Raw genomic sequence first — 72,089 nt, 5'->3', positions numbered from 1 at the left:
TTTTTACTAAGATGTTGCGGGGTGTGCAGTCTCCCTTGCTACATTGACTAACAACCCAACCTGCTTAGGAGCAGCTGTGTTCCTGGTGGTCTTGGACTGGATGGGATTATTGTACCATCTCCCAGTCTGTAGGGACCAGCACCCTTCCATGAAAAGTGTGTTCCCAGTCCAGCTCAAGGTAAGTACAGAAATTGAAAGTTATCATTCAGAAACATTCATGACAATTTGAAAGCGTAATTTTACTTCTATTGAATTAATCTAAAAATAGAATTCGGGCTTGTATTTTGTATACCAGTTGTTTAAATTTTAGTTTTCTAGTAGTTTGTAATTGTGTCCTACAAATGATCTGCAATAGATTTAAAGAAGAAAAAAAGAAACTGGTTCTTCATCACAAATTTGTGTGAGAAGCACCGTCTAAAGGACTTCTCTAATGCTTTTCTTTTTCAACACTGTCACGTTAATTTTCTTAAAATTCTACTTTCAATATATTTTGCTGTTTCTCAAGTATCTTCAGCATTATAATATCCTCTGTTGTCCAGTTGAAGAGAGGAGAAGCTAAGATATTCTGAGTGCCTACCATATGCTATTAATTGTGCAAATTTAAATACACCCAATACCCAGAAAAGAACTTTAAATAAATAGTAGCATCCTACTCCACAAAAGGTACAAGGCCCCAGTGTTTTTATGGGTAAATTTTTTTTAATTGCCAAGGAACACATATATTAAATGTTATTTAGACAAGAATAAAATAGGACAGGCTTCCTAATTAATTTTAGAAGCCACCATAGTAGAACAAGCCTGATCAATCTAGCACGTGAAACTCAGAATGCAATCTCCTTAGTAAATATTGATGCAAAAGTGCTGTATGGGACACTTAGAAGAATTCGTTCTCTGGGTAACATTTATCAGGTACTTACTAAATGTTGGCACCATTCACAGTCCTTTCAGTGGCCACATTTGTGCCACCTCCCCTTCTTTTGACAACAGGCTTTGTCATCCTTGGCTACAGAAATAGGTAGGTGACACAAGTAGAGCCAATCAGAATATCTCACCCCTCTGGCCTCAGTGACAGGTCAGAGGTGTACTCATGCCCCATGTAGAATAAATCAGTTTTCCCCAGAATTGCTCTAACTATAGATAACAGGGAAGTTGCCCCTTTTTCTTTGTTGTGAGTCATTAGGAAATGGTACAGACTGCCAATAGCTGTACTTCCCAGTACAAGGAGAAAGCTCTATCTATCCATCTGACATAGGAAAAAAATCAATTCAAAATCCAGAGAGACGTAACAGATGGATAGAATAAGAATGAGAACAAGAGTGCAAGGGAGAGACTCAACACTGTGGGATTCCCTGGGGGGAGAGCCAAGCCATCCCTGAAGCCAACACCCTCTCTTCCCTGTCTGGGGCTGGGTTTCATAAACCAACAAAATTCCTGTTTTGGTTTAGGTCATTTAAGTTCCTTTTCTGTCACTTGCAACCCAAAGACTTCACTAACACAAATCATCGATAAGTAGCCTAGTGTGGTAGGAAGAGCAAGGGCTGAAGATTGAGATAAATCGAGTTTTTTCCACTTAGTAATCGTATGACCATTTCAGCCTCTCTGAGCTTCATTTGCCTTGTTTGCAATCTGGGGACAAAATCACTCCCCGCCTAGAGTTAGACTACAGCCTTTAGGAGGGCAGGAAATATGCTTATCCTTCTTGGTATGTCCCCAGCACTTAACCACTCGTCACAAATTAGGCACTTAATAAAATTTATTGAATAAAACAACATATGAAAGAATAAATTGGGAGGTTAAATAGAATCACTCTAAAGCTTCTCGTACAATGAATTAGCACTGGTAGGTGCTCAGAATACGTTGGTTTCCTTTCTCTTCCATGGGAAGACAGAGAAGAATCTAACTAACTCTATCCAGGATTTGTCAGTAACCCTAGTAGAAACTGTCTTATTTACCTTTTATTTTTTTCCATGAGCACAAAGTCTGGAATGAAGAAGCTTAGTAAATGAATGATGAATAAAATAAGTCAGGGAAAGTATCACAGAAGAGGTAACAATTGAGCTGAACTTGAAGGATAGAAGTAGTAAGATCATCACAGGCAGGGGAGAGACAGCAGGAGCAAAGGCAGAGTCATAGAGGAGCCTGACCAATATGGCCAGCATTCAGGGAACACGGACAGCAGAGAGGGACAGGAGAGAAGGCTGTAGCACAGAGTCAACTGGAGGGAGAGAGACCTAATGCTGTTAGAAGACTCAGTGACTATTGGTTATCAATGAGGAATTCAATGGCTGAAGGGTTCAATGCCAGGAGCCACGACTGGGATATAGAATGGATGGGACTTGGTGAATAATTGGATTCCAGAAGGAAAGGGAGAGGAATAAATCTAAGAAGACACCAAGATTTTCAGCCTTTTGGTCTTCCAGATTTGACAAGAGTCTGCTATTTGTTGGAGGCCCCTGGCACCTGGTCACCTGGGTCCCTCAAGGACTTATGATAGGAAGGAAAAAAGTTTTCCTTGACTCTCTTAGGGTCCTAGGCTGGCTCTGAAAATTAAACTGACTAAGACAGATTAATAGGAGCAAAGCACATAAATCTACGTAATGTAAGTTTTACGTGACATAAGAGCCTTTATAAGGAAATGAAGACCTAAAGAAATGGTTAAACCCGAGTGTTTTTATGCAGAGTTTGACGAAGAGTAGACAGTCATGGGGAAATATGATAGGACAAAGGGTATGAGGTAAGCGCAGTAAACGGAGGAAACTTAGCGAGGCCTGTTTGTTCGGATTCGTCTGCCTCCTCTTGGAGATAAGGATGCTCCTTTCCTCCGAGTATAGGGAGGGCACGTCTCACTTGAGGGTCTCATGACCTGCTTCAGGGGAGAAGTGTCAGGGGAAGGTCAGAGAGACCATTTTCTCAAACTTCAGCTTAAAATATTCTGCCCTTTTCTCAAGCTCCTTCAGTTTAAAATATTCAATATGTCAAAAAATTGTATTTTGGGATAGCGTGTCCTGATCTCATCACTGGAAAACCAAAGCTTGGTTTGGCAAATGTCCCTATGATGAAAACCAATTCTGACCTTATTATATTTATACTTTCACTTACCTTTTAGCCTCTAAAAATTCCTAACTTCCCCATCAATTTATTGAAGTCTTGTTTTCTAAATGTCCTTTTATCCTTCATCCAGCATTCTTATGTGTTTTCACTATGAGAGTCAACCAAGATATCTGGGCCATATTGCCAGAGACACAAGCCTCTGACTGATAGTTCTCTTTACTGTTCTTATGGAGTTTCGCTGTTTTCATTTCAAAAATATTTATTTTGTGTTTTCTATCTTTGTTACTTTAGAATATTTTAATGTTTTAGTCTATTTGATCTTTCTTCTTGTATTTCATGGTTAATTTGTCTAAAATTTCCCAGACTTCTTAAAACTTTCTAACCTTTGATTAAAGCAAATAAGTGCTCAGGATTACATGTCATTTTTTATAAAATACTAATGATAAGCAGAGGAGTTAAAAGCATGAGCTCTGGACCCAAACTTCCTGGGTTCAAACACTCAGTGCCACTTAGCTATGTGCCCTGTGCCTTGAACTTCCCCATGTATAAAATGGGGATGATGATAATAGTACCCTCCTCGTTAGGGGCTGAATGAGTTAATATATGTAACGCTCTTAGGACATGGCCTGCCACATAGTAAGTGCTATATTGTGTTCATGTCATTAAAATTATCATTATGATTAAAATATTATAATTATTATTACTACCTGGCACCTGTCAGTGACAACATTTATAAATTAGTAACTCTTTTTCACATAATCCTAGAGGCTTGTGCTTCATTGGCTAGAGAAACCATATGAAAGCCATGCGCATACGAACCTTCAGGAAACTAGACCAAATCTAAGCATTTTATATAAAGAGAGAATTAACACCGACACTTACTGTGCCAGGCACAACAGTAAGGATTTTCTATGAATTATCTCATTTCTTCTTTCTAACATCTAACATGACACATGGACTATTATTATCTCCAACTTACACTTGAAGAATTGGAAGTTCCAAGAAGCTAAGGGACTGACTTAGGCTTGTAGGTGGAGGAAGGGATCGATTGATAGTCAGACTGTTGGGCAGACAGTGAGTATGTTTAAGCAGGAAGGTGGGCAGCCACGCATCTCTGGCATTAGCACAGGCTTGTGTCCTTTGAATGCACAGGTTTGGGTCCACGTTGCTGTTGTTGTTTTTGGCAGCTGGATGGGACATTAAAGACTCCTCTGTCAAATGAATCCTCCCCATTTTACCTAAGAGGAAATTGGGCCTATAAGTTTGTGACTTGGGCTCCACAATTGGAAGTGGCAGAAATGAGGCCAGAAGCCCTACCTTCTAACACTTAACAACAGTGTTCAATCACTATACCTACCTTTATCCTGAAGTGAGACTCTTTTTATTGATGTTTTTACAAATAAACCATCTGAATTATTAGATATGAGGGAAATACAAATTGTTTTATTAATATGGAAACCCAGCAAGTTGACAATGTTTTCAACTAGATACATTTATTATTGTTACATTTATGATTTATAGCAAGCAATAAAACAGGATAATACAAACCAAGCAATTTGAACAAAAGTACCTTCAAAGAAGTAACAGGTGTTTAATCAGATTAGATTATAATGCCACCATCATTAGAGTCACACCACCTTTCTAATATGATAGAGGGTCAGGTGAGCCAACTGGTTAACAAAAGAAATATCTGTTTAGCCTCTGTAAAACTTCCTCTTTCCACTGGAGCATATTCATTTTCTGTGAACAGATATAGCAAAATACAGTAGAAATTAAAACCAGGGCTGCCCTGCTTGAGAATGTGAGTTCCCACCTCCCATACTTAGCTCATCTCACAGTCCCTTGAGTCTCAGGCACCAGCAGACCACTCGGCAGCCCCTCCCAGTAAGGCCACTCCTCAGTAACAAGAGTGAAGATGGGGAGGTCCTCAGACTGACTCAGATCTGGACATGCTGTCTCTGAGACTGGCATACTCATGTGTTCTAGCTATTTAAGTACCTAAGAGCTTCACTCATTCCAGCCTGTGATAAGCCGTATGTTCCAAAAGGACAGGAACTTGACATGTTCATCTTTGTCTCCCCAGACCCTAGCATGGTCCTCATGCATAGTGGGTGGACAATACCTATCTTTGGAATGTTGTGATGGTTAGATGAATGAAGGAATCGATGAGTTAATGGATGTCCCTGCGACTGAAGGTCAGGGACAGAATGATTCAGATGTGGCATCTCCCTTCTGTAGTCACAGAGAAGGTTTATGTTGAAACATGAGAAAATTTAAGTTTATCTCAAACTCAATATAAAGCAGAAGTGAGATGTGGCTGATAAAAAAAAAATTACGATATAACTTCGAGATTGAATTAACAGGAGTATGGTGCTCAGAAGAAAATTAACAGGCAATTCTTCACTCCTATGGTCACTTCCCAGGCATTCCAAATGCCAAGTTCAATCCAAAGGAAACTGATCTTTCTTTCCAAGATAGACCGTACCCTTTTGTCCTCTCTTCACAGTTTTCTTCCACCCGTGAAAATCCTTTCCATCTCATCCTTCATCTTTCCATCGTCCTTTTTGGAATTCTCTCCTATTCCATAATACCAGTTCCCACATTCCCATCTTATTTCTACTTCCCTCAAACCCCTGTTACAATGTTATGGTACTTACCTTTTTTACCTAATGTTTTCATTATTTATGTACGTCTTCTTTATCGAAAGAATGTAAACTGAAAAGCACTGATCAAAGACAAGTGATTTTCATTATTTTTGCTGTAGTTGCTCCCACATACATTTCATATCTATTAGAATATGAACTTCTAAAGGCCAGTAAGAGACCCTTGCCATGTCTTTTAACTTATTTCTTCTTAAATTACACACTGCACCCAGCTAGTTGTTTTGGACAAAGAACAAATGTTGCTTGTCTGCTGGTTGACTCAAATATCTACAAGCCACAACAAGAGGAAGCTGACACACTAGCAAGGAACAAGAGCATACATACACTCCAAGCCAGGAGCAAGGTTTCGAAACATCTCTTACTATATAGATATACGGATTTATTTTCTGATTACATATTGTCATGTATATAACTCAAATAAGAGTTAAGCAACTAAGGATATAAATAGATAATTCCCAGAAGAGGAAATACAAATGGCTAATAAAATAGGCAAAGATGTGCCCCCTCAGGTAATAAAAAGGATAATGCAAATCGAACAAAATGAGACATCCTTACTTGCCTATACATTGGTAAAACCCAAAGAGATTTATAATGTTCAGTGTCAGCAACAGTGGAAACGTAAATTTTAAAGGGCACTTTAAAATACTGATCAAAATTTTTAAAACACATATCCCTTGACTAAATAATCCCACTTCTAAGAATCTACTCTTGAGAATTACTTTTTCCCTATTGCCAGGATACTAGCTGAAAGATGTTCACAGTGCCATAAATTTATATTTATAGAAATTGGAGATAACTTATATATCTGTTGAAAGTGAGATGTTTAAATATATTACATCCGTATGCTGAATGCTACGTAGCCATCACAAAGAATGAAGCCATATGTGTAGATATGGAAAAATAATCACAACATATTGTCAAATAAAAAAAAGGAAGTTACAAAACAATAAATGTAGCATAATTCCTTTTTTGCAGGAAAAAAGATACATGTTCTATGTTTCTATGTTCATAAAAATACATGTACACATTTCTATATAACTGTATGTGCAAAAACAAAAACAAAAGCAAATATACAGACAAAAACAAAGGTCCAAAAAGAGAAACACCCAACTGCTGACTGTGGTTACCCCTCGGGAGGTCAAACAGGAAGGAACTATCCTTTTATGTACTTCCTCATATTGTTTAAAATTTTTTTCAACATTAAAGTGATACTTTTAACTTCTTTTGAAATAAAAAATAAACCCAATAAAATTAGAGAGCTTAAAAATAGTTATAAAATGTTTAAATATTCCAGGCAGCGGTGATCAAACTTCAGGCACTGCATGCCTGAATAATCTCTTTATTTTAAGTATTCTTTAGAACTCTATGCTCAAAAAATTATTCACACATATCTGTGTGGTTACAGAAACCTGAAACCCTATGTGGTAGCAGAGAACAGTAATTTCCACGTTGTAAATGAGGTCAGAAAGGAACTAAAAGAAAAAGAAATTAACAATTTTCTTTAAAGAAATTGACAACGCAGGCTCTCAGAAACAATTCACCTGATCATCGTTTTTTGCTAGGGGCCACAAATTCAAATACCACGGAACAAGAAAGTAAGAGAGATTAATGAGGTCTGTTGGGACTAAGACACTAAGGACCAAAGGGACTGTTTGGAGAGTGCCTACTGCCTAAGGGAGCAGCTATTTCATAACTCCTGCTAGTTGAGAGGATGGATCTGCTGTTATTAGATCTTTCAATATTTCAAGAGAAATCAGAATTTTTAATAGAATACTCCAAGGTTTTACATTTCAGCAATTAATCTTTTAAAATCTTAAATGCTATGTTGATAAACACTGCAAAAGCCAAACTAAACACATCTCCCAGATGGAGTTGGCCCATCTGCCATCTTTGGGTTTTACTGTCTTCACAGAGTTCTAGTGGACTAATTCTAACACATCCTTCATGACCAGATCAGTTCCCCTTCTTTCGTTAGCCTTTGGCCATGGTATTATAGAACATTAGAGTACAAAGATATTTTAGAAATACCTCACTAAATCTCTCATTTTTTATTGTAGTAAAATACATATAACATAAAATCTGCCATTTTAACCAATTTTATATGTACAATTTAGTGGTGTTCATTACATTCACAATGTTAGGCAACCGTCACCACTAGCTATTTCCAAATTTTTTTCATCACCCCAAACAGAAACTCTGTACCCATTAAACAATAACTCCTCATTCCTCCCTCTCCTAGTTCCTAGTGACCTCTAATCGATTTTCTGTTTCTAAGAATTTCCCTATGTTAGGTACCTCATATAAGTGGCATCATACAATATTTGTCCTTTTGTGTCTGGCTTTATTCACTTAGCATAAAGTTTTCAAGGTTCCTCCATGTCATAGGATGTATCAGAACTTCATTCATTTTAGTCACTGAATAATATCTCATTGTATATGTATACCACATTTTGTTTATCCATTCATCTGTTGATGGACACTTGAGTTGTTTCCACCTGTTGGATATTGAGAATAATGATGCTGTAAACATTGGTGTAAAAATATCTGAGTCCATTTTTTTATTCTTTTAGGCATATACCTAGGAGTACAATTGCTGGGTAATATGGTAATCCTATATTTAACTTTTTGAGGAACTGCCAAACTCTTTTCCACACCTGCTGCACCATTTTACATATCCACCAGCAATGTATGTAAATCTCTTCTTTTTAAGATGAAGAAATCAAGGGTAAAACTAGTTAAACAACTTGACCATATACAGAGAAAGTCAAGTGCAGAGTTGACATCAGAAACCAGGTATTTTGACTCACAGTACAGTCCTGTTTCCAAGGTTAACTCCACTAAGATTTAATTCAGTGGATCAGGCAAAAGGCAGCAATGTCTAGATAAAGACTGGGCAATTGGAAACAGATCACTTGATATATCCGGGGGAAGGAATTTGATTGAGTTGTGGATTTCACTCTCCATCATGGAGAGAAATTTGTTTTATTCTTTTCTTCTTCAGGCCTAAGCTCTAAGAGAATCATACTTGTCTTTAGCAGAGTAGAATAATTGTAGAATAGTCAGAGACACATTTTTTAATCATTATTAGACTCACAACTCTAAAATAAGGGATTTTTAAAAAATTTCTTGACATGCAATAAATACTCCTTTTAGAAAAATTGGAAAATTCTGAACAGTGGAAAAGAAAAAGAAAATAGGATCGCCTAGAGTGCCGTGAACCAGAAAAATAACTATTAACCTTTGAGTACTTTTTTCCAGGCTTTCTAAAAAAAGTGTTTTTCTTTGGTATAAATGGTTGAAATTATAGAATCTGAAAGCTTAAGAAAATTATTACAATTTGGGGGCAAGCTTAAAAAACAGAATAAGGAAAAAAATAGATATTAAGTTCTAGGAATGCACCCAAAATACAGTTAGTGTTCCTTCCTGTCAACACACAGCCCTCCTAGTCCTGTGACATCCCCTTTGGTGGTATGTTATTACTTACCTGTCTGTATAGAAATGTATCATTTGTCTAAGTATAAGAGCTTCAAGGGCTTGGCCACATGTTATACTATTTTGTTTCTTCCTCCATGCCTCACAGAGCGCTACAAATGCAGTAGATGCTCAGTAAAGAACTTGGGGATGATTTTTACTTATTTCATATCATCTTCAGGGTTAACACTCTTCAGAGTCTCCGTAAGGGATAAATCCAACCCAGGCCCTGCAGGGCTGTCTTGGCAGGGCTTCATATTCTAAGAAATTGACTCAGTAATCAAAGGTAATTTAAAAGTCACTTGAATCTTTACTTCCATTACTGGAAGAATATTAAAGGGAATTCAACTTGTAACCCATAATAGCACCTCCTTGGCCCCATTCCTGTTGCTTCAATATGTCTCAAGTCCACAGGTGACTCAAAGCTCCAATCTCAAAATCATCACCAAAAATTCTCTCTAAACTTCATCCCTTGTGGGTCTTGGTTTTGCTTTTCTTCCCCTTTCCTTTGACTTCTATCCCTTCTTCCTTCCTGCCAGTAACTCACAGCCATTTGCATCTTCTTGGCATTCACTCTTGTTTCTTCAGCTCAGGCCAACTCTCCTCAGTCTCTGATTCTGCATCAGGAAAGCCCAGGAATAGAGTTGGCACAGTCATTCCCCTCTTGGATGGAGAAACATGAGTAAGGACTGAGGGGAGATGGAGGGGAGGAGGTGGGAGAAATCACAAATGCTTATAATGTCATATCTTGTCTTTTATTCTCATTACACAATGAAATTTTCATATATCATTTACTTAGGGCGGAAAAAAAATTGTGGCAATTATAAGGGTAAAATGATGAAATTTTCTTTGAGTAAGGAGGCCCCTGGCTACCCATCTTCTCTTCTTCTCTTCTTTAGGGTGTCACCTTGAGAACATAATAAGCCTTGTAACAATGGTCTGACTTTTTGATCTTACAAAACAAAGTTGTGGGCCTTCCAATCCTTGAAACCATAAACACTTACTCTGAAATTAGCTCAGAGATCTCTCATAGGTATAATGAGACAATCACAAGGTACATCCTCTTGTCTATCAGGCAGATAAGTTTTCATTTTTCTCTCTTCTACTTTTTTGTATAAATTTGTGTGAAATCTCTCTAGACTTTGTTGTCAGTTTTGTGTTACCTTACATGCATGCTATCACTGATAATGCTCACCCAATACTAAAATTATGTCCTCTCTATTCTCTATCGGTAAAGGGGGGTCTTTGTTGGAGTCTTTCTGTTTTATGTCCTCTACATTATGATGACCCTCCAAAACAACAGTTTCCTCTATTTAACTGTATTTCTTATGTCCTCGCATCCCTCAGTACAGGTACCATCCAATACTGCTTAGTTACCCCTGTGATCAGGCACATTCCAACAGATGATCATTGAAACTTTTCATTCTACCTTGGCTATCTCTGTGCATTCTTGATGGAACCTGCTATAGGAGACTCAGAAATGACACAAGGGCAGTGGGACAGAACTCAGAAAGTGTGTGTGAGTATTCCAGGATTATGGGATGTGAAGCTACCACTCACCCAGTTGCTCAAGCTACAAACCCCTATAGGAGTCAGCCTTAATGTCTCTTTCCCTCAACCACCACATCCAATTGACTCTACTTTCAATCCACATCCCAAATCCATTCACTTCTTCCATTTTCACTACTTCTACCCTAGTTCAAGCCACCACACAACAGCCTCCTAATTGCACTCCCTGTTTCTACTCTCGTTCCTTTCAACAGCAGCTGGTGTAATCTTTTAAGTATGTAAATCATAACATGTCACTTGCCAACCCTTGAATGGCTTTCCATCATATTTAAATTAAAATCAAACTCTTCACCTGAAAAGCCATAAACCTCATCTTGGACTTCTTTGTCCTTGCTCACTAAGCTTCAGCCACACTGGCTTTCTTTCTGTTCCCCCAACACACCAAGCTTGGTTGAAATGTACTTCCCCCTGGTTTTCCCATGGCTCCTTTTAAGGACTCAGTTTAACTGTTACCTTCTTAGAGAGGACTTCCTGACTACTTATACTAAAGTAACTACTCATTTGTTCTGCATCACGTTACTGTGTTTTCCTGGCACAACACTTATTTCTAGTTGTTTCCTGCATGTATGTGTGTGTTTTCAATTGCTCAAACTTTTCTTGAATGAATGAATGGTAAGCCCTGCTCCTCCATTTCCTAGATGTGAGATAGGAAATACAGAACAGGGATCAAGACTCTAAGACCTTAGTTTTTTCTTTTTTTTTTTTTTAACATGCTCACAATAGCTATCTTATCTTTTGTCAAGTTCTCAATTTTTGTGGTGTTTAGCAATGAAACTCTTGCCATAGAAGTGTTTATGTTCTGGGACAGCTAGGAAGAATGGCCTGGGAACTTGCAACTAACTCCATATGAAGGTTTGAAGAAATAAAAACACCAAAGATAGGGTAGGTGGCAGTGACTTGAAACAGGAAAGGAAAGTAGGCTGAATCCCTGTAGCCTCCTATGGAGAAGAAACAAAAAGAGTCAAAGTAAAAGCTGGTAAACAACATGGGACTTAACAATGGAAAGGCCCATGGGGCTTCCCTGGGCCACCACCTAAAGCCCTGAACTAAGATCTCATCTTCCTACTGTCCTCAGAGCACAATAAAATCCTGCCCAGAACTGATACTGAATGCTCGCCATCACCACTTCTCTCCCAACCAAATCTTTCAGATTCAGATACAGTGCCCCACTCCCTTTTTGAGAAGTCATTCCTTAAAATCTTTAGTCCACCCAGCACTCTTTCTTTTCTGACCTCCTTGTTTCAAAAGGAAAATCCAATTGTGACAGAGTTCATTGTTCTGTGTATTTTTGTTCATTTATCCTTTACCTTTACTTATTTTATTTTTACTTCTGCTCATATCTTAATCTGAGAATCCTATATAGTACTGAACATAAAATAGATACTCAATAAATTTTTTGGATTAATTGAACAGAGTCACACTCTGGCTGAAGTTTGTACTCTGAGGGAAGAAACAAGAAGGAAAAACTAAAAGGAGAGGGAAGAGGAAGGTACAAGGAAAATCAAGGAATTTAGAATATAGGAGAAAGAAAGCAGAGGTATGGAAGAGGGAGCAGGAAGAAACCCAATAAATCACCTTTCCTTGTGAAGAGTTAATCACAGTTTATAACATGTCATTCTGCTAAAATGGAAGTCAACAGGAAATTGACAGAAACAGGGAAATGGCTACAAGCCAACTTACACTCTTGTTAAATCTTTCCACCGTCTTGCTTATTTGTGGCTACCTCACCATCTCAAAGTCAAGCAGATTCTGATTCATTTCTCATGCAAACATTGATTTATCAACAGATTGATTTATACATAGCTAGAGGGTAATTATCTGTGAACATAAAACCAGTTGAACTTCCTTTTATCACTTCTTCTTTTTATTGAGGTATAATTGACATATAACATTATGTTAGTTTCAGGTATATAACAATTATTCAATATTTGCATATATTACAAAGTGATCGTCACAATAACTCCAGTAACCATCTGTTACCTCTTTTTAAATGAATAAAAGTTTACTGTGGGATATAAGTAAGTTTCAGCGGGAAAACATGAAATCTCTACATCTTTTGTACAGTCATCACAGAAGCAGCGTCTGCCATTCCTATATAGAAACCAATCCACTTTTAAATACTCATTGTGCTCTGTCATTTTAAGAGGGAGTAAATCTGTGTTATTCACTGCTATTCCCCAGCACCTACTATAGTGCCTGGTGTATGTCATGTGTGTTCCATAAATTTTTGGATACTGACTGATTGAATAAATGAATGAATGATGGTTCCAACCTCTGGTCTACCCTTACATGACCCTTAGTCAAAGACACAGACACATGGGAAATATAGGATGGATGAAAAAAGACATCTTTGAGGGAGAAGAGTACCAGAGTTTTACTGCTCTGTTTATCTCCACCCAAAGTCTATGGAAAATGCTTTCTTTATAATGGGAAGTGTGTTAGACACTCTGGTACAAAGATGAAGACACAGGCCCTGGCTCCAATGTGTGCTTTCCCATTATCACATCTTAGCATCTATCACTCTCTACTGTAATTGTCTATGTATCTGTCTTGCCACTAGACTGGAAGCTCTGTGAGGATGTTGTCCATCACATAGTAAGCATTGACCAAATAGTTGGTAAATCATCCAATGGAGGTTGTAGCCTACTGGGGGAAAAAGACACAATCAACTCTATAAAGTCAGGATCCTTAGTGAGAAAGAAAAGCTGACTCTTGCTGATGTAGCAGGAAAAGAGTATGTTGAAGATATTGTGTAGCTCTCAGAATTGTTGGAAGGTGTAGAGAATCATGACAGAGGCTAAGCCTCCAGGAATAATGCACAAAACCACTGCAGAACAAGTCCAGTAAGGAAACTGTCCTCATTATACCTCCCCACCAATGCCACTTCTGCATCAGCAACTCAATCTTGCAACCACTGAGAAACTGCTGTTGCTGTTAGCGCTGCCAACAAAGCTAGCCACTTCTGCTGCTATTTGTATCAGCAAAACTGTAAGCTCCATACAGAGCATGTTTCCCCTGGTTGCTGATGGCTGAATTTAAGTTTCACATGGATGAGACGATTGGCCGAGCCTAGGTCATATTCTTGAGCCTAACTGCAAGGGAGGCTGGAAATTTAAGTTCTAAATAAAGGAAAGTTATTCAAAAAATGATGGTTAACCATATGACAACTGTCCATTGTACTGTAGCAATATGTGACAGGAGCTAAACAGGAAACCTGCGTTCAGACATAGTCTTTTGTTCTCATAGAACTTGTATCCTTGTAGGAGAGACAAATACACATATAAATGAGTATAATGATGGGTAGTGCTAGATGCTGCAAAGACAAATAAAACTGTGAGGTAGGGTATTCAAGAAAGGCTTTTCCGAGAGAAGAGGAGAGATCTAAATGATGTAAGGGAACAGCACGCATTGGTTTGGCATTTCTAAAAAACCACAAGGAGGCTGGAGATGAGTAACTGAGCGGGGAGAGAGGGCAGAAAATGAGGTTGGAAGAGCAGCCAAGGCCCATGTCATACAGGCCCTTGCAGGGCGTGATTTTGGACTTGGGAAGGTGGCAGGGGAATGGCATGATCTGACATATTTTAAAAGGATCACACTGGCTGCTGTGTGAAGAACAGATTATAGGGGAAGAGCGTAGAAGTGGGGCTACCAAGTGGATCAAAGTATGAGGAGAGGGATAAGAGCACTAAAATCTGCCCTTTGGGTTGGGGAGAAGGTGAGCTATAAAGTGAATCTCGAGAGATGAGTAAAAACTGCCCAGTATCAGAGGTCAGAGTGCATCTTGGGCAAAGGGAAAAGCCAGAGCAAAGACACAGGGGTATGGAAGGCCCTGGCATGTTTGCAGAACTTTGAGTAGCCTGGTGAAGTTAGAGAGAGGGATTCAGACACAGGCTGGGAAGGCAGGAGAGAGCTAGACTGAGAAGGCCTTCCACGGTGTTCTTTTAACTTTTCATGTCACCAAAGCAGAATGTTGATGCAGTGATGGGGTCAGAGCCTGAGACAAAACGGGGGCTAGATCTTCTCCCAGGGAGTCCAAACCTCCCATAACAGTTCCTAAGAGGGCAGAAAAGACACAGTTCCTTGCCCCTTTCCCCACTCCTCAGAGTAGAGAAAACATGGTCAAACCACAGTTCTGTGCTGTTGCTATCAAAGCAAAGCTGGGCACGTCCACTCACCTCTGAGGTGTGGACAACGGAAGAATCAGCAGAGAAAATCTGAGCAGTCTCCATCAAGGTCAGTCCCAGGAGAAACTGTCAAGCAGACATCTTGTCTTCCATACTTTCTCATTTGACTTCTCATATTCCACCCCAGATTTCCAGGTAGACATATACTGAGATACAAAGGAAGCGTTAGATATGGGTTGGTGAAGAGAATGGAGGAGGGCATTTCAGAAAGAGAGAACACTGTACACAAATGCCAGGAACCAGAAAGCACTCTCATTCACGGGCAGCCAAACCAAGGCTAGAAAGACAGGTTGGGCCTGGATTGTGAAATGTTTGGACAATAGGGAAGGCAGTCACCAGAACAATTTGTTCCTAACCCAGATTCCCCAATTAAAGAGTAACCAAAAGCTAAATACGTAGTGCTTGCTTTTCGCACATGGTGGATGCCAGGGAGTGTTCTCTGGTTTGGTTCAATCGATAGGTGGAAGTCTATAAATTTAGGACAGATTGCCCCAGGTGACTTTTGTGATCGGTCATGTCCATATTAATATAGACTTACCTGAGAACAGAAAGTATTGTCTCTCACAACATTTTGGGTGGAATTTAACTGTGACATTGTGGCCTTTACATCATGAAGTCTGTGACAGATGCCAAAGATCTGCAGCATTCAGAGCACTGCAGGTGGAGGATTCACTGTGACTTTAAGTGCCCTGGATCCTGTCTTCCATCGCAGCTCAATTTTTGTGGCTCTTCTGCATCAGCCACGGTTGCTACAGGTCACTTCAGAGTTCTTAGCAGAAACAAGATGCAGGCTTTAGAAGCACATCAAGTCAGGATAGGTGTGTAGAACTGGCTCCAAAGGCTTAAGAGAGACTTATACAAAAACTATGCAAAACAGGTTATTCCATCTGAACTGGGACAGCAGCTACCAAGGACAGATGAGGCTAGGTTAGACTTGTGTGCTCCCAACCTTGGTGGCCATACTTGCGTGTGAAAACCTACCAACTCTTCTGTTCTCCCTCTACCCCTACCCACTCCATTACTTTTTGCGCACAGAATGTATCTTTATCTAGAGATGCAGGTAACCGGTGGAAGAGGATGAGGTACAATTTGGGGTATAGAGATCATGGGTGTTTCCCGTACGAACTTAAGCAACGAATTTGTCGAGGTTGCCCTCCCTCCACACTTAGGCTGGGTCACTGGAAAGGAAAGAGCTGACGGCCAGGACCCCTCAGAGGAAATCCTATCCACTCGAGTTTCTCTCCCTGACCTCTCTGTTTTGCTGCCCCGCCTGCAACTTTCCCCTCTCACTCTGAGCCGCATGCAACCCCGGGCCCCACTTGAAAACTACTCTTCAAAGACTTCCTTCCGGGCCCAGCGAAGCCCGACATGTTCGGTATCCGGAAAGGCAGCGGTACTCGCTTTGATGCAAGAGAACAAAACTGCCATTCCGGAAGAGAAAGGAAACTGCTTGAGGGTCCTGGGGCTCAGGGGCGCGCGTCAGAGAGGCAGGCAGAGAAGAATCACACCGCCCGGCCCCGCAAACCCTGCCCGCGCGCCGGTCCCGCCCCAAGCCCCGCCCCCGCGCGCCGGCCCCGCCCCGTCCCGCAGCTCGGGCTTGGCGAGCGACGCCCGGTCCAGGCTCGGCTCCCGCTCCGTATTTGGTCATTGGGGGGGCAGGCGGCGCGAGGGGAGGCGTGCGCGGCGGAAGGGGACGCGGAGCGGGCCCCGGTGTGCAGAGGGGCCGCTCTTCCTAGCGCCGCCGCCACCTTGGTTGGGGACCCACGAGGCCGCTGCGTCCTGCCCTCAGAACAATGGGACTCGGCGCGCGAGGTGGCTGGGCCGTGGTGATGCTGGGGGCGCTGCTGCTGCTAGCCCTGCTGAAGGTCGCCGTGGACAGCTCAGACCAGGAGAGTAAGTGGCCGCGGGGGTCGCCAGTCCCCATCCCGGGAGGAGGCGCGCCGCCAGGCGGGAGTTCCAAGTTGGGATCTGGTTGTGCCGAAAGTTCTGCATGTCTTAAGCCAATTGCACTGGGCAGACCTGGAGGTGACTGGATGGGGCTGGGGGAAACTGAGGCTCCAGCCGGTTGACCACCTGCTTTAGAAATTGTCCGGTCCTTTCCCCTCAGTTTTTCCGCAAGCGGTGGTCGCGGGCCTGGAGGAGTGCGTGCAACCTGTTGAGTTACTCGAAGGATGAGCCTTCCGCGGAGGTTTGAAATGAGTTGTTACAACCTTTGCCTGAAGTTAATGTTTTCTGGGAGGTTCGAGTTTATCTAAGGCTTCCTTTTGTAAACAACATTAGGTAGATTGAAAAATATGTCTACCGATTCCTGCGGAAACATGTCTACCAGTTAGTTGGGGAACCGTTCAGTCGTCTCCCCGGCGTTTTATCGTCTGTATAATAGCTCACAAGTGATTTCTAGTCTTAAGGTTCCCCAGACTCTTAAAATTAAGACTTTGGGGCTAACGTGGCTGGTTGGGAGCTTTTGGGGAGCGTACCCTGCCCTCCTGGGCGCAGGTGAGGCTTATGCCCCTGTGGATGCTCGCCTTCCGCCCCTCGTGTGCCATAAACACAGGCATCAGCTGTGCAGCCTTAAGGTCACAGCTTCACGGTCGTCAGGAGCCCACGACCTTATCGTCAATAAGGCCATACAAAATGATTTTGACATTTCTGGGGCGTGGGGGGGACACGGCGGGGGACGGGTGGTTGTTCCTTTAGACCTTTTCTTTAAAAAGTCTTTTTTGGATAAGGCCAGAAAACTGGGATTTGCTGTGTAAATTCCGTTTTCTCTTTGTCAGCTATTATAGAAGTCAGGTCACTGGGTAGTGGTCAGTAAATAGGATAAGTTACTTTAAGTGACCCAAGTTTTTCATGTTTTTAAATTCTATCCATCCGCTGTGTATTTAGCCTTAGATTAGTTTTATCTAGCAAGAGATAAAGACAGCAGTTTGTAAAACCAGACGGTTCAGGCACAACACCTGCTTTTGTTAGAATAATCTAGGTGAATTACACAGTAACTATTTTTGTTTTGCTGAATTTTTTTTTATTTGCTTTGCTGAATTGTGCATGTGACAAACTGGCTTTATGGACACAATTTTGAGATCATTTAAGAAAAGAATGATCAGTAAATCATGTCCATGATTTTTTCAGTATTATGAGATGTTTTATTGTAAAACTGAACAATCTGGAATGAAACAGTATATCTTGGTGCTAATTTTATACCAATTTTTATGGAGGAGGTCTCCATTTTTAAAAATTTGTTAATTTGTGAAAGTAAACATTTTTATTTCTCTAGTGAATTACTGATTAGAGAAATCGAGTGTCCTTGCTTTTCTTTCTTTTGCCCTCATAACACAGTTATTTTTTTTTGCCCTATTTTAATACCCACTGTTGGACTGTTCTGTTTATCACTTAATGTCTCGCTAGAGGTAGTGCTATTTGAAAAACTTGGAATGAATGTTCTACTATAGGAGAGCCTTCATTTCATGAACTAGTATAACCAACAGGAGCTGGAATCCATTTCTACAGACTATAATATCACCTTGAAACTAGAGTAAAAGAAGAGGATTTCTCAAAAAAGCAAATAAATGTTGTCCTGTCTTCATATGCAGCGTGTAATCTGTATAAAGTGTCACTATGAGGTACAGTGATTTTTAACAACCGTGCTAAGAGCTTATATAGCTAATTTTTACCAGGCACTTTTCTCATGTACCTCATGCTATGCTAATTGAGGTCATACATGGTCCCATTGGAGCCTCATAGTATTATCCCCATTTTATAGATGAGGAAATTATGGCTTAGATGTTACCGAACTTATTCAAAGTAAAACAACTAATACATGTTGGATTTCAGAGACCAGAATCCGAACTCTCAATTAACCGTTTTGCCACTAAGCCACATTAGGTGATGTTGGCTCTTCAAGTAGACAATGCTTAAACCCACAATACTGCCATTGCCCAGGATATTGTGGGGGGAGATAAAAATGTTACTGAAATTCTTTTAAAATATCCTTCACAGTCTGCTCTTAGTTTCATAAATATCCTCAGCTGGAGGAGTGGGGAGACTGTGAACAAGTTAGCAAACCAGCAAACAAGATAGACTGTGGTAGTACAATGAAAGACATAAGGGTGGGGAAGGAGAGGCTATTAATCAGGACTCTTGGTAGCAAGTGACAGAAACTTGTTCACTTTGAACAACCTTGGGGGAAAGAAGGGACTGTATTGACTCTTTAACTGAAAAGCCCAGGAGTTAAGGTGGCTTCAGAAATGCTGTATTCAAGAATTCAGATAGGTTGCCAGGAGATGGCCACTTCCAGCTCTCTTGATTACATCTATCAAATCTCAGGCAAGCCGTGGTTAAAGTGTTCTCAGGCTGTGGGGAGTGGGGGTGGTGGGTGGGGTGGACATGACTCCAAATAACAGGGACTTTCTAAAGCGAGTCCCAGGCTTCAAAAGCCACCATAATGGGTAGTCAATTAGGAGATGAAATTAATCCTTAGTAAGTCTATGCCACTTCATGAATTTAACTTTCTTTTCTTCCATTCAGTGCATTCTATTCTAATGCTTGGTCTTTCTGTCAAGTAAAGCATCGGCCTCCTTATACTTATGTTGTCCATGACATTGTCTCTTAGGATGCAAAAACAGGGCCTGCCCACCGTAGGGTGTTTCATAAGTATTTATTGCAAAAAAGAGAAAAAGTGCTAGCACTAGAAAGAGCTAGAAAGGTCATCCGCTTCTGTCTTCTTCCTCAAGCAAAAAAGAAAAAGATAGGTTGCCAGGAAATCAACCCTCATAAAAGTAATAACAGCAGGGAGAGAGAACCAGGAGGCTCTTGTAGTAGTCCAGGTGAAAGATCTGATAGTGCTGATAGTGCATGAATGTAGAGAGAAGTGCATGGATTCTAGATCTATTCACAGAGAGGGAACTGAAATCACTTGCTAATGCATTGGGTGGTGGAGTGAGAAAGAGGCAAGAATCAAAGGATGATCTCTTGGTTTGAGGGTTGAACAACTGGTTATAGCAACAACTGGGAAGACTGGGGGAACAGCAGGTTTACAGTAGAAAAGCAATAGTTTTGTTTTGGCTCTCACATGTACACGCTTTGGAATCAAACAGCCTGGTCCACATCCAGACTGCCACTTATTAGCCTGGGTGGGCTTCTCTGGGCCTCAGTTCCTGTCACTGCAGAACTATATTCTTGTCTCAGAATTGTTGGGAGGGTTAGGTAAGCTAATACAAGTTACATGTTCCCCAGGAGGCCTGGCATGTAGTAAGCTCTTCATAATATTATCAGTTATTTGATACTACTGCTAGATACATCTGAATAGTCTACTGATCTTGATCTTTTTCCAGTTTAATCTTCACACCATATCCTTCTGTGATAAATGGATTGTAGTTCCATCAAGAGGAGGAAATTTGCACACACAGTAGAGATGGATCCTTCCAAGTTGCTATTGCTTACTTTTCTTTGTTCTTTGAGGGGTTTTTTTTGGTGGGAGAGGGCTGTCTTTGTGAAAAGTACACAATGATACACTTGCTCTCTTCCTATGTGGTGTATGTATTTAATCTTCCATTACACAAAGACCCAAGGTGAATAAACCACTCTGAGAAGGTACTTAACTGAGGCATAGAATTCTTCTAAACCTTCCCAAATTTTAAGGTATTAGTTAAAAATTAAAAGAATCATACTGAGAAGGCTTGCAATTAAAAATGAAAATCCTACCCACTTCGTCTTCTCTCCATTGTGTCAAGTTAGGGGTTTTGGTGCTACAAGACCTAGGGGCACCCATGAATAAAAAGGGCCCCTCCCAGGATGGTCCGCTCCACTCAGAAGAGCAGTGTTGTCAGTAGCAGAAATCGACTTCTCTCTTACCAGTCACCGTGTCCTCATGTGGGTGAATGAACCTTGGCAAAAGCTAATGTAGTCAGTCAGTGGCTGGTACATAGTACTATGTAAGTGTTTTTTACATAAGCTATATGTTTTCTGTCTTGGAAAATCTGTCAATACAGTCCTAGATTTACTGATAGTTTCAAGGTACGTTTCATAGCAACAGTGGCAAAAGTGGAACTTCCTGTGGAATAATTTACCCTCCCCCACACCACCACCTCCGAACATATTGCTAGTGTTCTTGGTTAAATATTAAATGTCCTTTCATCACAGGATATTTCTTTATTTTTATAGGATTTCCAAGCAGCACAGTGAGATCTATGGTCCCACAGAACACCAGTACTACATCACCAGGTGAGTTTAAAAAGGTTCAAGAAATGGATTTTCATCTGTCTAGGATACGTGAAATGATATTAGCCAGGAAAGTGCATGAAAGCTGGTACACTGATCTGTTTTAACCATGAGTTACTCACTCATGAGTCCCTAAAGCCTACCTCACGGGCTGCCCTTACTAGGCATCATAAATAATGGTCCCCTGGATAAACAGTCTTTCTCAGTCTAGCAAAGATGTGAATAAATTCTAAAACTAAAAGCATGTTGGAATTTCAGGCTGAGTTTTGAAGCACAGTTTTGGGTGTGAAGGTTTTGCACTCTGCCTGCAGATGTGAAATATGAATATGTAAGTCTACTGGTCTTGCTGGTGAAACAAGTCACTCTAAGCTAGTCAGCCACAGAAGCCTTATTTGCCTTGGCCAACTCTAGGGAGACCCTCCTTACATTTCAACCATCAGTCAGACTTCAACCCACCATCTTCCCTGTTGAAACAATTGGTGAGATGCTTTCCTTGTGCTTTTAGTGTGGGACAAATGGCTTTCTTCTTTGGAATTCTGAGTTCACTAGCATGGAAAGATAAAGGAACCAGGCTCATGTCATAAATATCAGTAGTAAACCATCAAGACATGTTTCTTGTAAGCATTATTTAGGTTGTCTTCTTACTATCCTTATTTTTCAGAGTTAACTGAAGTAGAAACTAGCCAAAGGTACAAGATCCTATCACTAGACCCATTTTCTCTACTTTTATTCAACCCACATTTATTGAGTGTCTCTAATGTGCTGACACATTCCAGGTGCTGAGGATACAAAACTGACCAAGCCCTGACTTTTTAGAGTTATTTTTTGTTTTTTTTTATTTCATTATGAAAAAATATCCAAAACATAAAATTTGGGATGTTAACCGTTTTTAAGTGTGCAGTTCAGTGGCATTGAGTACATTTACATTGTCGTGCAATTTTGTGCCATTTTTACTCTTGTGGGAGTCCCAGTGCTCCATGTAGTTCATATTGTCAGTTTACCTCTGTGCTTTTCATCCTTTCTGCCTTCCCTACTGGTTTCTGGCTGGAGGTAGTCAGGATATACTTTTATTTTAGTTTTAATAATTCCACAGAAAAATTTTCATTGGGAGGAGAAAAAGAATAGATAGATTACCCTGAAATGTAATAGTGATTATTGTTGGACAGTTGTGGGAGGGTTTTTTTTTTTCAATATTAGATTATTAGGTGTTTCTTCCTTTTGACGTTTATTGAATCTCATTCTGTACTGCTGAACTTTAATTTCGTATAAACCAAGGAGGTAGAAGAAAGGTAAAGGTAACAACAATAGTATTAAGAGCCAGTGTTTCTTGAATCCCTACAATGTATAAGACTCTTCTCGTGCATTTCATAATCGAACAGTGGTGAGGCCGGTGTGGTTCTGTTTTACACAGGGGGAAACTGAAACTTAGCCCCAACACAGAGTTGAGAAACTTGCCCAAGATCACATGGCATATTCAGAGTTTGAAACTCAGTTTCTTGGATTCTAAAACCTGTGACCCTTCACCACACTTCCTAAAACTGCCGTGTGGCCTTACCTTTAAAAACCGCTTCTCAGTGAAGAAATACCACCGACATCAACCATGAACGTTTGTTAAAGATCAGTGCTGTGCTTTAAGAACAGCTCCAGAGTAAGTGGGATGATTTCAGATGCCCCTTCTAGCCCAGGAAAATTTATTGAGAAAAAAAGAAATCATTGCCCCAAAATTTTTTTCTAAGGAGACTGGATAATACACTATTATAAAAATTTTTTGTTGTTCCATGTGTAACACTTCCCCTAACTGTTATATTCCTCTTATATCCTCTTTGAATCTTGAAAACCCTTATGTAACTTGTTGAATTTGTGTATGTTTGTAGGACATGATGCTTAATATTTTCTCTTTTATAGTAACAGACCCTTCTAATTGTTGAAACATTGTGTTTTGAACATATTGTTTAACAATTTATTTGGTGCTATTTATTTAATGCAGTTTATTTGGCACCAATCCCAAAAGGAATGTAACATCTTTCTTTGGCAAACGCTCATATGATGTGTATTCCAGGAACGTATTGTTGGAAAAAGTGGAGACTGCCAGCAATACTGCTTACAACATCAGCGGCCTGTCACTTTTATAGGACTCACCACAGTAGATTCAACAAATCCTTTTTCTCCGTTTTCTTTGTTTTTTTAGCCTTCATCTAAGTTCCTTGAGAGTGATATCTATGATTTCTTCGTCCTAGCACCTGGCACTATGCCTGGTATGTAATAGGTGTGCACACATGTTGGTTGAACTGAATTGTGGAACCAAATACATATTGTGTAATTACTAACTAACCTTATCAAAGAATCACTAGATACATTTTGCAGACATGACTGCTTTATGCTTCAATCTTATCCATTATTATAGCTGATTTTTTTTTCGTCTATAGAGTAAGATAGATACTTGAGGTCAACGAAACAGGAATTGAGGTTACTTTCCAATTGTTCCACTGAATTGTATATAACAGTTCTGTTTTTTTATAGGCTCTAATCATTATTTGAGGATAGGCTTACTTTTGACATTCTTTTCTGCAGGGACTTGTTTGATGCATTTTCAGCTTATATAGGAAATAATTTCCCCCATTTCTTATATAGTGAGAGAGTTTATAGTGTAGGGTCCGTGGATGGATAAATTTATTCTTTATAGTGCAAGGAAGACACATGCCCAGATTATTTTTCATAATGGGTTTGAGCAAGGATACAAGGGAATGTGACGTGGTCCAGAATGGACAGCAGGTCTCATCAGTAACCACAACAACAGCTCAGTATCATTCAGGATACGACTTTCTCCTGATCACTTAGCACTTAGGCTTCCCCAAGAAGAATCTCGGCGGTTCACGGTACCACCCTCCAGTTTGAAGTTCTTTTCTTGGGCATAATTTGTACCAAGCCACTTTGAGAGTAGTTACTCTCCCTTAATATTCCATCCATACATGATTGCCTTTGGCCTGGTGACCCATGCTTGGTCCAGTCACTTGAACTACTCTGGTAGTGTTGGTTTTATCCACAGACATGGCAGGACTGCAGCAGTTTTGAGCAGATGGATCTGGCTTGGGCTTAGATTTCTGCAGAAGAAGGCAGTGGAAATTTGGGAATAGCCTACTCAAATAATTCTGTATTCCAGTTTTTACCCCCAGGGGAAATGCTAAAAGTCTTACTGAAGTGGAAAGAATTCATCAGATACATAATCTTGTATTCCATACTGCCTTTTTCTATGTATTTTGAGTGAAATGTTTTATGTGTGAAAGAAATATTAAATGGAAACTTCCTCTCAGGTTGTAGCTACTGTAAGACAGGAACCAGTTGGCCTGACAGGTTGCTTTAGATGCAAATAGTGTTAGATAGATAGACAGACCTAAGATTTGATGTCGGAGAGAATTTCCATAACTACTATGAAGAAGTTGTTTGTGCTAAAGAACAGCTTCAACTCCTCAAAGACAGTTTATTGTGTTCAACTCATGTTTTTGAGATTGCATTTGAAAATTGCTGGTAATTTTTAACATCATCAGATGTTGTCTCAAGGAGTGTAGAGTGGGAAAATCAGGCAGAATTATATTCACTTATTCAGAGAACAGATGTTTGTTTTGACTGCCCACTCTGCTAGTCGCTGGTTTAGGCACAGGCATATAGTGGCAAATTAGACAGATAAGTTCCTGCTCTCGTGAAGTTTATATCCAGGTGGGGAGATACAGACTATAGGAGATGGAGGGTGACAGTGAAAAAATTAGGTGCTTTTAACTTCCTGCATGACCCAGTTATTAAAGAGGTTTCTTGCAGAGAAATCTTAGAAACTTCATCTAGTAAGTTATACTGTTCCACTTAAATTTTAAAAATTATAAAACCTTAGAACTGGAAGAAATCTTAGAGCAATGTTTCTCAAAATTAGTAGCACCTGGAATTACCTGGAACGTTAAAAATACTGGTCTGGGTCCCGCTTAAGACCAGTTAAATCGGAGTGGGGTGAGTAGCATAAAAACATGCCCAGTGATTCTAGTGTATAACTAAGGTTGAGAATCACTGACCTGGAGAGTGGCTGAAGGGGGCCACTATTTCTAAGTAATCTTTGGTGAGTGGGTGGGAAACATAACTGCTTTTGTGGTGAGGGTTAGTTTTTTTTAAAAAGAAAATTTTTTTGGTAAAGAATTATAAAATCTTAACTGGTGGGGATATGCAGAAAATATGATTCTCATCTTGGGATATCCTCCTCCCATCCCATGAAAGCCCCTAAAACAAGACATTGCAATCATCCAGAGAACAAATTATTTGCAGGAAAAGGGGTGAGGAGGAGGGCGAGGGATGGGAACAGAGTAGTAGTCGTGAAATTAGTGGTACAATATTGTTACTGTGTTTAATGTTTAAATTTGATAGAAGCCAATTATAGGCACTAACTCTCTAGAGATGTACAGTTTCCTTGAGAGAAGTTTCAGAACCAGAAGACTTATTTACATGAATAGCTGTAGACAATAGTTGAGAAGGCCGTTCATAAGACTTTTTATTCTACTTGTATCAGTTTGGTACATGTATTCTTAACAGTTGTTCTTGGATTATTTGTGAAAATTTCCTGAGACATGAACGCTAACTCTCATCCCAAGCTAAAACATCCCCATTAACTCTTTTTACATCACAGTGTGACAAAAAAGAAAGAAACAAACAAACAGAAAAAGTAAACAGTAACTTTACAAGTAATGGAATGTTACTCTGGAGAAAGGTGTAAATGATTAAATTGGCCTAAAAGTTTGTCTTAAAGAGTACTTTGGTAGCTTTTGTCATCAAGGTGTGCGTATTGTGATTGTATATTTCACCTAGGAACATGAATACTTTTTTAAAAACATAATCATAATACCATTATTACACTTAAATATTAACAGTTCCTTTTTTTTTTTTTTACAGTTTTATTGTGGTATAATTGACATACAGCATAGTTTAAGCTTAAGGTGTATAGCATAATGATTTGACTTATATCATGAAGTGATTATAAGTTTAGTTAACATCCGTCATCTCATGTAGATAGCAAAAAACCCACACACAAAAACAATAGAAATAGGAAAAGAAAAAATTTTTTCCTTGTGATGAGAACTCAGAATTTACTCTCTTAACAACTTTTATATATAACATATATGAAACAACACACTATTAACTATAGTCATCACATTGTACATTACATCCCTAGTACTTATTTATCTTATAAGTGGAAGTTTGTACCTTTTGACCACCTTCATCCAATTGCCCCCACCCCTACCCCTCACCTCTGGTAACCACAAATCTGGTCTGTTTTTTTTATGAGTTTGGTTTTTTGTTAGAGTCCCCATGTAAGAAAGATCATATATTATTTATTTGTCTTCTCTGCCTGCTTATGTAACATAGCATAATGCCTTCAGTGTCCATCCATGTTGTCAGAAATGGCAAGATTTCCTCCTTTTTTGTGGCTGAATAATATTCCATTTTGTATGCGTGTGTGTGTGTGTGTGTGTGTGTGTGTGTGTGTGTGTATGTATCTCATGACTTCCTTATCCATTCATCTGTTCATGAACACTTAGGTTGTTTCCATGTCTTGACTATTGTAAATAATGCTGCTGTGAACATGGGATACAGGTATCTCTTGGACACAGTGTTTTCATTTCTTTTGGATATAGTCCCAGAAGTGGAATTGCTGGATATGGTAATTCTGTTTTTAATTTTTTGAGGGGTGTCCATACTGTTTTCCAAAGTGGCTGTACCACTTTACCATCGCACCAAGAGTGCACAGGGCTTCTTGTTTCTCCACATCCTTGCCAGCATGTATATCTTTCCATTGTGGTCCTGCCATTCTAACAGGTGTGAAGTGTTGTCTCATCATGGTTTTGATTTGCATTTCCCTAATGATTCGTAATGTTGAGCATCTTTTCATGTACCTGTTAGCTATTTGTATATCTGCTTTGGAAAAATGTCTATGTAGGTCCTTTGCCCATTTTTTTAATTGGATTACTTTTTTGCTATAAACTTGTGTGAGTTCTTTATATGTCTTGGATATTAACCTTTATCAGATAGATGGTTGGCAAATATTTTTTCCTGTTTCTGTAGGTTGTCTTTTTATTTTGCTGATCATTACTTGTGCTGTGCAGAAGCTTTTTAGTTTGAGGTAGTCCCATTTGCTTATTTTTTATTTTGCCGCTTGTGCTGTAGGTGTCATAGCGAAAAGAAATCATTGCCAAGACCCACGTCAAGAAGCTTTTTCATGTGTTTTTTCCTAGGAGTTTCATGGTTTTCAGTCTTACGTTTAAGTTTTTAACCTATTTCAAGTTAATTTTTCAGCGTGGTGTTAAGATAGGGATCTAGTTTCATTCTTTTACATATGAATATCCAGCACCATTTATTGAAGAGACTGTCTTTTCTCCATTGAGTATTCTTGGCTCCCTTGTCAAATATTAGTTGACTACATATGCATGGGTTTATTTCTGGGCTGTCTTTTTTATTCCATCGGTCTTTGTGTTTTCATGCCAATACCATACTGTTTTGATTACTATAGCTTTGTAATATAATTTGAACCTGGAAAGTGTGATGCCCCTGATTTTTTGTTCTTTCGCAAGATCTTGCTTTGGTATTCAGGGTTTTTTGTGGTTTCATATAAATTTTAGGGTTTTTTCTACTTTTGTAAAAAATACTATTGGATTCTTAATAGGGATTGCATTGAATCTATAGATGGCTTTGGGTAATATGGACTAAATATTCGTCCAATCCATGATCATGAGATACTTTTCCAGTATTTGTGTCTTCTTCAATTTCTTTCATCAATGTCTTCTAGTTTTCAGACTAGAAATCTTTCACCTCCTTGGTTAAATTTATTCCAAAGTATTTACTGCTTTTGATGCTGTTGAAAATGGGACTGTCTTTGTTAATTTCTTTTTCAGATAATTCATTGTTAGTGTATACAAATGCTGTTGCTTTTTGTATGTTAATTTTGTTTCGCACAACTTTGCTGAATTCATTGATTAGATCCAACAGTTTTTTGGTAGAGTCTTTAGGATTTTCTATTAAAATCGTGTCATCTGAAAATAGAGATAATTTTACTTCTTCCTTTCCAATTCTGCTGCCTTTTGTTTCTTTTTCTTGCTTAATTACTCTGGCTAGGACTTCCACTGCTATGTTGAATAGAAGTGGTGAGAGTGGGCACCCTTGTGTTCTTCCTGGTCTTAGAGGAAAAGCTTTCAGCCTCTCACCATTGAGTATGACATTAGCTGTGGGCTTGTGATATATGGCTCTTATTATATTGAGGTGCATTCCCTCTATACCTACTTTGTTGAGTGTGTTTTGTTGGGTTTTTTTTTGTGAAGAAGATCAGCCCTGGGCTAACATCTGTTGCCAGTCCTCTTCTTTTTATTTTGGCTTGAGGAAGATTAGCCTTCATTAACATCTGTGCCAGTCTTTCTCTACTTTGTGTATGGGATGCCTCCACAGCATGACTGACAAGTGGAGTAGGTCTACACCTGGGATCTGAACCTGTGAACCCTGGGCTGCCAAAGCAGAGCAGAGCACGTGGAACTTTAACCACTCAGTCACGGGGCCGGCCCCTGTTGAGTGTTTTTATTATAAATGGATGTTGAATTTTGTCAAACGCTTTTTCTACATATATTAAGATGATAATATGATTTTTATGCTTCATTTTTCCACATGGTGTATCACATTAATTGGTTTGTGGATGTTGAACCATCCTTGCATCTCAAGGATAAATCCCTCTTGATTGTGGTGAGTGATCCTCTTAATGTGCTGCTGAATTCAGTTTGCTGGTATTCTGTTGAGAATTTTTGCGTCTATGTTCACCAAGGATATTGTCCTGTAGTTTTTTTTGTCTGGTAGTATCCTTTTCTGGCTTTGGTACCAGGGTGATGCTGGCCTTGTAAAATGATTGGGAGTGTAGCCTCCTCTTCAGTTGTTTGGAGTTCTAGATGGATTGGTGTTAATTCTTTTTTGAACATTTCGTAAAATTCACCAGTGAAGCCATCTGGTCCTGGGCTCTTCTTCATTGGGAGATTTTTGATTACTGATTCAATCTCCTTACTAGTAATTGGTATATTCAGATTTTCTCTTTCTTCCTGATTTGCCCTTGGTAGGTTGTCCCGTTTATTGGCATATTGTTCATAGTAGCCTTTTATGATTCTTTTCACTTCTCTGGTGTCAATTGTAATGTCTCCTTTTTCATTTACAATTTTGTTGTTTGGGGTCCTCTTTTTTTTTTTAGTTAGTCTAGCTAAAGGTTCGTCAAATTTGTTTATCTTTTCAAAGAACCAGCTCTTTGTTTTGTTAATCTGTTCTCTTGTTTTCCTGTTCTATACTTCATTTATTTCTACTCTAATCTTTATTATTTCCTTCCTTCTGCTCACTTGGGGCTCAGTTTGTCCTTTTTGTAGTTACTTAAGATGTGGAATTAGGTTGTTTATTTGGGATCATTTTGCTTCTTAATGTAGGCATTGGTTGCTATGAACATCTCTCCTAGAACTGCTTTTGCCGCATCCCGTAAGTCTCAATATGTTGTTTCCATTTTCATTTGTCTTAAGATGCTTTTTTATTTCCCCTTTAATTTTGTCTTTAATCTGTTGGTTGTTCAGGAGAGTGCTGTTTAATTTCCATGTATTTATGAATTTTGAAGTTTTACTCCTGTTACTGATTCCTGGTTTCATAGCAGTGTGGTCAGAGAAGACACTTGGAATGATTTCAGTCTTCAGGGATTTACTAAGACTTGTGTTGTGGCCCAGCATATGGTCTATCCTAGAAAATGTTCCATGTGCAATTGTGAAGAGTGTGTATTCTGCTGTTGTCTCATAGAATGTTCTATATATGTCTGTTAGGTCCATTTGGTCTATACGGTTGTTCAAATGGGCTATTTCCTTATTGATTCCCTGTCTGGATGATCTATCCACTGTTGAGAGTGTGGAGTATTAAAGTTCCAAACTATTACTGTATTGCTGTTTATTTCTCCTTTTAGCTCTGTTAGTTTTTCCTTTATATATTTGAATGCTCTGATGTTGGGTGCATATTTAGAGTTGTTATATCTTCTTGGTGGATTGACCCCTTTATCGTGATGTAATGTCCTCTTTTGTCTCATTTTACCATTTTTAGTATAAAGTCTATTTTGTCTGATATAAGTATAGTTACCCCAGCTTTTTTTGGGATACGATTAACTTGAAATATCTTTTCCCATCCCTTCACTCTCAGTCTATGTGTGTCTTTACCAAGGATAACATCTGTGTTGCTGGGTATAGAATTCTCGGTTGGCAGTTCTTTTCTTTGAATATTTTGAATAAATTATCCCATTCTCTCCTGGCTTGAAACGTTTCTGTTGAGAAGTCCACCAATTGTCTTATGGGAGTGTTCCCTTATATGTAATTTCTCTCTTTTCTCTTGCTGCTTTCAATATTCTTATTTTGTCTTTGATTTTTTGACAATTTAATTATAATATGTCTCAGTGTAGCCCTATTTGGGTTCAACCTGTTTGGGGTCCTTTGGGCCTCATAGATCTGAACATCCATTTCTCTCCTCAGGTGTGGGACATTTTCAGCCATTATTGGTTTAAATATACCTTCTGTGTTTTCTCTTTCTCTTCTTCTGGGATTCCCATGATGCAGGTAGTGTTGCTTTTGATTGTGTCCCATATGTCCCATAGGCTTTCTTCACTCTTTTTTATTCTTTTTTCTTTTTGCTCCGCTGACTGGATAATTTCAAATGTCTTGTCTTCTAGGTCTGATTCTTTCTTCTTCAAGGTCAGGTCTGCTTTTGAAGCTGTCTGTTCAATTCTTCAGTGCAGTTACTATATGTTTCAGCTCTAGGATTTATGTTTGGTCGTTTTGTTTTTTTTAAAGATTGGCACCTGAGCTAACATCTGTTGCCAATTTTTTTTTCCTTCTTCTTCTCCCCAAAGCGCCCCAGTACATAGTTGTATATTCTAGTTATAGGTCCTTCTGGTTCTGCCATGTGGGACACTGCCTCAGCATGGCTTGATGAACAGTGCCATGTCCACACCCAGGATCTGAACCGGTGTAACCCTTGGCTGCTAAAGCAGAGTGCACAAACTTAACCACTCAGCCATGGGGCCGGCCCTTGTCTCTTTTTTTTTTTTAAATGGTTTCTATTTCTTTGTTGAACTTCTCGTTTTGTTCATGCATTGTTTTCCTAATTCTGTTTAGTTGTCTGTGTGTGTGTTCTTGTAGTCCACTAAACTTCTTTAAGAGGATTCTTCTGAGTTCTTTATCTGGGAGTTCATAGATCTCTATTTCTGTAGGGTCAGTTATTGGAGCTTTATTAATTTCTTTTGGTGGTGTCATGGTTACAAGTTTTTCTTGTGTTCTTTGATTCCTTACATTCGTGTCTGTGTGTTTGAATAATGGACCTCCTCTTCCAGACTTTACAGGTTTGCTTTGACAGAAACAGTTCTTCACTAGTCAGATCAGTTTGGGTTTCTAGATGTGTCTGCTAATAATGCCTTTGGGCAGGTGGGGTTTATTCTCAGGGTCTGTTTTGGGCAATGCCACTGCCTGGGCTTTGAGGTTGGCGGGAGGGGGTAGGCTGACTGAGAACAGCAGGGTAGGACTGCTAGCTTAGTTCTCTGCCTAACCAGGGCTGTAGGATAGGCTCCACGGTTGCCTGGTTTCTCTGGTCAGGCTTACTAGACGATCAGGAGTAGGTACTATACTCAACAGTAGGTGGGGCTATGACTTAGCTTCTCTGCCCTGGTGGAGCAGTAGGACGAGCTCCAGGACCTGCATAGCTTATTATTTGGGGACCCGAATCAGGCAAGACTATGCACTGAGTTCCCTGGCCAGACACTGCCACCAGTTTTGCTCTGCAGACAGTAAAAGCCACCAGCTGTGCTCTCTGTTCAAATGTCACTGTAAGCATGGCTGTCCGATGAGCTACACAGCTTCCCATGTGCTCTTTCTCAGTTCCCTGGTTGTGTGGGCTGAAGGCTGTATTCAGCAATGGGTGGGGTATGAATTAGTTTCCCTGCCCAGGCACAGTGGGAGAACGAGCTCCCAGGTCAGAAAAGCTCTTTGTTTGTGATTTTGACTCAAGCCAACCCATGCCCCAAGCTCCCTGGCCAAATGGATCCACAAGCTTTGCCCTGCAGACTGTCAGCTCTGCCCACTGGACTCTCTGCCCAAGCATTACTGGCCTCTGCAGCTTCTAGGTGTTCTCGCCAGCCTTTCTGGTCAGGCAAGGCTGGAAGCTTCACTTAGTAGTGGGTGGGTCTATGACTCAGCTCCCCTCCCTGGGCAGGACTAGAAGGCCAGCTCCAAGGAGCCTGCGTGTTTTCCCTATCAGGCTTTCTGGTCAGGAGGGGTCAGGAACTACACTCAGCAATGGACCAGACTGATTCAACTCCCCTGCCTGGGCGGGGGCAGATCAGGCTTGAGGGCTGGCGGATCCCTTCATTGGAAGACCCAAATCAGGCAGACCTGCACCCCGCCAAGTTCCCTGTTCACACTGTACCACCAACTTGGTTCGGCAGATGAGCAAAGCCACTGGTTGGGATTACTACTTGGGTGCTGCAGGTAGGAACTCTGTGCCAAGATCCCAGTGCTGGTTGTTGCAAGCCTCTCGCCCCTCCTCCATCACAATCAGATTCTCAATGGTTGAGCCCCACAGATTCCTCTAGAGTCCACATGAGGCAGGACCAGAGTAGGGGCTCCCAAGAAGTGACCCACAATGCTCAGGGAGCTTTATGTCCACCCTGGGCTTTCTTTTTCCCCTGGACAAACCATAGGTGCAGAGGAGACCTCTCCACATGGTGCTGCACTGGCCTGGGAGAGGGGCAATGCGGTCAGCATATAGCCCCTACTCTTACCCTTCTGATGAAGTCTGTCTTGGTCTCTGTGGTGCAGGGGATGCTTCAGCCTCACTCCCGTGTTCTAGGATTCTCTCAGTGACATCCTGTCCATGAATAGTTATTAATTCTTCTTGTGAGGGAAAGCAAAATCAGGAACGTCCTATGTCGCCATCTTGGTGACATCACTACCAATAATTTCTTAACACACACAGATAACGCAGTCACTGCTATTTGAATTACTTTTCATCTACATGTACGACTTTAGAAATTTTAAGAAAAGGAAGGGATGAATTTTTAAAGTTTTTGAAATGTAGATCTTATTGACCTACTTCCTTTTATATATGAGAAGCTGACTTTTTACATTTAGAAAACAATTAATGTGTGGCTTCTAAGTCCCAGGAACACTGCTTGGTTCAGGATACAACAGTGAAACAGGTGGAATCTCTACCCTCTTCGAGATCATCATGAGAGACATATAAACCATAGTGGTGTGTGTTCTCAAGACCCAGTGGGAAAACAAAAACAAGTCACTAACTTTGCCAGACCCGTAGGAGTTCACTGGGAGAAGAACAGAACACTCCAAATAGAGGCAACAGAAGATACCAGGGCAAAGATAAAAAATGACAGTCATTGTGGAATCTCTCCACCAAGGACAATCAACTGTGAACCCCTACTGTGTCTGAAAAGGTTGTATAAATTTAATCATAGAAAGTCCTGCCCATCAAATGTTGTAATGGTGGAATCCAAGGGACTCCTCAGGGTTTTGTTATGGAGAGACCCAGGATTTAGAAAAAGATGTCAGCAGGAGACTTCACTTGTCTTCCTCTTAGTTATATGATTTTTTTTGTTTGTTTATTTGTGCTGGGACTATAATAATGCTTAACTGGATTTGAAAGTTACTTCAGTGAACCTGCAAACATAGAAGAGAGAGAGTTGAGTTTCTGATTTTTTTGCAGTTGAATTTGACTGTTCTAGGTATTAAATTTTCTTGCAAGAGTTGTGTAATCCAAATTTTGCCATGATTTCATCCTTTTTATTCATAGACCTTCCATTTCAGGAAGTAGTCTTGAGATTCAGCAATCTGTAGTAAGTAACTGATACATCAAGGTTAATAGGTGCTTACTACAGCACAATTGTGTTAATGAGACTTGGCATCATCTATACAGCTTATGTATTGTTGTTTCTGTAAAGGAAAAGTTAATCTCCCTACATACTAGATTTGATAGAGAATAATTCTGTTTATGATTCTAGGCTCCAGATCACTCTGAACCAAAATAAACTTTTTAGACTGTTTTAGATACTAAGTCCCTGTAAATTCAGTGAATTTGGCTGCATCTGAAATCTTTACTGGTTTACCAGTAAAAGGTGCTATGTATAAGATGTAAAACTTTTGCTTAGTAGAATGCTATGATTTTAACAGTTTACTTTTGAACTAAAAATAGTCTAGCTGGCTTGGGTTAGTATAGTAACATTGCGGCAACAGACACAGCCTTTCATATTTTCATGTTCGTTAATTTTAGAAAATATTTTCTCAAGGCAAGAGTCAAAAGTTCATAGTGGGGTGTCAAAGACCTTTTCAGAGAAAAGTCTAATTTTAGAAGCTTCCAGTTTGTCCACCAAAACTTGCCCTTTGATAATAACTTCCTGTTGAAAAGTGCATTCCGTTGGAAAGAAAAAAAAAACAGCTGAAGAGAAACCATAAGCATGATTATGAAGAGAAAAGAACAGGAAGAAGAAAATAGATGTCACCCCAGATTTAAGTTTCATAGTGTTAAAATGATTGGCTGGCAAGCAACAGAAACCAGCTCTAGCTAATTCAGGCAAACAAGGAAAGATTGGACACATACTGGGTCACTCACAAAATCAAAAAAAAAAATGAACCTCCAGACCGAATGCCGTTAGGGAACCCAGGGGCAGGGATGAACAGAGAATCTCTTTAGGAGGTGGCCATCAAATGACTGTTTGCCATCCTTGTGTACTCTCAAGTTTCACATTCCTGGGAGAGTCTAATTGGTCTGGTTTGAATCACTTACCTGCCCGTTGACCATCCCTCCAAGTCACATGGAATGAGGGAGGGATGGCCCCTAACGGAAGAGTGGGAGTTCTTACAAAAAAGGAGGAACAGGAGCTAGGCAGGAAAAAAAATAGCAGATGTTCACTGTAGCGGCCACGTAGCCACAATCAGTAGTAGTGATTTTGCCTGACCCAGAGTAAGTGGCCGTTAGGTATTAGACTCCTTTCTTTTCAGAAACATCTCTTGTCAGCTTTGTATTCATATGTGAACTGTATCAAAAATGTTGTGCCACTTTGAACTGGAGAGGGACCCTTTCCCAAGGATCTCAGAATATCTTTTCCAGTTAGCTTTGTAAAGTCATTATCCAGATGATCAAGAATTTCTGATAAAGGGTAACATTAGTCTAGAATCACTTTTTTGGGGGGGGAGGTAAGGAAGATTGGCCCTGAGCTAACATCTGTTGCTAATCTTCCTCTTTTTGCTTGAGGAAGATTGTCCCTGAGCTAACACCTGTGTCAGTCTTCCTCTATTTTGTATGTGAGAAGCCACCACAGCATGGCTTGATGAGCAGTGTGTAGGCCCACGCCCGGGATCCAAACCTGCAAACCCCAGACCACCAAAGTGGAGCATGCAAACTTAACCACTACACCCCCGGCTGGCCCCAGAATCACTTTTCTTATGTGCATCTCATTTTTTTCCCCAGCAGGTTCTTATCCTGGAAGAGTATCTTGCCAGAAAATTATCATGATAATTCTCATAAGGTGTATGCGTGTTCTTTTCTACATCTCAACGTAGAGATAATATTCTTTGTCTTTGTGAATGAACTGGCAGAATGTTTATATTTAAAGTCTATTTCCTTAGGATTTATACCCTCTCTGTCCCTTCTCTACCACTTCTACCCTCTCCCCTTGTTCCTCGTAGTTCTTGGGCATGTACTACATCAGGAGGGACCTTGAGCTTCTTTTGTAAAACTGAACATAGTCAACAGAAAGCACAAGGAACAAGAATTAATTTAAGTGTATTGGGATAGTGTGGTGCCATTTAACATTTAAAGGCATATATTGGCCTTCTACTGCAGCAGCCATGGCTCTGCACTACCCCATGGTGGTGGGTCTCAGCAAGGGCCAGGAGGTGACCAGGAACATGTGCAAGCTGAGGCACAGCCGCCTCCGTGGGCGCCTCACCAAGCACACCAAGTTCATGTGGGACTAATCCCAGAGGTGTATGGCTTCGCCCTATGTGAGCAGTGTGCCATGGAGCTGTCAAGGTCCCCAAGGACAAGTGGTCCCTCAAGTTCATCACGAACAGGGTGGGGACACACATCTGTGCCAAGAGGAAGAGGGAGGAGCTAAACATTATCCTGGTTGCCAAGAGGAAAGGACTGAACCCCCTTCCTCCTCTGTGCATATAAAACTTTTACAGAAAGAAAAAGCATATATTGTTTAGGAAATGAAAAGTGCTTGTCAGCAAGCTAACTAGATATGGAGGATGAATAAGATACATGTAGTGTGTTCCAACAACAGGCTAAAAGTTGTGAAAGAGAACCCGCAAAGAAAAATGCCAAAAAACTCTGCCACTTAACTCCAGAGCACAGTAGATAGCGATGCATTCACAATTAGAAAGCTTCTATTTGGTGACATCCCTAGTACAATAGAACATCAAATAATTGATGTATATGCCCAAACAAAACTTTATCCACAACTGGCTGTTCAGTTAAGAAAGAGTTTTGTGCCTGGACATATACATTAGTTAGTTATTTGATATTCTACTATAGTCAAGATGTCACCAAATCAAATGGAAGTTTTCTAATTGTGAATGTGTTAGCCAGTTGTGGATTTTGATAAATAAGTGGGGAATAAAACCGTTTTTAAACAGTAAGCCACATGCTCATTCCACTGTTATCTTCATATTCTAGTAAATCAATGTGCTTTTACTGTTAAACAACAACTAAAGGCATGCCAAAATCCTTGCATACCTTATTTGCTTGTAAACTTTCAGGGTTTTTCCATTTTTATGAAGTCAAAGATATTTTTTATTACTTCCTTGAGATAGCTAAATCTTACATAGCAACCTCTTTAAATAGGGACAAATTATGGTAAATAAGCTGATCTTAGATAATTTTCCACTCACAAGGGTTTTAGTTAGAGCACTGTTTTGTTTTGTTTTTAAAATATCTTATTGTACATGCTTTGTCAGTCTATTAGTTAGCTGTAAAGTTGTTGACTTAAGGTAAAGTGAGTTCCTCGGGAAGTCCAGTGCCTATAGATGGGGAGACAGTTTTGCTTATGTTTACACTATTTAGTTAGAGGTGAAAACACTAGAGTTTCAGTTACAGTTACTGAAAACACTTTTAGTGGATCACTGGGAATTGATTATAGATGATAGGTAGTAGAAACTTCTCTTACCTTGGAGAAAAAGGCATAAACACTAATTCCGTTAAAATATGAATAGGAAAATGGAAAAGAAAACATACAACTGATTCCAAACCCACGAGAGTTTCGTGAAGATTGAGGTAAACTGTAAAGAGTGTTGCGGTGCCTAATAAATTCTCTTTGGTCATTACAGCTTTTTAAAATTGTTGTCTCCTATTTTGACTGATATGAGTTTTTTTTAGCATTCCTTTTTCTTATATGGTTAGAGGAAAAGGAATTATGATATGTCCTTAAAATCTCTATGCCTCACTTTCCTTCTAGTTCTACTCTATAGGTTTGCTGTGAAGATTAAATGAGTCAATACATGTAAAGCACTTAGGTCGGTACCTGGCACGTAGTAGGAGCTAAGTGTGTGTTAACTCGTGACTGTTAGCAGTGATCCAGATACAGTGGTCAAGAGTGGAGAAGTCAGAGTTCTCATCGGTTATTATAGTTACTTAGACTTCAGCTACAGAAATCCAGCTGACTTCCTGTTGAAGTTTAGTGATAATTCCACATAAGCCTTTGATGTTCCTTTGTTATATGCACTCAGCAAATGTTCACTTTGAACCTAATACGTGTTGGGCAATGTTCCAGGTACTGTGGGAGCTACGGAGACTTAACTGGATAACTGGACATAGATACTACCCTTAGGATGCTTACGTTTCATCGAAAAGGCAATAACAAGAATAGCTATAATAAAAGGTGAATACACTAGGTATAGTAATGAAAGTGCAGAAAACATAAGTGAGCGCTCCAAAGAGGGAGAGGTTACTTTCAGTTAGGAAAATCTCTTTTGTGGGGGAGGGGGGCAGGGATGTATGTAGTTTTCACATTTTAGTGTACTGACATTAAGTTTCACCATTAGATAGCATAAGTATATGTTTTGGCCATATGACCAGAGTTTTGAAATGTAAAGATAAATGCATGGCTTTAAGAATGTGCTATATTAGAGACTGTAGAATATATTAAACAATTAGGGAATCTAGAGGTGGTAGAAGTCTGTCTATACACATTTGCATTTAGTGGCACAAGTAAATGCTATAGGGACAGTAAGACATGTAAAACTTTGGGTTGTAATTGGAGGAAAAACCTGTTCAGGACTGAACTGAGGTCTTTGGTTGCTGACAGAATCTCCTCTGGACTTGAGACTTCGAATTAGGGAGTCTTTTTGTCAGTATGCAAAAACTGCTGAATTGTACAAAATCCCTATTAGCCCGAAGAAACAGTAGCAATGGGCTATTTAAGGAGTAGGCTCACGTCAATTTGGAATGTGGAGGCTGGCCAGTCTGAGTGATCTGGGCTAGCTGGAGGCTGGAAATCCAGTTGGATGTTGCAGCTCAAGTCTGGGATCTGTAGATCAAAAAGTTTGGAAACACAGTCTAGAGGAAGAATGTTAGTGCATGTCTCAAAAATCCTCGTTTTCCAAACAAATTCTTAGGATGCTTTCCTCCAACAGGGTCAGTTAGGTGAATGTTGAAGGAAACAGCGCTTGAATTAGGTCTGAGTGGATGTGACATTCAGAGATGGAGTGAGGAAAAACAGACATTTCATTGGAGGACAGGATGTGAAGAAAGGAATAGGGGAAGGAAGAGGATCTGTGCTGGGCGGAAGGTCCAGGCCGCCTTTATTTGGACGGTACCCTATTGTAAAATGATGCTGGTGGTGGTGATGATAGTAACAATGGTATCCACTTGTTGAACATAAGGCTCTTGCCAAGCGTTGTACAGGTATTTCACCCCTGTTATTGAATTCCACAAAATAACTATATGAGTTAAGTATTAGTTTCCCTGTTTTAGAGATGAGGAAAAGTTGTACAATTAGAAAGTGACTGTGCAACCATTTGAAGCACAGGAGTGGTTGATGCAAAAGCCTGTGTTTCTTCCCAGTATACCTGGCTGGTCTTCAGAATCTCAGCTGATTGATTGACAGATAACTAGACACATGCTGTTATCTTGAGAATAGAAATTGATACAAATTAGAATTTTCTTTTTTCCCACTTGTGCATTTTCAACAAACAGGTTTTCTGCCTCTTCCAGCATTTCCCAGAAACCCCTGATAAGAACATATTTTTGTCTTTGACCAAGACTGTTTCTGAAAAGGTTGCTGTGTGCGTGTGGTCAGTGCAGAGTGGGGTGGTCTGGCAGGTATGCTCATTCTAGCTATAGTGACTTGAGGACCCACTTCTACAAATTGACTCTCTCCTTTTTCAGGATCAGATAAATAATACCATCTATATAATCAAGTTTGAACTCTGAGAATGGATTCAGGGTCTTTGTGCCCTGGCTCCATTCACTCCCTGGGTTTGTTTCCAAATTTGTAAAATGGCAATAAAAGTACTACTGTATGCCTCGAGGTTTATTGTGGGATAAAATAAAATTCTGTATAGGGAATACTTTGTCAGCTATTCACTGCTTTATAAATATTGTTTTTGTAATCATAGTCTTGTGAGACAGTTACATCCTCAGAGGCTTCTCGATACATAGGGTTCTTTGTTCCTACACTTGAGTGGCTTCAGATGGCTTATTTTAGCTTCTGTGTCCTTTTTTCTAACAGTCTCAACTGTCATGTCTTTGTTGGTCTTATCCCTCCCTCTAATAGCCCACTCCTCCCTCAATTTGCTGATTGTAATCAGCAGTCAACCAGGAAACTGCATAATAGAACTTGTTAGCAATGTGTCTAAAATTAAAGCAATTTTGTTCTTTTACAAGGGGTGAGAGATTTGATTTATCTCAAATGGTTTAAGATTTTTTCATATTTATTTTTTTAGATCTTTATAGGCTTTAAAAAATTGTAGAAGTTAATAATGCATGCACTTAATCTTTCAAGAAATGCAAAAGCATATGAAATAAAAAAAGAAAGACTCTGGTCCCGCCCTCCCTCTCCCTTCCCCGTAACTCCCTAGAAATAATCGATGTTTACTGGTGTGAATATACAAAAAAGACATATACATTAATGTTCTGCAACTTGCTTTTTTGACTAAACTGTGAAATATTGATCTTTGTTAGTAGATTATTGGTTATTGCTCCATAACAGAAGCCCCAAAGTTAGGGGTTTAGGACTATATTTATTATCTCATGATTCCTGTGGTTCAGGAGTTTGGTAGTGGCTTAGCTAGGGTCAGGTTTGAGGTTGCATTCATGAAGGTTTGAGTGAAGCTAAAGGATTCACTTCTAAGGTGAATTAACTCACAGGCTGGCTGTTGGCAGGAGGCCTGAGTTCCTCTCCTTGTAGGGCTAGTTGAGTATTCACAACATGGTGGCAGGCTTCCCTGAGAGTGAGCAATCCTAGAGATCACTAGATCCTACAAAGAGCCAGGTAGAAGCTATCCTTTTATGACCTAGCCGCTGAAGTCACATAGCATCACTTCTTCCATACTCTTTATTAGAAGCAAGTCTCTAAGTTACGTCTATATACAAGGGAAGTGAAAGTAGTCTTCGTCTTTTGAAGGGAGATAGCGAAGAATTTGTGGACATACTTTAAAACTACCACAGAATATACAGCTCGCTCTCATTCATTTCCATGTTTGTGTTATGGTTCATGGTATGAATGTACTGTAATTTCCTTAGCCATGTCTGTATTTGTGGATATTTTTACTCTTCTAGACAGTACTGCAGTGAACACACATGCACTCCTTTACCAGCTTGAGCTAGGATTTAGCTAGATTCCTAGAAGTGGGATTGTTGGGTCAGTAATTGATGGGTTCTGAGTGAGAGATCTTTTAACTAAAGAGCCTGAATGTGTGCAAACGTGTTTTGCCTTTCAGCTGTGTTCTGGTAGATTATTCAGAAAGATATTGGAGTTAGTCATTGCATATAATAGGACTCACAGAAACAGAAAGCATTTTAAAACATAATCTCTCAGAATAAAAAAAATTTAGATATTATGAAGTGAACGAACTAGAGGTATAGAGGGCAACATGAATGAAATTCATTAACATAATGTTGAGTACAAAAAGCAAGACCAGAAAAATACCTATAACATGATGCTAGTTATATAAAATTTAAGCCTATGAAAAAAGTCTTTTTTTGCTTAGAAATAATGTGAAGTAGAAATATAAAGAAATCTTTGATAAATTCAGGATAGTGGCTACTCTGACGGGACTGCAATTGAGGAGACACCTTTTGGGGATTTCTCAATTGGCAAAGTTTTATTTCTTAATCAGAATGGTAAGAACATAGATGTTTGTATTACTCTTTTACCTTTTTATATGTCTTCAGTATTGCCTAACAAAAATGAGAGGCTCTTGATTTTTAAATTTAAATTTTGAAAAATCTGAGAAGCTCTTATTTTAGCTTCGACTTTTGGTGTGAAAAATATACATTTGTTTATTGATGGTGTTAGTGCGGTGAAGATAGTGGTAAAATTAATAGCTAAAGTAAATATAGTAGGCTCTGGGATACAGGTGGATTTTCATCAGCAAACAATGAGCCAGAGCAGTGAAAAGATCACCAGGCTCAGAGGAGGCCAGTGACCTGTCTTAGGTCTGCTCACTACCATATATGACAGCAATTTGAGGTATTTACTTAACTTTCTGAATCACAGTTTTCTCATCTGTAAATTGCTGGGAGCCAACCCACTTCTCAGTGCTATACAGATCACATGAGATTTTTAAAAAATTAAAAATATGAAAATCACCCAGTATAGTGACTGGCACACAGCAGAGTTTCAATATTTTCTTGCTACTCCCACAGATTACTAGGATCTTGATTCTAGAATCATTTCTAGTATTTAAGCAAGTACGTATTTTTTAGTAATTGCAAAGTTCACGTTTTTCTTTTGTCTTGCAAGGAAAAGTGTTCAGTATTAAATATTCAATTTTCTAATGCCTTTACACAGGGAATTAAAATATTTACCGGTGGATACTGAACTGTACAGTTGTCATCTCTAGGGATTTGTTTTTGCTGACATTTGAGCAGACGGTTTTTTTGCTGACTGAATCTCTCTTTGTTGTGGTGCTTTGAGCTCGTTAATGACCAAATTCTTATGTGGCAGCTGCACATTACACATGCTTATTCTCCATGTTTAGACCATAAATCTTCTGCAACTGAGTGACAGCACCACCTGCACAGCCTTTTGAGCTTGTAAATATAGCTCTAATAATGTTATTTCAAAATGTCTCAGACATGTTTTCTCACACACTTAGCCCTCCTGGCAGAATGAAATGATATTTCAGGGTATGATAAGTGTTATTGTTTCATGTGGATTTCACTATGGAGACAGACTGGTAGTATTTCTTGTATGTAGATTTCTAGAACATGGAACATCAAAAGTTTTTGGTACGTACCCAGCTGAGGTTTATTAGATACTTAGAGTAATTCTGAGAATGTTTCTGTTGTGTTTTTTTCTGCCTAAAATCTATTTACTAGCTTATTCTTAGCAGCAACATGTTGAAGGTTGATAGTGGGGCAATGACAGAATCACTCACCCATCCCAGCCAAAAGCTTTTTGATTTGTTGGTACTGCTTTTCATGACTGGTAGCCTAACGTAGTGATGAAGAAGAGAGACTCTTGAGCCAAACTGCCTAAGTTCAAATCCTGGCTCCTTCTCTTAACTAGTTTGTGCTCAAGTTACTCAACCTTTCTGTGTCTCAGTTTCATCTGTAAAATGGCGATGACCGTAGCATCTGCCTCTTAGGGTAGTTATGAAAATTGTCAATATTTATAAAATATTTAGAAAAGTGTCTGGCTCAGAATGAGTAGTGTTTAAGCATTTGTTAAGTAAATATGCGTGAGGCAGGCAGATAGCTATAGAGCACACAGGACTGGGCTCAGCTTTGTGAGCTCATTCCAGGTCAGATCTGTCCCCAAACAGCAAAAGACACTGTCCTTTCCATCAAATTAGTTAGGCTAGTAAGAATAGGAAGGAATATAAAGCCTTAACAAATGATGCTTTCCCTTTGGCCAAACCAAACCAGAAGCCTAGTGGGGCAAGGGAGCCCATCAGTACAACTCATAAAGGTCCCCTCTCAGGGCAGAGAGCAGAGAATATGAGGGTAGAGAGGGAATCTGGAGGGACTAACAGAGAATGTACATCATGGTTTCCAAGACAGTGTCTTAGTGCATATTTATATGTAGTGCACATATAATATGTATGTGCATGTTTCTATATAAAAGCCATTCTTTACTATGAGAAACTATATGCCAACAAATTGGATAACCTAGAAGAAACGGATAAATTCTTAGACTCATACAACCTCCCAAAACTGAATCAAGAATAGAGAATCTGTATAGACCAATCACAGGCAAAGAGATTGAAACAGTAATCAAAAACCTTCCAAAAAACAAAAGCCAGGACCAGATGGCTTCTCTGGAGAATTCTACCAAACATTCAAAAAAGAGTTAATACCTATCTTTCTCAAACTATTTCAAAAAGTTGAAGAAGATGGAACACTTCCTAACTCATTCTATGAGCCGACATCACCCTGATCCCAAAACCAGGCAAGGACAACAAAAAGAAGGAGAATTACAGGCCCATATTGCTGATGAACATAGCTGTCAAAATCCTCAACGAAATATTGGCAATTTGAATACAGCAATACATTAAAAGGATCATACACCATGATCAAGTGGGATTTATACCAGGGATGCAGGGATGGTTCAACTTCCACAAATCAATCGATGTGATACACCACCTAACAAAATGAGGAATAAAAACCACATGATCATCTCAGTAGACACACAGAAAGCATTTGACAAGACCTAACATCCGTTTATGATAAAAACTCTCCATAAAATGAGTGTAGAAGGAAAGTACTTCAACATAGTAAAGGCCATATATGACAAACCCACAGCCAACATCATACTTAACAGTGAAAAGTGGAAAGCCATCCCTCTGAGAACAGGAACAAGACAAGGGTGCCCACTCTTGCCACTCCTATTCAGCATAGTACTTGAGGTTTTGGCCAGAGCAATTAGGCAAGAAAAAGAAGTAAAAGGTATCTAAATTGGAAAGGAAGAATTAAAATTCTCACTGTTTGCAGATGACATGATTCATAGACTCATGGGAGAAACAGTTCATTTTCTGCCTAATCCAGAAAAGCCATTCCAAGCATGGTAGAAAATGGTGAAAAGCTGATGGATAGAATTGATAATGCTCCCTCCAAGGTAGAAATGCCGGCAAAACTACCCCCTACTCTTTATACCTAATGCTTCTAATCTATACCAATAATTTCTTTTTGTAAATACATAAATTGAATTCTCTTTTTAGATTAATAAATCTTTTTCTAAATCAGTTATCTCATTGTTCTTCTAGTAGAGCACCATGGGGCCCACTCTAATGTTTACATCTTCAAGGGAGGGTGATGCTGGTATGGAATATACTGCATGAGAAAAGTAGTTAAAAGAATGCTTAGGGGCTGGCTCCGTGGCTGAGTGGTTAAGTTCGTGTGCTTCGCTGCGGCGGCCCAGGGTTCGGATCCTGGGCATGGACATGGTGCTGCTCATCAGGCCACGTTGAGGCAGCGTCCCATATCCCACAACTAGAAGGACCTGCAACTAAGATATACAACTATGTAGTGGGGAGTGGCGGGGGAATGGGGCGGGTTTGGGAAGATAAAGCAGGAAAAAAAAAAAAAGAATGCTTAAAAAGAGACTATTGTCTCACAGAGTGGGCACACCATTGCCCTGGGGAGTTGAAGTTAAAAGATGGTGGATGAGGGGACTCTCTAATTCTCTTGGTGATTTGTTGCTAGAAGACCATGTAAAACTTCCCCCCTGGGGCCTTGAGAAGGATACTCTTGCCTCGCACCATTGGATTAATTCTGCGTCCAGGTACACAAGGGACATGATTAACCCTGGTTTCAGAATTAGCTCTAGCTAGCTAATAAGTAAGTATTCAGGACGTGAGGAAACATGCCTCTTATTAAGTTGGAAACCTACTGGAAAATTTTCATAACCTCCAAAAAAAAGAAAGAGTATGTTCAATAAATCCGAATAGGAGAACTTTAGCTTGCCTATGGGTGGTGGCCAATTCTGTTTTCTTGACTTCAGCCTTTGAATTTAGTGAGAGGTTGCTCATGCTCTCTTCCATTTGATGGCTGGGAATTTAGTCTTCTCAGATTTACAAAGCAAGATCAACTTCACCCAAAACTCTGTGGTAGGCAGAATTCTAAGATGACCCCTACCCGACCCCACCTCAGTGACCCTCACCCTTTGTAGAATTCCCTCCCTTGTGAATATGAGGAGACATCATTCCTGTGGTTATGTTATCTTACCTGGCAAAAGGGATTTTGCAGATGTAAAACTGATTGTAAAAACCGACTAAGGTCATTAATCAGTTGAGCTTAAGATAATCAGGTGGGCCTAACATAATCATATGAGCCTTTCAAAAGCAAAGAGGTTTCTCTGGGTGGTTGCAGAAGAGGGGATCAGAGAGATTTGAAGCGTAAGAAGGCCATGCTCTTGCTGGCTTTGGAGATGGAGGGAGCCAGGTGAATGCAGGCAATCTTGGGAGCACAGAGCAGAGAGAGTCCATATTTCTGACCTCCACAACTGGGAGCTAAGAAGCAGTGGTGTTTTAAGCTTCTAAGTTAGTGGTAATTTGTTACACAGCAATAGAAAACTAATATGCTCTGGATCCCACGTTGTTCTTAGACAAGGCTCTGGATCTAAAAACTCTCCGTCATATTGAACTCCTGTTTGTTAAGCTTGAGCTAACTAGATCTCCCAGGGAAGATGTCGCAACTCCACGGCCACTCCAAACGGAGACGCTGATCCTTTCTAACTTATTTACCTTTATCATTTCTACGGAAGTGGTTGGTTTTGGATCACTGTGTATCCCATTTTTTAAAAGGGCAACCCCTTTACCCTCCCTAAATTATATTTAGTTTTACTATATAGATTCCATCTAAAATATATGCGCATTTCTTACAAGGCCTTTCAAATGAATGTTTTACTCCAAGAGTACATAGACATTAAGCACCATTACTCCTCTCTTGACTACTCTTGTCGCCTGTACCACTTTATGGGAAAACTCTACCAGGAACAATACAGAAGGTTTACAGATTGTATGACCTTTTTTATTTAGCCTTTGCCTCTGGTTAGGAATGACATTATGGGCTAAATTGCTGGAGGTGCTCAAAAAAAACCCCTGTGTCTTACTTAGTACTAATGCAAGGGCCAGGGTTGGATGAGATCTCTTGATGCTTCAGACAGTAATTTGCAATTGAGTGTAGTAGGCGTATGTCTCTTGCTCCATCCTCACTCTTCTCCCTTTCTGTTGAAATTGTTTCTTCAAAATTTTGTACCCTTTGGGAGGAATTGGATGCATGCTTCCTGTTAGAATAAATACCTGAGCACTCTCTTTTAGGTAGATGGCATCATTTTGTCATCATTATCCTAGAATGGTCATAGTATATAACTGATTCTGCCAGAATGAACAGCAGCAAATAAATGTTTTTAAAACCAAAGTAATCACTTCTGGTAGATGCTTCCTGATTTATAAATTGGCTTACTATAATAATCCTATACAGCAATGTTCTCAACGCTAGCTGCATGTTAGAATCACCTCGGCTCCACCCCGGAGCAATTAGATAAGAATGTCCGGGTGGCACCTGGCCCGGGTGACTCTAAAGTGCAGCTGGGGCTGAGAACCACTGCCATACAGTAAGTCTCCCCACCTAGAGGCCTGCAAGTACATTTTGCAACTAGTTTATCTTGGAGGGACTATCAGGGAGTTGTATAGCTCTGAGCTCCATGTGCTGTGAGTACTTTCCCAAGAAGAAAGTTTATGGCCAAGGTGAGTGTTTTCTAGGCTACAATTATTGTAATAATACTTCATGATGTGAAACCACAAATTCTTCTGTTGGAGAAGAATCTGGTAGTGTGTAATTTTTATGTGTTTGATTCTCACAGGAACCTTTACAAATAATTAACACATTTTAACAAACCAACAACTTTTATCAAGAGCCAGCAAACTTTTTCTGTGAAGGGCCAGATAGTAAGTATTTTTGGCTTTGGGGGCCATATGGTCTCTGTAGCAGCTCTGCTCAATGCTGTCATTTCACGACAGCAGCCATAGACAATGTGTAAACCAATGAGTGGCTGTGTTCCAGTAAAACTTTATTTACAAGTGTAATCTGGCTCGTATTATTGTTGTCTTATCTTTTTGTTTTGTTTTGTTTATTCATGGCAGGTACTTATTAATTATTCCTTTAAATTATTACAACTGATTTCTGCCCTCATTTGTAGCTTTTCTGGACTTGAACATATAAGAAGCCTCAGAAAAAAACTACTGGATTATAATCTTAAGCATGTTTTTAAGTGGCAAAATTGGTTGGGAGAGGAGTATGTTTTAATTTTTTGTTTTAATTTATTACATAAACATGCTGCATAAAACTTAACTTTAAAATATACAAAGGTATTTCCTTTTTTTATTGAGGTGTAATTGACGTATTAGTTTCAGGTACACCACATAGTGATTCAATATTTGTATATATTGTGAAATGATCACCACAAGTCTAGTTAACATCTGTCACCACACAGTTACAAATTTTTTTTCTTGTGATGAGAACTTTGAAGATTACTCTTAGCAACATTCAAATATACAATACAGTATTATTAACTATAGTCACCATGCTATCCATTACATCCTCATGACTTATTATTTTGTAACTGGAAGTTGGTACATTTTGATCCCCTTCATCGATTTCATTCCTCCCCTTCCATCCCCATTTCAGCCACCCCCTGCTTCTAGCAACCACTAGTCTAGTCTCTGTGTCTGTGAGCTCAGTTTGTGTGTTTGTCTTTTTAAATTCCACATATAAGTGAGATCATACAGTATTTGTCTTTCTCTGTCTGTTTTATTTCACTTAACATAATGCCCTCAGGGTCCATCCATGTTGTTGCAAATGGCAGGATTTCTTTCATTTTTATGGCTGAATAATATTCTATTGTGTATGTATACCACAACTTCTTTATCCACTCAATCATCAATGGACACTAGGTTGTTTCTTTATCTTGACTATTGTAAATAATGCTGCAGTGAACATGAGGGTGCATACATCTTTTCGAGTTAGTGTTTTCATTCTCTTTGAATAAATACCCAGAAGGAGAATTGCTGGATCATATGGTAGTTCTATTTATAATTTTTTGAGGAGCCTCCATACTGTTTCCATAGTAGCTGCACCAATTTGCAACCCCACCACTAGTAGGAATTCCGTTTACATCCTTGCCAACACTAGTCATGTCTCATCTTTCTGATAATAGCCATTCTGACAGGTGTGGGGTGATACTCATTGTGGTTTTGATTTGCATTTTCCTGATGATTAGTCATGTCGAGCATCTTTTCATGTACTTGTTGGCCATCTGTGTGTCTTCTTTGGAAAAATGTCTATTTAGATCCTCTGCCCATTTTTTAATTCGACTGTTGGGTTTTTTTTGCTATTGAGTTGCATGACTTCTTTATATAATTTGGATATTAACCCCTCAATAGATATATGATTTGCAAATATTTTCTCCCATTCAGTATGTTGCTTTTTCATTTTGCTAATGATTTTCTTTGTTGTGCAGAAGCTTTTTAGTTTGATATAGTTCCACTTGTTTTTTTGTTTGTTTGTTTTTATTGCCCTTCCTTTTGATGTTAGATCCAAAAAAGCATAGCCAAGGTGGATGTCAAGGAGCTTACTATCTACGTTTCCTTCTAGGAGTTTTATAGTTTCAGGTTTTATGTTAACCACACTCAAGTTTTTAATCCATTTCAAGTTAATTTTTGTGTATGCTATAAGACAGTAGCCCAGTTTCATCTTTTTGCATGTGGCTGTCCAGTTTTCCCAACACCATTTATTGAAGAGACTGTCCTTTCCCCATTGTATATTCTTGGCTCCTTTGTCATAAATTAATTGACCATATATATGTGGTTTATTCTGGGCACTCTCTTCTATTCCATGGATCTGTGTGTCTGTTTTTATGCCAGTACCATACTGTTTGGATTACTGTAACTTTATAGTATAGTTTAAATTCAGGAAACATGATGCCTTCAACTTTGTTTTTCTTTCTCAAAATTGCTTTGGCTATTTGGGGTCTTTTGTGGTTCCTTACAAATTTTAGGATTGTTCTAATTTTTGTGAAAAATTCTGTTGGAATTTTGATAGGGATTGCATTAAATCTGTACATTGCTTTGGGTAGATGGACATTTTAACGATATTAATTCTCCCAGTCCATGAACATGAATATCTTCACATTTACTTGTGTCTTTAATTTCTTTCATCAGCATCTTATAGTTTTCAGTATACAGGTCTTTCACTTCCTTGGTTAAATTTATTCCTAGGTATTTTATTCTTTTTGGTTCACTTGTAAAGGGGATTGTTTTCTTAATTTCTTTTTCTGATAGTTCATTATTAATGTGTAGAAACACAGCAGATTTTTGTACAGGCATACTTACTTGTTTTATTGTGCTTCACTTTATTGCACTTTGCAGATATTGTGTTTTTTAACAAGACTTTCCATCAGCAAAAAATTTATGATTTGCTGAAGGCTCAGATGATGGTTAGCATTTTTTAGTAATGAAGTATTTTTTAATTATGGTATGTACATTGTTTAGACATAATGCTATTACACACTCAGTAGACTACAATATAGTGTAAACATAACTCTGTATGCACTGGGAAACCAAAAAATTCATGTGACTTGCTTAATATGATACTCGCTTTCTTGTGGTGGTCTGGAACCTAACCCACAATAGCGCCAAGGTATGCCTGTATGTTGATTTTGTATCCTGCAACTTTACTGAATTTATTAGTTCTAACAGGTTTCTGGTGGAATCTTTAGAGTTTTCTATATATAATATGTCATCTGCAAGTAGACTTACTACTTCCTCCCCAATTTGTATGCATTTTATTTCTTTTTCTTGCCTAATTACTCTGGCTGTGACTTCCAATACTGTGCTGAATAAAAGTGGTGAAAGTGTGCATCCTTGTCTTGTCCCAAACTGGTGAACCCCCAGCTCCCAAAACAGAACATGTGAACTTAACCACTATGCCATGGGGCTGGTCCCTCCTCTTTCATTTCTGATTTTATTTATTTAAGGCCTTTTTTCTTGGTGAGTCTAGCTAAAGGTTTGTCAATTTTGTGTATCTTTTCCAAGAACCAGCTCTTCGTTTCATTGATCTTTTCTGTTTTTTAGTCTCTAATTCGTTTATTTCTGCTCTGATCTTTGTTATTTTCTTCCTCCTGCTAACTTTGGGCTTCATTTGTTCTTCTTTTTCTAGTTTCTTGAGGTGTAAACTTAGATTGTTTATTTGAGATTTTTCCATTTCTTGACATAGGCAATTATCACTATGAATTTCCCTCTTGGGACTGCTTTTGCCTGCAATCCATAAGTTTTGATATATTGTATTTCCGTTTTGATTTGTCTCAAGGTATTTTTTTATTTCTTCATTGACCCATTGGTTGTTCAGTAGAGTGTTATTTAATCTCCACATATTTGTGAATTTTCCAGTTTTCTTCTTATAATTGATTACTGGTTTCATACCATTGTGTTTGGAAAAGATGCTTGATATGATTTCAAGCTTCATAAATTTGTAACACTTGTTTCGAGGCCTAACATATGTCTATTCTGGAGAATGTTCCATGTGCACCTCAGAAGAATGTGTATTCTGTTGCTTTTGGAATAAATGTTCTGTATATATCTGTTAAGTTCATCTGATCTAACATATCATTTAAGACCTATGTTTCCTTATTGATTTTCTGTCCTGATGATCTATCTATTCATTGTAAGTGGGGTATTAAAGTCTCTTACTATTACTGTATTGCTGTCTATTTCTCCCTTTAGGTCTGTTAATATTTGCTTTGTATATTTAGCTGCTCTTATGTTGGTTGCATAAATTTTACAAATGTTATATCCTCTTGTTGGATTGGACCCCTTTATCATTATGTAATGCCGTTCTTTGTCTCTTATCACAGTCTTTATTTTAACATCTATTTTGTCTGATATAAATATAGCTACCCTAGCTTTCTTTTGGTTTCCATTTGTATGGAATACCTTTTTCCATCCCTTTACTTTCAGTGTGTCGTGTGTCCTTATATCTGAAGTGAATCTCTTGTAGGCATCATATAGATTGGTCTTGTTTTTCTTATCCATTCAGCCACTCTGTGTCTTTTGATTGGAGAATTTAATCTATTTACATTTAATTATTGGTACCAAATAATATGCCAATTATTGATAGGTATGGATTTTTTGCCATTTTGTTGTTTTCTGGCTGTTTTGTAGTTCCTCTGTTCCTTTCTCCTCTTACTCTCTTTGTGGTTTGATGACCTTCTTTAGTGGTATGCTTAGATTCCTTTACCTTTTGTGTATCTACTACAGGTTTTTGCTTTGTGTTTACCATGAGGCTTACATATAAAACCTTATATTTATAAGTCTATTTTAAGTTGATAACAATTTAAGTTTGAATGTATTCTAAAGCTCTGTGTTTTTACTCTCCCCCACTCTCACATTTTATGTTTTTGATGTCACGTTTACATCTTTTCATCCTGTGTGTTCCTCAACTAATTATTGTAGTTTCAGTTATTTTACTACTTTTATCTTTAAGCTCTAGGAGTGATTAATCCACCAATTTTACAAGGTTAGATTATTCTGAATTTTACCTTTACTAGTGAGATTATTAGTTCATATGTTTTCCTGTTACTAATCAGCACCTTTTCATTTCAGCTTAAAGAAGTCTCTTTAGCATTTCTTGTAAGGCCAGTCTAGTGGTGATAAACTCCTTTAGCTTTTACTTTTCTGGAAAGTATTTTATCTTTCCTTCAATTCTGAGTGACAACTTGTCCAGAAGGGGTATTCTTGGTTGGAAGTTTTTTCCTTTCAGCTCTTTGAATATATCATCCCACTCCCTTCTGGCCTGCAAAGTTTCTGCTGAAAAATCTGCTGATAGTTTTATGGGGGTTCCCTTTGTTGACAAAAATAATCCATAACCAATCTATGAATGAAAATTTGGGAGAGTTTATTCTGAGCTAAAATCTGAGGACCATGGCCTGGGGCCTTTCTTCCTGAAGGAAGAAAGGGCACCAAAGAAGTGAGGTGTACAGACTGGTTATATACCCCCAAACAGGATGTTTTACAAATGATTGAAATGTCCCTCCCACAATAGTCATAAGATTGCCCTGTTGGCACAGAGCTTGATGGACACAGCAGGTAGTGGGTCTGCTATCTCGGTGGGCGTAACAGGAGGCAAGTCTATTGTCTCAAGCTGGGTGGTCACAGGTGAGCCCAGCAATCAGTTCCTAGCCTAAGGAAAGATGCTTAATCCTTAAGGAAATGCCAATGTTGGGAGGGGGAGGGAAGTTGCACCTTTATCTCAAGGGCCTTTGTTCTTGTCATAGGGAATATCTAAAGCAGATATACAGTGCATGCTCAACGGCCACGGTCAGGTCCTTTTAGAAAGACAAGGTCAGGCCAAATTAGGTTTACACCAAATGGCTTCCTCATATACTCTAATATATCCTATTACTTGCCATTTTTATTTCTCACCTTGTACATAGTACGTTGTTTTTCTCTTGCTTTTAAGATTTTTTCCTGTCTTTAACTTTTGATATTTTAATTATAATGTGTCTTGGTGTGGGTCTCTCTGCATTCATCTTATTTGGAACTCATTAGGGTTTTTGGATCTGGACATCTGTCCTTCTCCAGGTTGGGGAAGTTTTCAGCCGTTATTTCTTCCAGTAAATTTTCTGCCCCTTTTTCTCTTGTCCGTCTGGGACCCCTGTAATGCAAGTGTTGATCTGCCTAATGTTGTCCCATAAGACCCTTAAGGTATCTTCACTTTTTTTTTTTCTTTTTGCTTCTCTCATTGGGCGAGTTCCACTGTGCTGTTTTTGAGTTCTCTGATCCTTTCTTCTGCTTTGTCTAGTCCACTGTTGAACCCCTCTTGTGTATTTTTCAGTTCAGTTCTTCTTCAGCTCTGTGATTTCTGTTTGGAAATGTTAACACAAATAATCCATAACCAACCTACAAATCAAAATTGGAGTGAGTTTATTATGAGCCAGAGTGAGGATTATAACCGAGGAAGGCCTGAGAAGGTGTTCTAGGGAAGCAGAGGTTTCAGTACAGTCTTATATCTTTTTAGAACAGAGAACATACATTAAACACACCAAGGATATATTTCCATCAAAATTTCAAAGTGGTATTCAGTTGCAAATTAGCAGGTCAACATGACCCTGATGTCAGGAAAGGGACTAATCTGGGTGTTACCAATAGGGTGTAGGAGGGCAAGTCTGCGTTCTTATCTTAAGAGAATGCATTCTTCAGTTTAATGTTCAGCAGATGTACAGTGTATGTGTGGTGGGCCATAAGTCGGTCTTGTTAGTTCAAAACAAACCAGTTTTGAATTCAAATAGTTACCCCACGTACGTCAATATGTGACAATCTCGTCAGTACTTTCTTAAATTTTCTATCTCTTTTTTGAAGTTCTCACTATGTTTATCCATTCTTTTCCTGTGTCAGGTGAGCATCTTTATGACCATTATTTTGTTCTCTTTATCAGATAAATTACTTGTTTCTGTTTCATTAGGGAGGTTTTCTGAGAGTTTATCTTGTTCTTTTGTTTGGACTATATTCCTTTGTTGACTCTCTCTGTTGGTTTCTATGCATTAGATAAAACAGCCACCTCTCCCAGTCTCGAAGGAGTTGCCAAGTGTAGGGGATGGACCTTATCATTCACCCCTGCTCTAGCGCTTGGTTGTCTCTCAAACTTTTGTGACTGTTAAGCAGTCTGTTTTATTTTTAATGGTTCCCAGTAGTGGCAGGTGTGCCAAGACTTGTCAGTGTGGGGGAGGATCTCATTCAGCACCTAGATTCAGGCTGAGTGGAAGTCCGCCCCTCAGGCAACAGCTTTTAAAGTATGCAAATATATACAGTCCTGTGGGACCACAAGCCTGAGTCCTGCTGGTCTCCAGAGGCAGGCAGTCTAGAGATGACCCCTGCGTGGCAGTCACAAAAATCAGGGTGCCAGACAATTGTACGGGCTCCTTTCTAGGAGATACCGGTGACCTGGAGTGAGGCAGAGGGAGAATGCAAAGATGGCCCACCCCGCTCCAGCCTGCATTCCCTGAAAGCATCTCCGTAGCCTCTAGATGTGTGTCAAACCAGAAGCCTGCCCCTCAGGCTGACGCTCCTGAACAAGCAAAAACAGGCCTCTTTTACAGAAAGTCTAGGGGTGTGCTCCAGTCTGCTGTCTGCGCAGTTCCCGCGGGATGGCAGCTGACCAAAACTGTCTCTCCATTTGTTACAGTCCCATGGGACTCAGGAATACAAGATCCCCTGGCCATCAGAGCCAGGCAGTCAAGGGGCAGGCACCCCCTGGGTAGCAGCACGAAAATTAGGGCACCAGATGAATGTAAAAGGTCCGCTCTGGGATATGCTGGCACTCTGAAGCACAGCAGAGAGAGAGTACAAAGTAGCACCTCCCCTCGGAAGTCTCGGGAAAAGAGGCCCTTAGATGTGTTTAATACACACAGCCTGCCCCTCAGGCCGCAGCTATGAAGATAAACTAATAGGCCTCTTTCACAGAAAAACTGGGCTCCTCAGACTGTTGCCTCTTGCTCTGCCCTGGGTGTGGTAGCTGGATAAGAGCTCTTTCTCCATTGGTTATAGTCCTGTGGGACCCGTGAGCATATGCCCTGCTGGCCAACAGAGCCAGGCGATCTAGCGGTGTCCTCTGGTGGCAGCCACAAAAACCAGGGTGCCAGAGGAGGGTACAAGCTCCTTTCCAGGAGATAGCAGTGAGCTGGAGGGAGGCAGAAGGAGAGCACAAAGATGGTGCCCTCCAGCTTCTGTCCCCAGAGAGGACCCCGGTAGAACCCCAGATGTGTGTTAAATTAGATGCCTGCCACTCAGGCCAGTGCTTTAAGATTAGTAAATGAGCCTCTTTCACGTAAAGACTGGGTGCCTCTCAGTTGACTGCCTCTGTGCTGGTCCTTGGGGTGAGTTTGTCCAATCATGCAAGCCCTTTAAGAGCCATTTCTCAGTCACTATAGCCTTGTGGCTCTCGTGGATGCAAGCTCATTGGCTTTCAAAGCTAGATGTCTGGGGGGCTTGTCTCTTAGATGAGGTCTTAACAGTCGGGGTGCCCAATGTGGAGTTCGCTCCTCAGCGAGAAGCTCCAGGGTTTGAGTTGCTTCCCAATTGTGGGTTGCTGCACCGGAGGTGGAATTTATGGCGAGATTGTGTCTCAGCCTCTCCTACCCTCTTCACTGTAGGTTTTTCCTCATTTGCTTGATGTGTAGGAGTCGTTCAGCTAGTTTTGGGGAGTTTTTTTTTTCAGAGGAAATTGTGCCAAATGTAGCTGTAGATTCTGTGTGTGTGTGGGTAGAGGTGAGTTTAGGATCTTCCTATATCGCCATCTTGAACCAAAAGCATTCATCCCTTTTTTCTGATTAGTAATTGTATAACTTTTTCTGTACTTTCACTTTTAATACTTTCACCTTTTCTGTATCTTAACATTTAATAGAATCTCACCAGGCTGAGAATGGGTGGGAAGCATTCCAGACAGAGGAAGCAATACAACAAAGCAACAGAAGCAGAAATGCACTGCAGGCCGGGGGGAAGGGGAGGAGACAGGTCTGCTGGGCAGAAGGGAGTGGCGAAGACTGGGCAGCAGTGGGGATGGGGGCCTTGTCTGTCTTGGTGAAGAGTCAGACAGCTTTCGGGTCTTCCGTCTCATTCCCTGCACAGTTTGGAGCACATGCTAGAAATGATCAAGTTCTCCCAAAACTGTGCCTGGCAATTTCATAGAGTAAAATGAAAATACATCATGTAGTTCTTGCAATTAATAATCCAGCTAATTCCACTGAAAAGATAAAACAAGATATCTTAATTTTTAATAGTAATAATAATAATACAATTAAGAACTTAGAAAAATGAAAAATAGGTGTTCGGTAAAAGGGGAGATGCCCGAGGAGGTGGCGAAACGGAATTGGCCTCTGAGTCACCGTATTGTAACGGTGTTGTCTCCTCGTCTTCCTTACTACACCACGAACTCCTTGCAAGTAAGGATTGCATCTTTTCTGTGTCTGCAGAGCCTGTTAGCGTAGTTCTTGGTGCAGAGTAGGTACTAAACAGGTGCTGGGAGGAGTGAGCATGGCTGGTTCCTGGGCAGCATGAAGCCAGGCTGACTGGAGTGTGTTGGGGAACAAGAGCGGGTAGAGTGAATTCCGTTGCTTGGAGAGTGCCAGGTGAGAGGCTTGGAAGGTTTTGAGCAGGACAGGGAAACTATCAGTCTTGCCTGATGCCCTCATGACTGTGATTCATGCCTTTCTTGTAATTAGCCCGGGTTACTAGTTGTGGATTGAGTCTGTGGTAATGGAATAGAATGCGCGAGGCCTAGGGCAAAAGCATAACCAAGCCTAGACTTGGTCTAACAGCCCCAGCCAGCGCAGGCCTGGTCTCGGCATCAACTGCCTTGGAACTCCATGCTGCTTTTCGGACGCTGGGCTCCGGCTCAGCTGCTCTCCATGCCGCTCTGGGGAGGAACAGGAGCACCTTTCAGACCGAATCTCCTTAAACAAACCTGGACTGCGTCGCACAGTTGTAACTTCTCGCTGTCCTTATGGCAGATAATTACTTCGACTGAAAGTGCCTCTTTCACTTCTTGCCTGTTTATATTAATAAAAGATCTAGGTTGAGCGAAAGATGGTATAACTAAAACATGGACATAAAATTTATTACACTTATGCTGTAACTTATTTAAAACACTCCAGTTGTTATTTTCCTGTGTATACATATATACAGCTATTTTTCCTTTTTGAAATTTTAATTTTTGAATTTAGAAATTTAGGAACTTTTAAAATATATTTGATTTTCAGAAAATGGACAGTTTTTGTTGATGACGGTACTTTTTTAAAAAGCCCAGTTTTATATTCTTTTTTAATCTAGATTTTTTAAAAGGTAACTTTTAAGATAGACTTTCTGTAATCTAGATTTTTCAATTCTGTAGACTTTTGGTCCTTAGGTAATTTGAATTCAGAAGAAATTTTGGCATGACTCTGTTGACTTTGTGCAATGAGGAAAGGCCTCTTTGCTTTCTAAAGAATGAATATTTCTGGGATTACGCTGATGTTTAGTTTCTTTATAGGAAAGAGGTTCTCAGTGTTTAAAAATATTCCCAGAGTTAAACACAAGATTAGCTATTCTTTAATTTGCTCAAGCTACAGACTATTCTTAGAATCACAGACCCCTCAAAATAACTCGGTGGCACCAGAAATATATGGTCCATGCCTTAAATTGCTCAGTATTTTTGACAACTATAACAGGAAATGAAAAGCTACTGGCATCCTATTTAAAAATAACTGAGATTTTAAAAAATTGATGTGTATTTTCAATTCTGGTTTAAGTGTGTATTTGCCCTTGTGAAAACAAATTGTCACCCTTTGAAATATTTAGGTTAAAGGAAAAAATGGCACTTGGATATTTTTGGATTCAAGGTTATAGGAGTAAGGAAAGTTATTTCAACAGAGCAGTTATACAAAGATAGTTGGAACGAACCCAGACTTTGAAGAGGGTGAGTACTTTCCTTGGTACTAGAGAAAGCAGGCTGCTTCATAATGTCCTTGGTCCTGCTGTGATAGGAAGGTGGCCAGCTGAGGTTAATAGCAAAAGTCCTGGGGCATCGCTTTTTTTCTTTTGGGATATTTACATCGATGAACTGAAAATACCTGCAAGAGCATCCTCTTCAGGCCCAGCCCCGTGGCCTAATGGTTAAGTTCGCCTGCTCCGTTTTGGTGGCCCAGGGATTGGCTGGTTTGGATCTTGGGAGCGGACATGGTACCGCTCATCAGGCCTCACTGAGGCAGCGTCCTACATGCCACAACTAGAAGGACCCACAAGTAAAAATATACAACTATGTACTGGTGGGCTTTGGGGAGAAAAACAAAAAATAAAATCTTAAAAAAAAAAAGAGCATCCTCTTCAATGTGATGTTATTCAGGTGGCAGTGATGATAATCTGGAAAATAGGAGCTCTGACAGTGCCTGCTCCTCAGCCTGTTCAGGGGAGATATATTTAATAAAACAAATGCTAAAACAAAGAGTAGGCGTTCTATAGTGGCACTGTGCTAAGTGCTCAGCACAAGTTTTCTCAGGTAATTCTCCCAAAGCCTGTGATATCCCTTTTCATAGATGACGAAGGAGAGTGAGTCTCAGAGAGGTTAAGTAACTTGTCTAAGGTAACCCAGCAAGTTAAATGGCTGAGGTGATCTGGACCTTGAGCTTGTATCCACCGTGCCTACCTCGCCAGCACTTGGTAAAGACAGGAGCTCAGTAAATGGAGCTCTCGTTCTAGCATAGGAAAATTGTGTTCGAGGGGTAGTTCTCTTACCACAGGACAGCAATGGAGAGCTGGCTGGACCATCTTGAGCATTTTTACAGCAGTGACAAAACATCCTGCATATTGGTATGTACATTCTTTGTCTCGTTCTTCTTTTCCTCCTGAACACTGCAAGCTGCTGGGAAGGACGGTGCATGGAGGCCGTTAGTACAGCCCCTCACTTCATTTTCCTGTAACTATGTTAGTTGAAACCAGGAGTTATGGTCAAGAAACTCTTAGTTCTCGCTGAAATCTATAGATGATCTCCAGTTTTATCTAAACAAGTTTTGAGAGTGGTTTGACAAGTATTGACTGACTGAATTCGTCTCAGTGATTAGTTTCAAAGATCTGTGAAAGGAACCAGCTCAGCACAACCACTCGCAAGTGCCAGTTGTACAGCTGCCCAGATGCACATTTTGTTAGAAACGAAAAAACCATAAACCTGAGTGTATTACTCTGCTAGGGCTGCTCTAACAACAGACAACAAACTGAGTGGCTTAAACAATAGGAATTTACTGTCTCAGTTCTGGAGGCTGGAGTCAAAGAGCAGACTGTCAGCAGGGTCGCTTCCTCCTGAGGGCCGTGAGGGAGAATCTGTCCCATGCGTCACACCTGGTTTCTTGTGGTTTGCTGGCAGTCTCGGGCGTTCCTTGGCCCATGGAAGCACATCCTGATCTCTGCCTTCGTCTTCACATGGTGTTCTTCCTGTATGTACGTCTGTCTCCAAATTTCCCCATTTTATAAGGACACCAGTTACTTAACCCCCATTTCCTCATTTATAAGGCCTGTCCCTCCTAATGACTTCATTTTAACTTGATTACTCTGTACAGATCCTGTCTTTAAATAAAGTCATAGCCTTAGGTACTGGGGGTTAGGACTTCAGCATGTGACTTTTGGGGGGGGACAAAGTTCAACCCGTGACACTAAGCATCGACAGCTGGGTGTCGCCTGCCCCAATTCCTCTGGCAGCTCCACCCTCCCACCTACACTAGCTGAGGTGTTAGTGGTGGAGTGTCCAGTTTATTGAATGAGTTGTATTTAGTAGGGTGTGTCTCCCTTCCAGAATAATACCAAATTAATAAAACTCCGCAGTGATTCAAAGTTGGAATTTCTCCCCTCTGCCTGCCTGGGCCTGCTTCAAGGGCTTGGATGCCTGCAGTGGGAAATTTGACATTGTTGGCTTCCTTCCTTGCTCTGCCTTTCTCTCCCTCCCTTCTGCTAGTTTTGACCCTTATAGGGTCAGGCCTAAAGGGGACTAAGGGAAAAATACAGTTGGGTGACAGCTGGGATGTTTCCATCTGGCATCGGTGCCCTCCAGATGGCAGATGTGGTTCTCTTTGGTGGATTCCTGGGAGATCCTCCTGCTGGGACTCCCCCTTTGGCTCCCTTGATGCACTGGGGCCTCTCCTCCAGCTGACCCTCTCACTGTACACCCTTGGCCCCTAGCTTTGGTGTTCCACCTCTCTGCTACTCATCTTCATCCCTCTCTGCAGAACTCTTGGGAGGCTGTCTTTTAAGGCAACCCCGTGCCAGCTTTCCTCCTGGGGGCCTGATTTGGTTCATGGAAGACAAGCACCTTTGCTGTCAGGGGAAGCAGCGTCTACTCCCAGTGCAGCCTTTTAAACTCTGCTGACAGGTAGACAGCTCAGTCACAGGATCTCACCTTTAGACTTACCTTTCAGCTTGAGTCAAGTCCTAGTCTCTCTGTTCCTTCAAGTCCAGGAGATACTGGTTCTGCTCTTCACGTGGTTCCCTCAATGCCGTTGCAGCTTGGTTTAAGGTGAGGAGTCGCATTCTCCTCTTTTCTTCCATGGGCATTGGTGCGAGTGGACACAGCACACTGACACTCTCCAATAACATACCCTCTTCGGGCTCTTACAACTTCTTTCTCTTGTTTTGATTTCTTTTTTAGTACTTTTTTAAAATTGAGATATAATTGACATATAACATTATATTAGTTTCAGATGTACAACATAATGATTCGGTATTTGTTTATATCGCAAAATGATCACAATAAGTCTAATTAACATCCATCACCACACAGTTACAAATTTTTTTTCTGGTGATAACTTTTTAAGACCTACTCTCTTAGTACCTTTCAAATATACACTACAATATTATCAACTATAGTCACCATGCTGTACATTACATCCCTATGACGTATTTATTTTATAACTGGAAGCTTGTACATTTTGACCACTTTGACCCATTTTGCCCACGTCCCACCCCTTTACAATTTGTGCTTCTCAGAGGCTGGAGGAGACTGGCTGAGACGGGCAAAGTCAGATAGGGCTTAACGCTTTGCAAACCCTGCGTGGATGGTCTGTTCTTCTGACGTCTCTGCAGGTGCTCACTGCGCCACCCCTGGAGGCACCAGTCAGTGTCTGAACAGTTAAGGAGGGGAAGACATCAGACTTCCGTGGTGGGCTGGTATCATTTGCAGAAGTGCACAAATGACCATTCATTTATATTACAGACAGAGGCATTGGATCACCAGATGTGAGTTCTGACCTTGAAGAGAGCATCCTTGCATTGCAGTTTACACATTTAAACATCATGAAAGACAGTTGAATACAAAACTTATTTGCCTGTTTTGTCAATTTGTAGAAATTTTTGACTGCTCAGCGGTTTCTTTAACACATTTGGACTTTCTTAGTGGAGAACTAACTTGTTACAGCTCCCTATTTTTGCCCATGTGAGTTTGTACAATATCTCTGAAGAATTTCTTATTATGACAGGGAGAGGGGAGTAGGCTGTGTGTGTGTTGAATCCAAAGCAGCATTGTGTTCATTGTTTTACTCTGTAAAGATCATTCTGTTCTAAAGATATGATATAAACGATGGTTCTTTGCTGTGTTTAATTTCATTACAATAGAATTCATTCACTGGTTTAAAATAAAAGGTGATTATTTCAGTGCTAAAGTGTATTACTTATATCTCTATATAAAGCATTCAGAATTTAATAATAAAAGATTAGTTGAAATTCATGGCATTTGTATCATCTACTTGAATAATTATAATTTATTGGTCTATATAGTACAAAAGTATTAATTCCTTTGGTCTTCTTTTTTTAATTAGATAATATTCAGTGGAAGAGACCACACAAAGGAGACTCAAAGTTGAGAAAATGTGATTGGAATTTGAGTAGTAAAAGTTGATATGTAGATAAGCAGTGCTGTTAAAACCCACATTTACAGCTAAATTGAAAATAAGTATTGGAAGTCTTCCAAGAAAAAGTCCAAAATAATTGTGGAAGATAGGGTGATAATATATGAAGTAATCACTCTTGGTGTATGACAACAGCGGTGGGGCAGGGTCCCTGAAGGCATCGTTCTGCTCTCCCTGGGGGAAAGGAGAAGGCAAGCCAGGTGGTTAATTCTTTCCACTTTAGTACTTGGACATAAGGAGTAAAATGGGATTATATAGGCAATATAAGAAACTAGTAAATGTGCAGATAAACTTTGAGAACAGGAAACAAATACAGAAAGAAATTACATCATATTAAAAGGGCAAAGAGATATAAAATTTTTCATTCCCTAGACAGAGTATACTAAATTATAATAATTTAGTGTACAGTCAATTATACTAAAGTACCCTTAGTTGTAAATGTCAGTTGAGTTCTGGAGTTACAACAAAGATAGAGTATGAAATAATATTATTAAGACGGAAAGGTTTGCTTTTGGTCATAGGGCATATTTTATATATATATATATATTTTTTTTTTTTAGAAACCTTTCTAAATGGGAATCAAAAGAAATTTATTTTTATTTTTAGGAGTGTTTTAAGGAAACATCCGCTGGGGGCTTAGAAACATGTAGCTCCTGTTTGTCCTCAAAACTCTTTAAAAGGATGTGGCAGAGAAACTTTAAACTTTTCACTTTAAAAACCCTTTTTATATCCATTAGTTTATTCATCCATCCAACTAATATTTGTGACATGAAGTATGATAAGATGTGCAGACACAGAAATGGTTAAGACATTGTTCTTGAATTAAAGGAACTCAATCTTCTGGGTTTTATTTTTTTTATTTCTTCACAAAAATTTCTAATTTTATGTAAATCTAGGCTTGGTTCCTGTATTTTACTAGTTTGAGATATTTTATTGCCGTATAGTGCAAAGTATTAATGGACTGATAAATATCTTTCATGCCGCTTATTTGTTTAGACCTCTTTATGCGTGACCATGAAGGTCACAGTGAAGTGGGATCTTGATTCCCTAACTCATAGCTCCAGTTTTAATGCTTCTTGATATTCTTGCAGGGACTACCACACATGTGTCTTCCAGCCATATAAATGCATCTTCCAGCAGCACTGTGAAACCATCAACAACTCCATTTTCTTCAAAGAATATGACAACCACCACTTTGAAACCCGTAGCGACATCTAAAATGACAACACCGGGGGTCTCAACAAAAATGACTTCCACCACCTTAAAGTCTACACCCAAAATAACAAGTGTTTCACAAAATACATCCCAGATGTCAACATCCACGATGACCACAACCCACAATAGTTCCATGATGACTACCACCCACAATGGTTCAGTGACATCTGTCTCTTCATCAGTAACAAGTATGTATGAAAATGGACCTGTTTTTCTTCTGCTGAGAATAGTTGTTAAATGCCACATTTCCATCATTATTCCATTCTGCAAAAATAAACACAGAAATTTAGACAATGACTTCCTATTAAGTAAATTAGTTGTAGAGATTAGGAAAAGAGTCAATTGACCCAGTATTCTTGTCCCTTTAAAAAAGAGTTTCCAAATTAATCATGCCAAATAATGACTGTATAAGAACCATCTGTGAATAAGTAATTTATACTAATAGAGAATTTTATTTTACATGGTTTGAAAATTTTTCATACCTTTAACTCTTTGTACCTTATTCTAGAAAGGAATTAGGCAGGCTCAGTCTACGTGGTTTCTAAACCAAAATCGTGGTGAACTTTGGTTTTAATTCATTGGTGCCATTAAGGTATTTTTAAACAGTGTTAGATATAATCACATATGTAGTATGAGAGTCTCAGCACTCCTTACTTTTTGCATTTGTTTAAAATAGAATGCCTGTGAAACCATGAACTCAGAAACCTTAAGATGATTTTCTTTTAGGTTATCCAAAATTGAAGTTCTATTTAAAAACTAATGATTACATTTATCAGAACAAATAGCAGACTTTATGGTTTCTTTTGTGTGTTTTTATATTATTTCTACTCCATATAGTGTATTTTCTCTATTACAATAATTTGTGTATTAAAATTAACTTTAATGTCTCAGGGGCTCTTGATAAAATCAAAATACTTAAAATTCCCAGTTTATTCAAAATTCACGAGAAATTTCAGTTAGAAACATTTATTCAAATTGGGTCCAGTTTCAAGATTACAGCTGTGTTACCCTGACCTTTTTTTAAAGCATGAACTCCTAAGAGGATTTATAAGGAAAAAAATTCCCCAAATCGTGCTGCCTCTGAGGTTTTGGTAGTCCACCCAAGTCCAGCACCATGAACCACTTTAAGATCTTGGGGTTGCAGGCCCTGGGGATTTCCTTAAGGGATGTATTGGAGAAACTGAAGAAACTAGAGCCAGGCCGTCACTAGACACAAAGGAGGCTAGAGAGCAACTTTCTATGCTTAGATTCCCCTTCATCCCCCATTGAGCATTGTTATATAGAAAATCAGAAAGTTTTAACGTATTTAAAATGGTTTTTAAAAGTGCTAAAGCTTATTTTGTTTTGTTTTCTTCTAGTCACAGCAACTATTAATTCCAAAGAAAATAAAGGATCAAAATTTGATACTGGCAGTTTTGTTGGTGGTATCGTATTAACACTGGGAATTTTATCTATTCTTTACATGGGATGCAAAATATATTATTCAAGAAGAGGCATTCGGTATACAACCATGTGAGTTTTAATTATCCAGAACTTTTTAATTATTATTATTTCTGTATTTCTTTATTTAAATATCATGACAAAATATTGTGGTAGGGCCAGTGTTCATCTCAGGGATGAATAACTCATAGATTTATGAGTTACATTCCTATTAATCTTGTGTATCCAAAGTAAATTGCTTATGTAGAAGCTTGTGATGATAATTATTTGCAAACGAAAATGGGTATATATACCTATAAAAATGTTTGTATTTTGGGGCTGGCCCCGTGGCCGAGTGGTTAAGTTCGCACGCTCCGCTGCAGGCGGCCCAGTGTTTCGTTGGTTCGAATCCTGGGCGCAGACATGACACTGCTCATCAAACCACGCTGAGGCAGCGTCCCGCATGCCACAACTAGAAGGACCCACAACGAAGAATATACAACTATGTACCGGGGGGCTTTGGGGAGAAAAAGGAAAAAATAAAATCTTTAAAAAAAAAAAAAGTTTGTATTTTATTAATGTCATTTTTTACCAGAGACCCAAGTTTAGCCAACCCTTTTCACTTGCTTTTACCCCTAATCGTAAGAAATAACCATATCAGGTCTCATGAGGCTGTTGACTTAGTGCTGCCAACAAACATGACACACAAAATAACATCCTTGGTGAAAAACATGATTTTTGCTTTCTATGACAAAGACCAACTATGGAAATTCTTCTGACAGCCTCATTTTCCTGATAATTTACTATACCAGTGAGTGGTTGTTTGAAGTAATATAGATTATCATTTTATCTCTTGTAAACCTGTGTTTTTCAAATGAGCTTTATCAACAAGTCCTGATAACAAACCCTGTTCACCTTTCATGCACTTCTGTAGGCCTTAGGCTTTTTGGAGGTATCATCTCCTGGCTTTTGTTACTCCAACAAAGTTCTTTTGTTTTTTTTATTTTTTGAGTCTTAGATCTGCAAGAGCCAATTCATTCTTTTTATTGTTAATATATATAAATACCATAGAATAGATGACCATTTTCCAAAATTCATTTTGTTTAAGTCGTCAATACATATGTATCTTACACAGAGTTTCCACATCAGTAACATTTGGGAAATACTGATTGAGCAAAGCAAAATGGAACAGGTTTCTTTACTACAAGAATTCTCTAAGCCTTTGATATGTTGATATGCATTATGAATTTCCAGGAGGGGAATATAGTATGAAAATATTTCTCAAATTTTTCATCAAACTGAAAAAACCAGACTTTAAAAAATTGTTTTTAAATTGAAAGTTAGCTTCCATATATTCATCATATCAAACTCACTTTTAAAAGAATATCAAGGTGGTGTTTTGCCAGATTAAAATTGTCTTCAAAAACATGCATTCTTTTCTCTTTTAGATCAACCTATAAAAGAAAAAGATACATGAAGGGAACTGTGACTAAATACAGTTAACTTGGGAAATGCATTAAAACTTGAAATATATTTTAAAACCACTGTGTGTTTCTAGAAATATTTATCATCTATTTCCTTGGTAAATTTCACCAGTTAAACAGAAGACTCATTTCGATTATAGGAAATGCCGCTCATTTTTTTTATAATATTAATATTTATTGATGTAGTTGAAGTTATAAAATAGTGAAGGAATTAAATTAAAATGTGCTGTTTTCGTTTTAAACTGCCTTAACTACGAAGTATGTAATTTTAGCTTTATGGGCTCATTTTTTTTTCACGTATACATGACCACATAAGGTTGCATGCCCTGTGGAGGAAGTCAGAGTCCAGAATCCTCATTCCTATAAGGGAACTATGCTGGCACAGGCAGAGTTTGACAGTAATAGGAGTCTTATTCATATAGCAACCAGTATATGGTGAAAATACCATATTTAGTTGAATCTAAGTACACATGTTTGGTTTTGTTTTTTTCCACATTTTAAGACCTCTGAAATTGAGATGTAGCTTACAATCTGTGGGATGAGAAAGCATTGTGCTGTAATTTAATTGGCTGTGTTTTTCTTAGAGCTACATAAAAAAAATAGTGCATTTTAACGCCAGTAGTTCCTTTGAAGTTATAAAAAATGGCATTCCATATAAAGGACTTAATGTTTGTCCTATTAAGGAAATTGAGACCTTCTATTATCTAGTAATAATGATCATTTCTAGTTTTCATTTAGTGGATAATAACACTGATTGAAATATTAGCTCCTATATTTCTTAGAGTTGCATGAAGAGACAGTGGCGTGAAATGGTTAAGAGATGGGGTTTGGGGCAGACAGACTTCATTTTGAGTCTGGCTCTACTGTGGACCAGCAGGGTGCTTTCCCATGCTTAAATGAAGGATGTTGCACAGCGCACAGTGGTCAAGACGAGAGTTCACATACTTGCTTAGCTTCTGATCCTCTGTAAAACAGGATAATGAGTAAATAAAGTAAGTAAATCATTAACAATGCCCTGTGCATAGGGTTACTGTGATGATTAAATGAGATCTGGATGTAAAGTCTGTAGTGTAATACCTGGCACATAGTAAATGCTCAAGAAATGATGGTTGTTTTGGTTGTTTTCTTCTTTAAAGAGGGTTCTAACAGCTAACTGGTGAAAAGTCACAGTCACTAAGAGGCGGTGCGGAGATTTGAGTGTAGGTCTGTTTGACAACCTGAACCAGCATTTGAATCTTCAGCCACAACAGTTACTGGGTGTTTTTACTTAAGAAACTTTATGCAAAGCAATGAGAATTAATTTTGATTCCAAAGATTGAAATTATTTGTTACTTTACTTAAAAAATATGAACATATAAGTAGTTTTGATACAAATACAAAACATCGAGTAATTTTGACTTTTGATCTGTTACAGTGATGAACATGATGCCATCATTTAAGGAAATCCAAGGACCAATGGAAAGAAGAAATATTGATGCAGCCCTATCAATTAGTTTTGGTTTATTATTGGTTAAAATGATACTCTCCTCGAAAATAGAACAAACAGGCCATGCCTATAATTTACAAGGTATTATATAAATGTGTAAAAATTCCTCATGATCACTAAAGATAAAAAGATTTGGTTTAGGTTTTTTAATGAACATTTGGAGCATACAGTTAGTGAAATGGTTATATTCACTTTTCGAAAATACATAGTAAGACAAACAAGTCCTGTTTCCTTTTTTTTTCGTGGCATTGGCCACATGGGGCCAGTAATCGGAAGACATCATCACTGAGGGCACAGTGCCATCTGGGCATACAAATAAGGAGCTTGTCACACACTTAGGATTTTGACTGTCTGTTGCTCACACGAAGAACTTCAGTGCTATTCAGAGCTGGATATATCCTAATTACTAATGCCACACAGCAGAAATTATACAAGTAAACCAGATCTTCAGCATAATTTTAGTTTAAGTGTCTCTTCAGAAAACATCAATAATTTATATGTTTTAAAGCTTAGTACTTGGTTTAGGAGCAAAACGCATGCCCCCCCACCCCAAAAATCGAAACCAGAAACAGTCCCTGGGCTTAGCTCTGTTAGAGCCACTGGAGAGCCTGTATGTTTATTAATAACTTCTTTTGAGCTTTCAGTGACAGTTGATATGGTTATCTTTTTTTCACTATGTGATTTCAGTAATTGCAATGTTTAACATGATGGTTTAAAAACTTAGTTGTTAGTATTAAATAAGTTAGATTATTTGCTACTGTGAGAATATTGTCACCACTGGAAATTATTTCGTACTCAGCTGTTAATTTTATCTTTAGTGAATATTTTTAAGAGATAGAGAGCTGCTTTCAATATCTAGAAATGTTTAATGTAGTGTAAACATGCCTAACTTTAAAAAAAAGAGCCCCTTATATGATTTCCAAAACAACATTTAGAACTGTATACACAGAACTATAGATTAATGCTCTGTTTATCAAGCCAGGGATTGTGGGGGCCCCCCTCAGGCTACTAAACCCACAGGATGAAAATGTTGCATATTCATGCACCATCGATTTTACTCAAAGATTTGGGGAAACAGCATTTTTATACTAAAGCACCAGTGTATTTTGGAATAGATTCCTATGGAGTTTTAAAACAGGAATTTTTAAGAATTTTTAACTTCCTGCTTCTTTATTTGGGTATTTTTCAGCCCTCTCCTCTTCCTCCCTTGCTGAAGAGGAGGCACTTTCATATGTATTATGTTAATGGAGAGAAAAAGCACAGTATTTTAGGGATACCAATATTAGCCAAGGTATTTTGAAGTGTTTTCGGTTTTAGTTTATATTACAACACTCAAAACTCAGGGTCAAGTTTTGACAAAAGATGTATTTAGTCATACTGAATACTGAGATAGTATTTCTATCTTAGGTGGTCAAAGTAAATCACACCAATTTCTGATAGTCCAAAAATCAGCTGAGAAGTCCTAATGAACATGTACCTACAATTAATATGAATTAAATGTATCTTTTGTGGTCAGCTTTTGGTTTGCAGAGAATGCCATATGTCAGGAATTTTGATATAAAAGGATCATTTTACTTACTGTGCATTATTGCCAATTGATATGATGAATATGGATGATAAAAATCCAAAATATGGATATGATGGGATGTATGTGACACATGCAGTGTGGAGGAAATATTATGAAACCTGTTTATATTAGTTCAAAAGAGAAATGTGGGATGATAGGTAAGTTCTCCGTTACTAACTTAGCCCTAGCTGGTCTTTCAACCACTGCTTTCATTTCTTTGCAAAACGTACTAAGATATATTTTATAGTAATGGGGCCTTTTCAGTTTAACTTGTTTTGTCTCCTGCTTTCTTGATATTTCAGTACTTCAAGTCAGTCAGAACTTTGTAGACAGGCCTGAAACTTTCTTCTATACTTGCTTCTTTAGCACTTTGAAGATATAAAACCACTTTTTAAGTACTAAATGTCGAAATTTGCCTTTCAAGTTTCCTGTGCTTTGGGTTTGAAATAATTTAGTTATGTCTTTTCTCTGTATGTAAATTGTATAATTTGTTATTTTCAAATACCAGTGCTTCAATGCAGTCAGTTTCTTTGGTTCTCTGCAAAAATTGAGGGAACTGGTGATGCAAACCAATATTCTGCTTTGGAGCACATTTCCTAAGCATAAATGTATCTTCCTGATTATGTTTACTTAAGCAAATGTTCAATTTTGTTTGCAGTCCTTGAGAATGTATTTACTTGAAGATAAAAGCAATCCAGATGTATGTCTAAATATTAGGCAGAATCCAATCTATGATTTTAAAATTTCTTTGGATAATCCATAAAATGAATAATTCAAATACAGATAAGAGTGATAGCATATTACAGTGATCATTTTGTATTTTTCAGAAAAAAACATTTAAAGCAAATTCCTATTAGTTTTTTTTCTTTTTATTATAAGGATCAGCTTTTGGTATTTCATTGTTACTGAGATCTATTTTTAGAATAAAATTTTGTTCTCCACCTAAGAGTTTTATGTGTGTGGTTTTACTTCATTTCATCAAACTCAAAAGAAACTAACAGAATAGAAAAAGCCCAAAATAGAAAGGCAGATTATTGAGGCTAACTGGCCTTGTAAGTGTGGCTTCCTGGACCAGCAGCAGCATCACCTGGAAACTTGTTAGACGTGCGAATTCTTGAGCCAGAGTAGGTCTGGGGTGGTGCCTGGCAATAAACATTTTAACAGTCCTCTCAGGTGATTCTGATGAACCCCAAAGTTTGAGAAGCACTGCTCAACAGCTTTTCATTTGAAGCGACTTCTTTATTCTGCTGGGTAGAACTTGAAAAATATATTTGTGGTAGAAATAAAAAACTACCATTCCCTCTATAAATCAGCTGCAATTGCCTTAATGTATGGTATTTTCAACAGTCTTTTTTTCTTTACAACTGGATATAATTAATCTGAGAATGACTGAAAGATTTGTTATTATGAGGCAACCAAGGGGAAAGGGTGCAGTCTACAGGAAATCCTTTATATAATAAAAAGTACCCTCTCATAGTATTATTTGCACAGAATTCTTCCTCCCCACCCTTGCTTTGGCTTCACTCTGAGCAGAGTTTACTCCCCCACCAACTTCAGGCTTGGGTGTGTGTCTTGTTCTTGGCCCAATGGTAGGGTAGTAGATGTAATAAACATTACATCTGTCCAGAAAAACAAAATGTACCCTTTGAAGTTTCAGCTAATTATTTTCTAAAAATTAAAGTATGTTATGCATACAAAGAGAGTGACGTCACCTAGATGGCAGCAAAGATCGTTCCTGACTTTGCTCCTCCCACAAGAACAACTAACCACTCATGGACAAGACACTATTGAGAGCATCCTGGAATGTGGGGGTAAGGCTGAAGCACCACTCTGCACCTCAGAGACCAAGACAGACTGCCTTAGAAGGGTAAGAGAAGCAGCTACATGTTGACCACGTTGCCCCTCCCCCAGGCCACTGCAGTACCACACCAAGAGGTCTCTCCTGAACCTGCAGTTACCCCACTGGGAAAAGAAAGCTCAGGGTGAACATCTAGCTGCCCCAGCATTGTGTATTGCTTCTTGGGAGCCCCCACTCCAGTCTCAGACCATAGGGATTGCAGAGCTATCCAGGTGGGGTCGGGGTAGAGCTTGAGCACTGGGAATCTGCTTGTGATGGAGAAATGGGAGGAGCTTGCAATAATCAGTACTCGGAACTTGGCAGACTGAGTTCCTATCTGCAGCAATGAAGTGTAGCAATCACAACCAGCAGGTTTACTCATCTGCAGAATCAATCGTACAGACCAGGGAACTTGGTGGGCTGCAGGTCTGCCTGATTCAGGACCTCAAACAAAGCGCCTTACCAGCCCTACAGCCTGGTCTACCCCCTCCCAAGCAGGGGAGCTGAGTCATAGCCTGGTCCACTGCTGAGTATAGCTCTAGAAGAAATAGAAAAATTGTTATAAACATACAACCTATGAAACTGAATCTAAAAGAAATAGAAAATGGGGACAGACTGATTATTAGTAAGGAGGTTGAACCAGTAATCAAAAATCTCCAGATGAAGAAAAGCCCAGGACCAGATGGCTTCACTGCTGAATTTTACCGAGCATTTAAAGAGTTAACACCAATCCTTTTCAAACTCTTTTAAAAAAAATCAAAGAGGGAACACTCCCAAACTCATTTTATAAGACCAGCATTACCCTAATACTAAAGCCAGAAAAGGACACTGCTAGAAAAGAAAACTACAGGCCCCTGATGAGTATAGATGCAAAAATTCTCAATAGAATATTAGCAAACCGAATTGAGCACCAAAAAAAGAGTCATTCACCATGATCCAGTGAGATTTTAATCCCTGGGATGTGAGGATGGTTCAACGTGCACAAATAAATCAATGTGATACATTAATAGAATGAAAGAAAAGTCATTTGATCATCTCACTAGACACAGAAAAAGCATTTGACAAAATTCAACATCCATTCATGATAAAAACTCTCAACAAACTAGGTGGAATAGGAACATACCTCAACATAATAAACGCCATATATAACAAGCCCATAGCTAACACCATACTCAATGGTGAAAAGTTGAAAGCTTTTCCTCTA

General features: G+C 39.2%; 1 protein-coding gene, 1 long non-coding RNA gene and 1 pseudogene across 2 annotated transcripts; 2 read left to right on the top strand and 1 right to left on the bottom strand.

The window, feature by feature from the left end:
• The first annotated feature begins 16,330 nt into the window (after positions 1 to 16,330).
• TMEM123 (transmembrane protein 123) lies at positions 16,331 to 69,994 on the top strand. Its single transcript, XM_008522754.2, has 5 exons — positions 16,331 to 16,831; positions 21,098 to 21,157; positions 62,969 to 63,280; positions 64,451 to 64,604; positions 67,410 to 69,994. The coding sequence occupies exons 1-5, from the start codon at positions 16,732 to 16,734 to the stop codon at positions 67,432 to 67,434; spliced, it is 651 nt and encodes a 216-aa protein (XP_008520976.1). The 5' UTR covers positions 16,331 to 16,731; the 3' UTR covers positions 67,435 to 69,994.
• On the top strand, positions 35,968 to 36,524 carry LOC139084075 (large ribosomal subunit protein eL36-like; annotated as a pseudogene).
• Positions 63,059 to 70,435, bottom strand: LOC139084076 (uncharacterized). The gene is made up of 3 exons (XR_011541338.1): positions 70,098 to 70,435; positions 65,885 to 65,965; positions 63,059 to 63,356 (listed from the first exon to the last, which is right to left on the bottom strand). It is a non-coding gene; the product is annotated as an uncharacterized lncRNA (long non-coding RNA).
• Between the last annotated feature and the right edge of the window lie 1,654 nt (positions 70,436 to 72,089).

This window comes from Equus przewalskii, chromosome 6 (assembly GCF_037783145.1).
Source record: "Equus przewalskii isolate Varuska chromosome 6, EquPr2, whole genome shotgun sequence".
NCBI lineage: Eukaryota > Metazoa > Chordata > Mammalia > Perissodactyla > Equidae > Equus > Equus przewalskii.
Note: the sequence above shows the minus strand (reverse complement) of the source record. Positions and strands in the feature narration are given on the sequence as shown.

Bases quoted from the DNA above. Each gene is read 5' to 3' on its own strand.
- TMEM123 (XM_008522754.2), top strand. From the start codon at position 16,732: ATGGGACTCGGCGCGCGAGGTGGCTGGGCCGTGGTGATGCTGGGGGCG. The intron at 21,158-62,968 runs GTGAGTTTAAAA...ATATTCTTGCAG, and splicing joins CACCAGTACTACATCACCAG to GGACTACCACACATGTGTCT. The intron at 64,605-67,409 runs GTGAGTTTTAAT...GATCTGTTACAG, and splicing joins GGCATTCGGTATACAACCAT to TGATGAACATGATGCCATCA.